Genomic DNA, 72,089 nt, shown 5'->3' on the forward strand with positions numbered 1-72,089 from the left:
TATTAGTTGACTGAAAAATTACAAAACAGACTTAAAATTACATAAAAGAACAAATAAAATTGCAAGTAGGTGCCCTATAAAAAACTAGTATTTATTAAGTTCTTAAAATAATAGTTAGTTAAAATCGTATTTTAACTTTTTACATAAATATAAGAAATAATATATGTATCCTGTTATATGTAATTTATGAGAATTAATTAATATTAATTTTTTATAAGGTACTTGTATGTAATTTTATGAGTTATTTTTCATAAATTTTGATATCCTTTTCTATAATATAATTTTTAAGTCAACTAAATTAACATTTTTTAACCCCCCATAATATTTAATGCATTATTTTTAAATGTTGAAGGGAAAAGTTGACTGTGCACATTAACAAATATTACTTCTCTCTTTACCTTCCCCCCATGTTGTGCACTATTTTAACGGGAAAAAATGTAAATTCTTTCCAAGAGTATAAAACAATCATTCGTGTAAGTAATAATGATAATATACATCATCCGCGTCCTACTTTTATTTCGATTTACGCTTCCAACTCTACACATGGCGTCATACGGTGGTTAAATAATGTTTTGAATCTTGTATAATTTTATATTATTGCATTCACTTTAGTCGTTTAAATTTAACTTTTACTTCATAGTATATGTATAAAATAAAATATTTGTAACATGTATAACAGCCCTAATTTGACAAATTATATGTCAATTATCCTTATGTATGAAGTTAATAATTCAACTTCCATCTAATACAAACTAAAAATTTTAAAAATAAACCGGTATGAATTAAATTTAAAGAATATGTAAATCGCTATAATATATATGTAATATAAAATTTATAGGATATTGCACTTACGACTCTTATTAATTAGATATCCCGAAGCATAAATGGGCTTGTTTGGTTTTTTTTTTTTGTTTTTATGTTCTTAGAACAATTCTTAGATTTTTTGGAACAAGTTTGATTCTAAAAAATAACAAAAAAGTTGTTTGAATTATTATTATTAAAAACATAACTATCATTAATAAAGACATGAAATTTTTTTCCTTTTTCTTTAGTTTTGTAGAACAAAAAGTAACAAAAGATATAAAATATGTTCTGATTTTTTAGTTTTTAGAACAACTTTTAACTTTTTTATTTTTCAGAATAGGTAACAAACATATGTTTTCAAACAATTTTTTTTAGTTTCTTATTTTTCAAAACGAAAACTTTTTCGGGAATCAAGTAAGCAAAGAGGCTCATTATCATTTATCCAAGTTTTGGTTTTGGTTAGAATAATAGCAAGTCGCTGTCAATTTCATATAAGATTATTAATCCAAGATTGTAATTATCGACATGCTTTTGTGATTATTATAATATAATAAGAATATAAATATGAAAGCACAGCTTCACTCACATCTTAAAAATTCTGGCTCATTTGTTTTAAACTTGAAGCTAAAGCTGTAATGGGCAAGTAATGAAAATTGAATGTGGTTAATAAAGCTTGCATTGGAATCCAAGAAATATGAACCTCCTTTGGTCAACACCTCTTGTTTCTTAAGCAAAATCTCTCATCCACACATATTCAATTTTAATTGGACCTTATAATATTGAATATTAAATTTAACTAAGTGAACATACTATTTGTTAATCATTTGGTACCTATGAATTGGGAATAGTACGGTTTACTACAACTTTATAATTTATAATATTAATGATGATTAGTATCAATGATACTTTTAAATTCATACCAATAACCAGATTGGAATTAATATGTTTCTGAACATATACCCCTCCCATCGCAATTTATAAGACTGTTTTGTTTCAAATTATATATTACCAATGAAATTCGTTAATTACAATTTACAATCTTAATTTTTTCTATAAACTTTCAAAAACATCTTTTATTAATAAGAGAGAGGGAAAGTAATTTATTTAAGAAGTGAAATGATGAATGGTAATATATACATAATCATTATTAATAAAATTTTAAGGGTTAATATGCAATTTAAACCCTGAACTATAGGTTCAAGGGTGATTTGAACTATAAACTTGTATTTGGTACATTATGAATCCTAAATAATTAAATTTAAAGCAATTTTTCTCCACTGTTAAATTAAAATAACCATCTGTTACTTTTTGAAAAATGGGGTCTAATGTTCAATTTTCCTCAAAGGAGGGAAGGAGAGAGAGGGAGAGTGGAAAAATTGCACATCAAGCCTCACTTTTTAAAAAAGTAATGGATGTTTGTTTTCATTTAATGATGAGGGCAAAATTACTTCAAATTTAACTGTTTGCGATTTAAAATGTATCAAATATGAGTTTCAGGTTCAAATTGCTCATCAATCTATAATTTAGGGTACAAATTGCATACTAATACAAAATTTAACGTTATATATTTTGAAAACTAGATTACTTCCAAAAATATTTTATAAAATTGGATGGAGGAAGTATTATATACATAATAAAACATTCATTTTTATCTATTTTTAAGGGTTTTTGGTAATCTTAAATTTTGAAATATTTCAAACTAGCTTGATTAAGAGTTGATTCATTGGTCAAATCAAATCAACCAAGTTTAATTTCACAAATAAACTTAAGCCTCTCAAATTGTCCAAGAAAGTCATCATTTCTTGCTCAGAATTTTTCAGCATAAAATGGACCACTATTGGCATGCACATTGCACAATAAGCAATCCAATAACAATATTCTAAACCAAGCAATAAAATATAAAGCATTAACAAATTAACTTAGCCACAAAAAATCATGACACATGTTAAATTATGTAATCATGAAGCTTAAGACTAGGACAACAATGCGTATGTGTGTTTACAATGCCCCAAGTTGGTCTTGACCTACACCATATATATAACCATATTAGAGGTGATTATTGGACTTGTGTGGATATCACCATGTTGACCAACACCTCTTAGTGGCTAAGACCAATAAAAAATAAATTACAATTTTATTTATTAAAATTAAAATTTTTCTCATCTAATTTAGAATATATAATTTTTTGACAAAAAATGAAAAATATTTTTATTTTTATATTCCCAAAATAACTATATTATTTAGTCTTTGTCATTATATTTCAATAATTTTTCATATAGTCTTTGTCATTATATTTCAATCAATTCTTTATTATATACGTTTTTTAATCTTACTTTTTAATTTCTTTTTTTTAACTTAAACGTATTTTTTATTTGCTAAGATAAGTCATAATGTGTTGCTACTGTATCAGTAAAATTGAATATAATATAATACTGGCAAAAGCTTAAGAGCAGAAACTGTATGGAGAAATAAAAAAATAGAATAATTTTTTATTAAAAAAAAGGTAGAGTTTTTTCTCATAAAGAAAATTATCTCACGCTTCAGTCAAGTTTTTTTTTTTTTTCCTAATAAGCTATCCTCTATTCACATTAAATTAAATGATATTTTTTTGTAATTGGTATTTTTTTGTTCTGACAGTAGTTCTTGTATGTTTTAAAAATAGAGTAGAAACCTCACATTTTTAGTAAAATTAGAAAAATGAGTCTGATAATTTAATTATAAAGAGTAAGATTGTTAAGAGAAGTTTCTCCTGAGGAAGTAATCTTAGGCTTCAATGTGATACTGACATTTCCAATAAATATATAGTGCTTTCAAACATTATTATGAATTCAATCTTTGAAGCTTCGTCCTCCACCACCATAACCATAATAAATTAAATTATTAGTATCAAAGAAGCTTATGCGATCCTTTGATCTTTGGCCATCTTCATAATCATATATATATGTTTCTTCTTCTTGCACATCCTCTTCAATATTAGATTCTTGTAATCTAATAACCGACAACTACTAAACATGTTTTCCCAGAAAATCTTCATTAGATCATTCTCTTCTCTTCTTTTTCTTCTTCTGATTCTTCTGAGAACATCTGTAGCTGATGGAGATAGCCAAAAGGTGGGTGGGTGGGTGGGTGTGTGTGTGAATTTCACTGTTTTAATTATTATATGGAGGTTTTTAACTGTTTGATTTATTATTACATGTTGGAGATTGTTCATTATTTTTTTGTTTTTCTCTGCAGAATTTCTACATTGTTTTCTTGAGAGGTGATCCTGCTGATGAAAGCCCAGAAAATAATTTGCAGATTGAGAGTACTCATTTGAATGTTCTATCTTCTGTAAAAAGAAGGTGCGTAAATGGCCTTACCAACTCAAATACTCTATCTTCCTTCTCTCTGTCTCTATCTCTTTCCAATCAGAAAATTAAAGCAAGAAGACAACAAAATTAAACTAGACATAATTTTTAAATATTAATTAATTTATTATCAAGTTCTTCAAGAAAATCATTGCGAGTTTAATATATTTATCATTATGTGTTCGCAATTCGTATCGTACGTAGCCACCATGAAGCAAGAGAATCGATGGTATATAGCTACACAAAGAGTTTCAATGCGTTTGCTGCAAAATTATCTGAGGAAGAAGCCAGAAAGTTATCTGGTATGTGTTTATTATTATCATAATTATTTTTTAAAAATAAAATTCTGGTTTAATTATTTCTCTAGCCAGAATATAGATTTGCTAACTTTTGTGAATTAATATGCAGAAATGGAGGAAGTTGTTTCGGTGATTCCGAATCGATATCGTGAGCTACACACAACAAGATCATGGGACTTCATTGGCTTACCTTTAACTGCTAGGAGAAGATTGAAGCTGGAGCGAGACATTATTGTTGGTCTTCTCGATACAGGTTAATTATTCTTTTTTTCTTTTTTTTTTCTTGCAGAATTTCTATATTGTTTTGATGTAAGTTATCACTGCTTTGTAAATAACAGTCCCTCTCGTTTTAAATATAGGAGCTAGCAAGGGTTTATTTGTTTTAGTTTTAAATATAAGATCTTAATTTACTTTATCTCTCAAATTTATAATTTTTTAAAAAACTATTCTTGTTGATTGTACATGTTAAAGGTGTTTCTATTAATACGGGTAGTTTCAAATATAAATGATTAAATGAATATTTTAGAAAAAAAAACTAACATATTTTTTACAAATAAATAATTCAACTAAATTTTTTATGTTTGGTTTGGATGGAGGGGAAAAGTACGAGAAAAATAAAGAGGAGAGAATACTATGAAAGAAAATAGCTAAAAATAGTATAAAAAACTATTTATTATTTTTATTGTTTTTCTTCCTAATATTCTTTTTTCCATATTTTTTTTCAAGGGTCGAGCTTTCAGTGAATTAATTACCAATGTCCTACTTAGACCTATGTGGGTCTCTTTTTCTCACATATAGTTTTTTTTTTTTAAGGAATTGAATATTTTAAAAGTGTATTAGGTGTTGTTTTAAGACTTAAAGGGAATTTAAACTTTGATCCATTTTAAATCAAGTATAAAAAAGACAAAGAAAAGAAATAAGGGGACGAGTGGAACTCAACCTGTCAAAAATGAATCCCATTATTATTCATACGATACTATATATGCCTAAAATAATGCATTTTAGAAAATTTTGAATCCTTATTTATTCCAATATCTCATCACTATATTGGTGATTATAGGATGATGTTTTAATGGTTTTATTTTCTGTAATTTCATTTTCTTTCATGAATTGATATGATAAAGAAATGGACTTTATTTGTTGATGAGGCAGGGGTGACACCTGAATCAGAAAGCTTCAACGATGATGGGTTAGGTCCTCCACCAGCAAAATGGAAGGGATCTTGTGGACATTTTGCTAATTTCTCAGGATGCAACAAGTAAATTTCCTTTCCTAGCTTGTGTTTCACATTGATGTTGTTCTACACTATAATTAGAAAATGAATGTCATGCATCAAACATATTTTTCGTATTTCGTTTTGTCTCGTTTCATGAAATTTACTTCAGACATTTGCTGCGACAAAAGTGGGACCTACTTTCCGAATTTAGTACCAAAAAAAGGAACGTTTTCCTAATCTGAAAATATCCAGAATATTACCCAAAAAAAAAAATAGTTTCACGTTTTAAAAGTCTAGTTTTTTCTTTATTAAATTACCCCTTTAAAAAATGAGATAAACACTTTTTTTAGAATTATAAGTGATAATCTTTCACCAAAAAAGAATTAGAAGAAATAATCAATTGATAATTTCTTTCTTCACATTTATTAAAGGAAAACGAAGGTCGAGTAAATAACTCACATATGTCTGTGTGAAAGTTCATACCACACTGTTGTACTCAAATAACAGCAGTCTTTTTTAATGTGAAATTTTCATTTGGCTTTAATCCCAAAATTTTTATATCCAAATCTGAATATGCAAATTATTTTTAAAAAAATTATTGTATGGGTAATGTTTTTTTAAAAATAAAAAGGAAACATAGTCATTGGTTTCTATAGTTTCGTTAATAATGTTAAGTTACAGGAATATAATGACTAAACAAATTATGAGGACTAAAAGCAAAAGAAGAATCACATTTAAAGACCACTTAAATAAATTATTCATCAATAAGAACTAATAATAAATTTCATTCAAAGAAAAGAAAATCATATTTTCATTTTAATAACAATTTATTTTATATTAATTCTTATTTATAAATAATTTTGTTGAGTGGTCCTTGGATGTAATTCTTCCAAAAACAAAACCCAATAAAATTATAAGAATAAGTGATTATATTTTTTCAAAATAAAATAACCATGTATACAATCCTGAGAATGCAAAATATACACTTGTTATATGAATTTTGTTAGAAACTTTGATAGAAATAGAACGTATAAAACTGTAAATATATATAAATTTCCCTCTTTAAATTTCAAATATCTTAGCTAGTAACTATCAGAAATTTCACAAATCATACCATAGCCTAATTAATTTATCTAACCAAGTGTACCCTTTCTTATTGTCAAAACTCTTGAAGCAAGCTCATAGGAGCCAAGTACTTCAAGCTAGATGGCAATCCAGACCAAGAAGACATACTGTCTCCCATAGATGTGGACGGCCATGGCAGCCACACTTCCTCAACAGCAGCCGGAAACCTAGTCCGGAACGCGAGCTTATTCGGGCTGGCCCAAGGGACGGCTCGTGGGGCAGTGCCATCAGCAAGAGTGGCGGCATACAAGGTATGTTGGGAGAGCAGTGGGTGTGCAGACATGGACATACTTGCAGCATTTGAAGCAGCCATACATGATGGAGTGGATGTGATATCAATCTCCATCGGAGGAGGCGATCCGAGCTACGAGAAGGATTCGATAGCGATCGGATCCTTTCATGCTATGAGAAAAGGGATCATCACTGTGGCTTCAGCTGGAAATGATGGCCCTTCTTTGGCCAGTGTTGTGAATACTGCACCATGGCTTTTTACTGTGGGAGCTAGTGGCATTGATAGGCAGTTCATCAGCACTGTGCAGTTGGGGAATGGAAAAAATGTCTCTGTAAGTCTCATTGATCTCTTCTTGGCGTTAATGAAACTAGCACTGTATGTTCAAGATGAATTTTGTTCGGAAAAATTGGTGGCCACAAGGACCACAAAAGGCCCAAATATTTGGGCATAAGTCTCGGGCGAATTCAGAAATAAAGCCTACAAAGGAGTATGGTTCTTGAGGGACAATATGTTTTTCAGTAAAATTATCAAAATACCCTTCATTTTTCTGCACTTATCTCCAGATTACGGATTATTGAAGATTCATGGATTACTTCAACAGATTAGTGAAAAAGAAGGGTATTTTGTTATCTTCTCTGGAAATTAATTGTCACTTCAGGACCATTGTTCTCTACAAGCTTTATTTCTGTCTTTGGAAATTATGCCCTCTTTGTGGTCCTTGTAACCAATTTTTTCCATTTTGTTTTGCATGTGTATATATAGAGTACTAGTACTTTAGGTTGAACTTTTATCAAACTTCAGAGATTGAACTTTAGATGGTTCAGAATTTTGTGAAGTTTCTTGAAGCAATTATTTTTAACTGTTGCATTCGTTGAGATAGTTTTACGTTGTGCCATATGAGGCTGAGACAAAAGAGAATTGACAAAAGAGAATGTACATGACAGATAATAATTTTTACAAGCTAATATGTCACTTTATCGAGTAAATTTTCACGGTGAAATTATTTGTTCAATTATGTGAATCAATATATATATATATATATACACATATTGCAGGGAAGAGGGGTGAACACTTTCAATCCAAAGCAAAAGCAATATCCTCTTATAAATGGAGCTGATGCAGCCGCAGCCTCGGCAAGCAAGGAAGAAGCTAGGCAAATATTAATAATTTTTCAACAGCTTAAACAATTATTAGTCACCGTCATGATATGTTAATATAGAATTTGATTTAATTATTATTAGCTGCTTCATTTATTTATTTAATTTGGTTGCAGATCCTGCTATGAAGATGCCTTGGACCCAAAGAAAGTGAAGGGAAGGCTTGTTTACTGCAGACCAGATTCATCTGGTTCGGAATCTGTAGTGAAAGGACTCGGAGGCATTGGAGCCATAATTGAGAGCGAGCAATATCTTGACCTTGCTCAAATTTTCATGGCTCCTGCTACAGCTGTTGATACCACCATTGGTGAATCTATCACTAGTTACATAAAATCCACCAGGTATAATAACATCTTCCTTTATCACCTCAAGCTAACACACTCAAGCATAGAAAATTATATGAATGACAACTTTATATCTGGTAATGGAATACTTAGATTTGGATCTCCTGAGATACATTAATTAGGGATGAAATAGAAGGATCAAGCTTCTTTTTTTTATTTTTTTGGTTTTGGTCTATCAAAGGGACTTGGTTCCCCTCCTCCAACCCCTATTAAATATGAACAGTCTAGATTTAAATATTTTAATTTTAACTTTTATTTTATATTTATTAAAATAAAAAATTATAATTTTTTGTTAAATCTGATTAGTAATTTGGATGGTCCAAATTTAATATAGATAATCCTAATTTAATATTAAATATGTACGGTAAAAAATATATCTAAATAGTTAATTTATAAAAATTAAAAAAATTATTAAATATAATCACCAGTCTAGACAATTTAAATTTAATATGAATGGTCTAAATTTAATATTAATTTATTAAATTCAAACTTTCCAAGTTAGTAATGAAACATGTTTATTACTTTCTTCATTCAAAAATGTAAAGTATTTTTAATTGAATCTTACCCTCTAATAAAAAAGTTAATCATCTTTAAACTAACACAATCTTTCCATATTATCCCTATTTAATAGAATATTTCACCCTAAAATAAATATAAAATAATTTATTCAATAAGGAACTTTTGAAAAAATGTAATAACTATACCTTAAAAGATTAAAAATATTTTATATTTTTTAATATCTAACTCTTAAAAAAATACCTTACATTTTTAAACAGAGGGAATATAATTTTTTTAAATTTTTTTTATAAATATAAAAAAATATTTTAAATCTAGACACCCAAATTCATTGTCCCTCATGGGAGGGATAGCGGAGGGAATCCAACTCCTTGTCAAAATGGATAAATAAACTTGCGCCCGGTCACATTTGGAGAAAATTTAAACCCATTGAGAGATACATGAAAAGGTGAGACCTACATCTATAGAGGTAGGGCCCACTCTTCTTCACCTTACTTTTCAAGGAATGAAATATTTCAACCGATTTTAGATTCTTTGACACTCATATGTAAAATTAAACAATAGAGCTTAGTATTAAAATTTGAGCTAATTCATACGGTTAAACCAATAAATTAAATCATTAAATCAATGTCTTGACTGATTTTATAAAAAGTTTCATTTATAAACTATCAGGTTACAATTCAACTATAATTTTAACCATTAATATTTAAATTAATTTTTTAACCAATTCACTTTTCAATAGCTTATAATGGAGTGATGTTGAAAACTTGTCACTATTAATCCACTCATACTTAGAAAATTAGTCGCATTATAAAAGCTAAGCTTTGGATACTTGAATTTGGGTCAAATCATAATCAAGGATGAAGTAGCAGAGTCAAGCTTCTCTCCAAGTTTTTTCGGGCTTTGGTGCGTCTAAGCGCATACAAATTTAGCCCAAGACAAGACCATAAAGAATCAAAACTGTAAGCAGAGAGAAATACATGAACGCAGGGTGAGAGGCCCACATCTATAGAGGTGGGACCCACTCTGGTTACCCCACACCACTCGAGTTTTAGGAGAATTAATGAAGTATTTTAAAATATCCAGATTATTTATAACAGTCATATGAGACAATTAAATTGATCAGTACTACTATTAACCACACATTACATATTTCATCCTTTCTGATAACTGATGTGAGGTTTTATCATGTTTAATTAAGATCACCATCAGCAGTGATATATAAGACCCATGAAGTGAAGAAGTCAGCACCATTTGTTGCTTCATTTTCTTCTAGGGGTCCAAATCCAGGTTCCATTCATATTCTCAAGGTAATAACCATTGATGATTAATTGCAAGCGTAATTAATTTGAATCACCACCAACATTTAATTAAATGATATGACTGATCAGAGATTATTTGTGATGTGTGCAATGATGATGATGATGCAGCCTGATATTGTAGCTCCTGGGATCAACGTATTGGCATCTTATACACTGAGGAGGTCAGTGACAGGTGAGAAAGGAGACACTCAATTTTCAAAATTTACACTAATGTCTGGAACTTCCATGGCTTGTCCTCATGTCTCTGGAGTAGCAGCTTATGTCAAATCTTTTCATCCAAATTGGTCTCCTGCTGCTATTAGATCTGCCATTATCACTACAGGTGTGTAATTTTTCTTTCTTATATGTTTATTGAAATTTTATATATATATATATATATTCATAATTTAGATGGACCTTGTTTTGTTAAAATTCATAATGCATTCCTTTCTATTTCAAGAAAAACTTGTGTATTATAAAAAAATAGAAGGCAAGATTCCATAATCTCAACAAAGCTCAAGAGAGACATTTGCGTAATCTTTTTGTTTTCATGAAAAAAAAAAACTAAGTATGTGTTAAAAATTTATAAACCTAATTAAAGTATACACAAACGTTCCGTGGAAATACATAAAAGAGGATATCCATGTAATTTTAACAAAATTTATATGTCTATATAATTTATTTTTTATTTTGAATAGAAATTCATGTAAATTTTGAAACTAAAAAAATTGTAATTTTAACAGAATTTAGAAAGACCATGCTTAGTTCATTAGAAAAATAAAACAAAAATAACTTTACTTAATTATCAAAAATAAAAAAATACACATAATCATCAAATATAACAGACATGCGCAGAAACATGCTAACGCACGCTTGCACAAAAAAAAAAAACACACATACACACACAAAAGTAATTGAAATGGAATTTCTTCTTCCGTATAGTATTATAAAGTACTTTTAATAGAATTATATCTTTTAATGAATTAATTAATTATTTTTAAAGTTAAACAGTTTTTTATATGTTTACTCTTATAATGAATAGGATGTCTTAATTAAAACCTTATTAATCACACAATTAGTTAAGGGTATTTTTGAAGGGGGAAAAAACATTGTTAATTTCATTTTAAAAGACTCAAAATACTTTATATTTTTAACATAATACTTTTAAAAAATATCTTATAATATTAAACAGAGAATACAAGCTGAATTAATATAGTCCTGGCTTCCAGTACTTTGACACATATATTGGAGTGATAATATTTCAACAAATGAAGTTTAGTTTTGTGCAATTTAGTGATACAAAATATGTTGTATTTTGGCTGATATATGTTGGTTTCATGTGTGGCATGCGTACATGAAGCCAAACCAATGAGCAAGAGAGTGAACACGGAAGCAGAATTTGGTTACGGAGCAGGTCAAGTGAACCCAACAAGAGCCAAAAACCCTGGTTTAATCTACGACATGGACGCCCTCTCCTACCTTCAATTCCTCTGCCACGATGGCTACAACGGCTCCGATCTCTCCGTCTTCACCGGCTCTCACATCAACTGCTCCTCCATCCTCCCCGGCCTCGGCCACGACGCCGTTAACTACCCAACCTTCCAGCTTAGCTTGCAGTCCAAGAAACCCTCCACACTCGCTGTGTTTCGAAGGACAGTCACCAATGTAGGACCTGGTCCTGCCATGTTTAATGCCACCGTTACGGCTCCTAAAGGTGTGGAAGTCACGGTGAGTCCGATGAGTCTGAGTTTCTCAAGGACGCTTCAGAAACGGAGCTTTAAGGTTGTGGTTAAGGCTAAGCCCATGGCTAGCATGAAGATTGTGTCTGGTTCGCTTGTTTGGAAGAGTTCACGTTATGTTGTTAGAAGTCCTATTGTGGTTTATAGTCCATAATGGGAATTACGTATTAATTGAACAATGTGTTAATCAAAATAAGTTATAATGCAAACATAATTAAAATCATCCTTAAAAATATTGTTTTAGGTATAAAAAAAGTGTTCCATTCTCATCAAATACAAAATGCTGAGGTATTATTGGCTTGCCTCATATCAAGTTGAGGGGACTTAATAAGCAGGGAACCCAAATTAAAGTAATCCAAATTAAATAGTGTAGGATCGACTTTTTTGGGCAGCAAGCCCAACTACCACAAAGTTTTAATACTATTGCATTTCCAGGATTCGAATAAATATTAGACGAAGACCTGTGAAAAAATGATTAATTACTTGTTTGTGATTTAATTACCAATCTCTTTTGTTCAATATTTGTCAATCAAATAGAGAAATTTATAACTTATCTTATATGTTTTTTTTTTTGCACAAATTCTTTATAGACCTATTCATAATTAATTTTTTATCTAAATTTTTCTTTGTAAATCATTAATATCTATATATAGACACACGTACATACGTATGATGAAATAACTCATTCTTAAAATTTTTTTATGTATACTATAATAAGAAGAAAACAATTTTACCAATAAAAGTTGATCTATGTGATAAAGATTTTGCTCATAACTTAAAAGATCAAGAAATCAAATCTTATTACTAATACAGGGACTTTATTGATGGATAGTTTATAAATATCTTTGTAAGAAATTTTTAAATTTGGACGCATATCCTGATCCTAGTACCTCACTTACCTAAATTTTTTTTAGGGATGAAAAAAAGATTTACATGCTCAAATTTGAGTATTGCGTGAAGGTAATTTTTTCATGTATAATGTTAAAAAAGGGGTAAAAGGGCAAAAATACTTGTAAAATAGTCAGCCATGGACACCTAATATCTTAAAGTAAAAAAATAATAAAAATATCCATAACATTATATGAGTAGGTGCAAAAGTGATAAGATCATTAACTTTAGCCTAATACCGTTAACTTTGATCATTAAATATTGACTGTGCATGCCACGTGTCCGTCTTTGTTGACATGAACTAATAAAGGGGCAAAAATATCTGTGAAGTCACCAACCAGGAGCAAAAATACTCATAATGTTACCAAAATTAGTGAAAAAATGATCAATCCATTAAATCCCTTAAATTTTAACTATTTAGCTTATACTTAAATAAAAGTTGACTATTTTTTCATTGACATGAATAAAAATATTTCTAGATGAAATTCTCTAGAGTTTTATCGGTCATGATATGAACATGTGATAAAATGTCATTTTGACTAAATCACTTATTTCTTTGCAACAATGGTGAAAACCATTTGAAAATTTTAAACTTATTATAAATGAAATTACTAAGGTTGTGATAATGTTCTTAAGGTAGCGGCAAAAAAAGTGTGCTCAATCTTAATCTTTAAATGTGTACAACTTATTTCATTATATTGAATATCAAGTTTTGCAGACAAAAAAATGAGTGAAAAGGAAAGAAGAAAGGGAGTGAGATACATGGCGATGGAAAAAAACCATGTGGCATGAATTTTGACAGATTGATCATTAATTATAGGTACTAATATGATGATCAACCAACATTCATAAAAAAATATTTGGGAATATTTTTGATCTATATCAACAAAAAAATAATCAACTTTTACTTAGATGTCAGCTAAACAATCAACACCTAAGAGATTTGATGGATTAGTCATTTTTGCACAAACTCTAATAATATTATGAATATTTTTGCTTCTGGCCAATAATTTTATGGATATTTTTAACCTTTTATTAGTTCATGTTAACAAAGGGTGACACATGACATGTACAATTAGTATTTAACAGTCAAAGTTAACGGTTTAAATTAAAGTTAACAGTCTGATTACTTATACAGCTACTCATATAATATTAAGAATATTTTTATTTTTTTATTTTTACTTTAGGATAGTAGGAGTTTTTAATTGAAATATTTTTACTTCTTTACCCTAAAAGAAAATCATATTTAATCTCATCCAGGCAACCACCTAATGATTGTGAATCACATGTTGGCTACGAGAAGTCAAAACATAATGTAATGATGTGATTGCACACTTGCACGCAAGACGTTGCGTGGCGTGACGTAACCCAACCTTGAATTGGACTCCAAGGAACGTTCGAGATCGCATCAGAATGATATGTGAAAATCATGGATCATCATGAAGATGTAGATGGTGATGTACACCAAAGCAAGCCCATAACAATTTGTCTCTATGTAGAAACAATTTCATTTTTTTTGGACAAAAAAGAAAACTACGCATTTAAGATATCTAAAATTTCAAAATTTAATTGTTAATTATTTTAAAAATCAAAGTTATATATATATATAAGGATAAAAGAGTAAATTAATTTTTAAACTATAAGTTCAAAAATATATAAAATCTTAAACTTATTTTTTATGTAATAGTATCATTCAACTTTTAAAAATAGTATAATTCAATCATTTATCATTAATAAAAATTACTTTGACCATTAGTTATCTAAAAAATAACTTTAAAATTACAAAATAAGACTCATAAATTTTTTTGGTCCTTTTTCTATAATTTTTATGTCTTTTCTTATCATTTTTTTAATTAACTAGTGATTAAAGTTAACTTTTGTTAATGATAAGTGTTATATTGCACTATTTTTAAAAGTTAAAAAAGAACATTATACTAAAAATAAGTTTGAAATCTTAAACGCTTCTGGACCTATAGCTTATTAGAGGTCAATTTACTCTTTTATCTTATATATAAAGATAATAAAAGTTCATAATTAATTATGCAAAAAAAAATATGTATAGAATTTATTATTGTTTGTGTGTGAACATTATTAGAGATAAAGAAATCTCATATCTAATAATTAAAAAATATATTAAGAATATATAAAACATATGATATGTCTAACTAAATTATTTAAGTCATTTTGATGAAGTAGACTATATTCTGAACCATAATTAATATAAAAATTTAACATAATATCAAGTGTGATTCAATCTAGGGATGCAAAAGGAAAAAAACAACAACGAAAACAACAAAAAATTAAAAAAAAAACAAAAGAAGAGAAAAAGATATTAGAGAATGGAAAGATATTAAAGGAGGGAGCGTGAATATTATGGACCTAAGGTCTCAGACCAAAAAAGTACAAAACCATACAAGGAAAAAAAAAGTTAAAAAAAGCTACTAAAAAGAAGATTAGAGATAAAGTCATTAGGTCTAGTAGAAGAGGAGGTTGTTGTGCAACATAAAAAACTAAGGTTTAAACTCTTTATTGAGAGAATTGTTTATATTTAATGTCTAACTATATTTTGAATTAAATTCCCTCCTATAAGAAAATACCTATAAGCAATAAAAAAAACATTAAAAATCAAGAAATCCCACATCTAATGATTAAAAAATTAGAAAATAAATATAAAATTTGAGATATACCTAATTAAATTGTTTAAATTATTTTTGGTAAAGTAGACTATATCCTCAAATATAATAATTAATGTAAAAAAATTTGACAAGCATGTGTGTGTAACTTATGCAATTATTTTAATGACTTCAGATGAATTGTGCATGCAAACGCTTTTAGCCGCCTGTGGCATTAGATGAAACTAATACAATTAAATTGAAGTATCTTTGAAAAGTAAATGATTATTCTGAATTATTTAAATAATTTTAATTCATTTTCTTCAGATGAACAGTATCTAGCAATTCCACTTCCCTTGAACAGTAAGATTCAAAGAAATGAAAGTGTGCAGATGGATTGATTGATCATGAAGCACCAATTAACCCCACTTAATTGCTTAATTAGAAGTCTCACCCAAATAATGCTCCAAAATGGGTTTGGTCATCATCATTTTGGTTTCTGAACAGCTTCGCACACATGACACCACTAAATTTATTGGACTATATAGTAAATCCCATGATGTCCACAAACATGCATGTAATGTTTGTGGAAGTAGTATTGACTTCTATCATTAGTCAAAGAAAGAAATAATGATCAGCTGAAAATATTGAATAACTTGAATACAGAATAATTGTTTTGCCATCAATTAGAGCGACCGATGTCATCAATTGGCTGAAAGATGACAAACAAAATTGTTTAGTTTCTGTTTCCAATTTTTTATTTTTAAAATTTGTTTTGTAATACAGTATTTAGAATTGTTTTTCAAAACAAAAAATGAAAATCTATTTAATTATTTTAATTAAAAAGTTTGAAAATTAAAAAAATAAATTGACAATAATAGTTACATGTGGTTAATAGTAGTAATTTATAATAAAAATTAATCAAACTAATTATATTTTTTAATAATTAAGTGTAACATGTTTTGAAAACAAAAAAAACTTTAAGATGTTTTCATTTTTTATTTTTAAAATTAAAAAATTAGAATATATTAAAAAATAAATTCAAAACATTTATCCAAACAAGTTTTTAATTTTTTTTATTTTAAAATAGAAAACAAAAATCAAACAAGCCCTAATACTTGTTTGGATGGATATATGATGGGATGGAGGAAATGTTTTTTAATCTATAGTCCATTTAATGAAATTATACTAATTCAATCAAATAAAATATTATGTACCATTTTTTATGGCTTTTTCTTTATAATAAGACGTCCACTTCATTTCTTGCTTTTTTTTTTTACTATCATTAATATTAAAATAAATTTATATTTAATGCCATATGAATGTTATAATTTTATTGGTTTAACCTGAATGATGTGATATACCAGTCTATCTAAAAATGTATTCTCTCTCATTTGAGTCAAATTCGAAAACTTGTTCTCTCCACCGAAATCTTTATATTTGATTTCTATTAAAAACATGGAGAAAACATGCATATGTTGGATATTATAAAATATTTTTGAGTCTTTTAAAAGAAATTATTATAACTTAATAATATTAATTATTTTTAAGTCTATTTATTATTTTATAACATATAATTTAAACAACATATTATTTAAAATTATTTTTTAATTGTGATTAAATAGTTTTATATCCTAACATTATAAGATCTGCTTATAAAATACAGTGCTTGCTACAAGTTCAAAAAGAGCTTTTGTGTTCTCAGCCTTTCTCTTCTCTTTTATCACACTAATTCACTTTGCAATTACTTGAATTTATTATATGAATTTTCATTGTTTTGTGTCCCTGTGTTTAGTAGAAAGAATTTGTTTAATTCTAAGAAATTGTCGCACGATCAATTCAGTATGATGAAATAACTCTTAAGGATAATATCTTTAAACGCAATTTAGACTATAATTTTAGCAACCAGTGCCAACAACATATACATCACATGCTTCTTCCCCTTTTTTTCCCTTTTTTTTTTACTTTTCCTTTTATATTTTACCTGTTTTTTTAGTTTTACCCTCCTCTTTACTTTTCCTTTTATATTTTACCTGTTTTTCTAGTTTTACCCTCCTCCTTACTTTTCTCTCCATCTAAACATAAGATAAGAGCGGGAAGAGTGAGACAAAAAAGTTATCAAGACACGGCATTATTGCCTACAAATCAAATCAATCTCCTTCTAAAAATTTATATTGTTTGGATGAATATATTTAAATTTAAATTCAAAATATTACATTTAAAATTTATTTATTTAAAATCCTTCATTTAGATGTTTATCAAAAAAATCCTTTATTTGGGTGTAAAAATTTTTAAAAAGGGAAACAATCTAAAATTTTAAGCAGAAAAAGAAAATTAGAAGTGACTAGAATTTAGAAAAATTTTAAAATTACAAAAAAATTATAATAAAATATGAATTTATCCATAGACTATTAAGTATTCAAATGAGATATTTAACTTAAATCCAAGTTTGCATCTAACAACGCAACATAGATATTTTCTCATTATAATAATATCAAATTAAACTAGCCAGAACCACAAATAGTTTTAACTACTACTGATAACCAATAACTCAATCAGATTTCAGTTAACCTAAAATTTTTTATACACATATACTCTGATCATTAACCTAAGGGGCTTACACCAAGTTCAACCCAAACATAGAGGTAAATGATGAGTAATGCTTAGTGACAGCTCTTTTTAGCTACGTAGAGTAAAATATCTTGATAGCTTCTCTTTTTCATTCTTCTTTTCTTTCCCTTTCCTTTTTTAACCTTCAGTCTTCTTTTTACATGAATCTAGAGATAACCATTGAGATGATCGCATACCTCTTAATTCTGTGCTTCAATCTTGCAATTAACGTCCATTTTCCCTAACTCATCATACTGCTTCAATTTCACAAGTAGTACTATATCATTTAATTTCCTTCTTTACATTCAGACAAATATTGCATTAATGCTTCAATCTTTATTCAAGTGTATTATATCATCTCATAATGTTATCATTGTTCATATATATATTGCGCGTGCATACTTTCGTGAAGATAAAGGAAAGAAAAAGTTGACTTTTTGTATTGCATGAGCACAGCACATAATAATAATGTCCAAGTTCTTATCACCTTCTTCAACCTTCAGTGTGCGTGTGTGTATATATATAGCTATGCTCATTACATTTCTCATCTCAGAAATCTTTGCTCAAGTCTCAACATCTTTATAGAGGTATGAATCCTTACCCTCTCTATTTTCTCCTCTCCTCCTTCTGTAGTCTCTCCACGGCTCAAGTAGTTAAACTATAATCGTAGTCTAGACCTAGTTATTTTGTATTAGATTTTAATATTTCGATTGAAATATTACTTTGAATGGTTAAAATTTGATTTCAATTGCTTCATAAGAAATGTGAAAGGCATAAAGAGGGAGAAAAAATGTAATGAGCATAAGCCCAAAGGAAAGCCTATTCCAAAATACTAGTATATTAAGTGGAAGAGTCTAGGCATAAAAAGGGAGAAAAAATGTAATGAGCACAGGTTCAAAGAGAAAATATATTCCAAAATATTAGCATATTAAATAGAAAAGTCTCTCATACTTATAAAACCTCACACCACTTGTGAGGCTCTCCGATATAAAACTCGTAATAAAAACTAATGATAGTTGGATTGAGTGGGAAGGACTCTGATATATTATTTGAATATAATAGAATAGCTTCAAGTGCTGTGAATGGAAAAAAAAAAAAGCATATTAGAAGAGCTATGTTTATTTAAACTTGACAATATTTAAATCTGATTTAATAATACTAGATACCAAACAGCCATGTGAGAGAGAGAGAGAGAGAGAGAGAGAGAGGTCTGCATGTTTCTGAATTTTCTAATACTCTCATTTCTTTTCGTATACTGTTTGAAGCTTTGTTCAACCTAGCCACTGGTCCAGACTCTAGCAGTGGAACATATCTCATATATATGGAATAAACAAGTTTTCAATTGCATAGTTAATGCTGATATAGTATTACTGTTCTTGACACAAAACTAAGCATGCGAGCAAATTAATGAAATTAATTAACTTGTATGTTAATTAATTAAGGATGTTTGTTGGTTAATAATTCCTTTTGGTTACAGGTACCATGATTTTCAAAACACTCATACTATTATTTTTGCTAACCATGATGATGGTGACAAGCACATCATCATCAAGAGCTGTCATGGACGGCAAACAGACCTACATAATCTACATGGACAAGACCAAAATCAGATCCTCTATTCATTCTCAGGACATCACAAAACCATGGTACAAATCAGTCCTTGATTCCATTTCCCAAGAAGCTTCATCATCATTATCAGAACAAGATCGACAATCCTCATCAAATAATCCTGACCTTCTTTACGTATATGAAACCACCATGTTTGGTTTCTCTGCTCATCTATCACAAACCCACCTCAAATCCTTAAACCAGATCGAAGGTTTTCTCAGAGCCATACCAGATGAACTAGTGCACCTCCACACAACATACACACCTCATTTTCTAGGGCTTTCTAGTGGAACAGGGCTTTGGAGTAAATCAAACTTAGGCTCTGATGTGATCATTGGAGTGCTTGATTCTGGGATTTGGCCTGAACATGTGAGTTTCAGAGAGTCAGCAGGGATGCTTCCAGTACCTTCTAGATGGAAAGGAGTGTGTGAGAATGGGACACAGTTTTCTTCGGGAAACTGTAACAAGAAGCTAATAGGAGCAAGAGCGTTCTTCAAAGGGTATGAGAAATTTGCTGGGAAGATCAATGAGAGTACAGATTATCGGTCTGCAAGAGATTCTGAAGGCCATGGAACTCACACTGCATCTACTGCTGCTGGTGGCTTGGTGGAAAATGCTAGTCTTTTTGGCCTTGCTGGAGGTACAGCCGCTGGAATGAGGTAATTTGTTAATATAGAGTGGAGGCAGTATTTACATATACAGAACTAGTTTGATTATGTTTTATGTCTTTTAGTAGAATAATTTTTTAGAATAAGCTTTGAAAATAAAAAAATATAAAAATATTTTTGAATCATTATTTTAAAAAACATATTTAAATTGATGAGATAAAGGGTAAAAAAGTAATTTAATTTTATTTAGAGGTAGTGTGTGTAGTCTTTTTATTTATTTTAATATCTGTAATCTTTAAATTTTGACAGAAAGTACATTTTTAGTCATCTAATTTACATAAAGTTTTAGTTTTATTTCTTAATTTTATAAAGCATATTTTTAGTTTTCAAACCTTAACAATGTTTTTTTTAATGATAATCATTTTTTGTGTTAATTTTCTATTTTAAAAATATTTTATCAACATTTAAAAGTTCAATTTCAGGATTTTTTTTATTAATGAAACTAACTGTGTTAAAATTATTATAATTAAGGATGAAAACTATTATAATTAAGGATGAAAAAGCATTTTATAAAATTAAAGCATCAAAATAAAACTTCCTAAAAAAAACTAAAAAGACACTTTTATTCCTTAAATTTTTAATCCAATAAAAAATATGATTGCCTACACTTTACACTGCAGGAAAATTCATAACACTGTGTTGACTGTTGTATAATAAGACAAAAGTACTAAATAGTGTGTGGTAGACTCCACTTGTTAAGTGGGGTGAGTCCCACCTTGCACTTAATGTTTGCTGGCAGCACTGTGCCACAGAGAAATAGAATTCACAATAATTGTTATTCTCTATTCTAAATTGTCATTTGTGATTGCACTATATTATAGAATACATGCCGGACATAATGCAGCAAAAGGCATTATTGGATCAAACTGGACACGTAAAAAAAAAAAAAAAGTTACTATTAGATATAAATATGTGGTAGGTCCTTTTAGAGTAGTTTAAACTATTTTGGTATAAGTGATAAATCATAATTTATAATTAATGTAAAATTTAAATTCTGACATTATTAAAGTGAAAACTCAAATATTTAGAATTGCTAGGCTTGATTAGTGAAACATCAAATAGTTCTTTTTTATCAAAAAAATAAAATAAAATTGAGGAAGTTACCAGTTGGCTCACTCATCTTGATCCTGTCCATGAATTTAGTCAGTTACGACTTAGAAATTAGATGTACCTAAAAAGGCAAGCTTTGGCTGAGTCAAGCGTGCTCCTAGGACTCAAGTGTGTCTGCGCGTGCAACTCATGGAAATCTGGGATGAATAGGTCTGGCTTTTTTAAGTTTTATTAAGATTATGTAATCATTTCCCAAAAAAAAATGTCTAAATGTAATTAATAATTTCAGTTTAAGAATTAAGAAAATTAAAATTTTCAAATAAATCTGTCAAATATTTCCCAAAAAAAAAAAGGAAAAAACTAGTTAAGGGAACCAGATTGCCAATCCGACCTTAGCCAACTGTGTAACTTCATTTTTCCCGCTCTAATCTAACTCAGCTTGATATAACCGTACCGGGCTCAGTGAACTACCAAACCATGTGCACACCCCTCCACTGAACGCCAAACCAACTAGGCAAACTCGTAGCCCATAGAGTTTACTGAATGGCACAGGCAGACTTCAGAAGATTATTGACAGGCGTCTGAAGAGCACAAATTCACCAGCTGCATGGAGAATTTCCACTTGTACTCAAAGCCAAAAAAAAAAAAAATTCATGATCAACTATCTCCTGAAACTTTAAATATGCGGAATATGCAATCTTCAATATATAACCCAAAGAAAAGTTGACTTTTGCATTTATAGTATTATTCAAATGCTTAGTCACATAGTGGGGTAATTGTGAAATTGTCAGGTATTCTTCAAGAATAGCAGCTTACAAAGTATGCTGGTCCTTGGGATGCACAAGCTCAGATATAATAGCAGCAGCAGATGTAGCAGTTGCTGATGGGGTTGATGTACTGTCACTCTCATTAGGTGGTGCAGCCAGGCCTTATTACAGTGATAGCATAGCCATAGCCTCATTTGGAGCAATCCAAAAAGGGGTTTTTGTTTCTTGTTCTGCAGGCAACTCAGGTCCTTCCAAATCAAGTGTAGGAAATGTAGCTCCATGGATCTTGACTGTGGGTGCTAGCTACACTGACAGAAGCTTTCAAACAAAGGTGAAGCTCGGGAATGGCCAAGTTTTCAAAGGGTCTTCTCTGTATAAAGGCAAACCCACAAAGCAGATGCTCCTTGTTTATGGAAAATCAGCAGCAAACAATGGCAGTGAAAGATTAGCACAGTATTGTGCTATGGGCTCACTTAATCCAGAGCTTGTGAATGGGAAAATGGTCGCTTGTGACAGAGGAATCAATGGCAGAACTCGGAAAGGAGAGGTAGTGAAAATGGCAGGTGGGTTAGGAATGATTCTGCTTAACTCTGCATCTCAAGGAGAAGAGCTTTTTGCTGATGCACATATTATACCAGCAACGTCCTTAGGAGCTTCTGCTTCTCAGACCATCAGAAGTTATGTTTTATCTGATAAAAAACCAACAGCTTCAATTTCATTTATAGGGACTGTATATGGAGATTCTGATGCACCAACAATGGCTGCTTTTTCTTCTCGAGGACCCAGTTTGGTAGGACCAGATGTGATAAAGCCAGATTTGACTGCACCAGGTGTGAACATTTTGGCCGCTTGGCCACCCAAAACTAGTCCAAGTTTGCTCAAGAGTGACAAAAGAAGTGTACTATTTAACATAATCTCTGGCACATCAATGTCTTGTCCTCATGCAAGTGGCATAGCAGCTTTGGTTAAGTCTGTGCACAGAGATTGGTCTCCTGCTGCAATAAAATCAGCCCTTATGACCACAGCTTACACTTTGAACCACAAAGGACTTCCAATTGGAGACATTGGCTCGAACAGATCATCAGAAATGGCTAACCCTTTTGCTTTAGGCTCAGGCCATGTTGACCCAGAAAAGGCATCTAATCCTGGGTTGGTCTATGACATTACTACACAAGATTACTTGAACTATTTGTGTAGCCTGAACTATACTTCCTCCCAGATTGCTTTATTATTAGGCAGTAAACGTGCCTGCTCCATTGATGGAAGTCTTCAACCTGGTGACTTGAACTACCCTTCATTTGCAGTTTTATTGCGCAGTAGAAATACCAAGAATGCTAGAGTGACCTACAAGAGGTTGGTCACTAATGTAGGGTACCCCAAAAGTAACTATGTAGTGAAAGTGGAAGAACCAATGGGAATATCAGTGACTGTTGAACCAAAGAATTTGAACTTTGCAAAAGTGGGTGAGAAGTTGAGTTATAATGTGACCTTTGTGGCAGATGGAAGAGCAAGAGTTTCTGGTAGTTCATCTTTTGGGTCATTGGTTTGGATTTCTGGGAATTATATTGTAAGAAGTCCTATAGCAGTAACATGGGAATAGTCATGAGAGTTTCTTCTATCTTGGGGTATGTCATAAGAGGCAGAGAACTTCAAGATGGAGAATTCATTGCTGTTGTGAAGATATCTCCCAAATTCCAGGTAGTGGGATGAGAGTAATTTATTATTGCTCTTTGCTATTGGATGCAAGCCGCTTCAAATATTGTTGTTGTTGTCATTTTACAAGTTTTTCTTTAAAAAAACCGCATGTAATTTAAATGCCAATGACTAAAATGTTCCCCTTTGCTTTGCATAGAGTCTAAGGTGAGCTGCATTATTCATAGCATATGAATACTAGCTTCATACAAATTTAATATTATATATATGGATGGATGGATGGATGTATGTATGTATAGATGGCAGTCTAAGTGTAAAAATATTAATTATAATAATATAATCTAATATTAATAAAAAAATATCTTTCTATATGAGGTGGTTTCAAGATTTTTTTTTGTGAAAATTAAAGAAATTAATAGGCTGAGAGCCACGCTAATTGATTCAAACATCAATGTTATAAAGAAATAGAGAAAAAGAAAAGTGTGGAAATATTCAAGAAAATTAAAGAAATTAATAGCTGAGATCCACGCTAATTGATTCAAGCATTGATGTTATAAAGAAATAGAGAAAAAGGAAAGTGTGGAAATATTCAAGGAAAGGTTACTCACTTACTTGTTGTTACTGTCAGAAGATTAATGAAATTTCCTCCTTTTTTCAAGGAAAGGTTACTCACTTACTCTTAATTTTTGTTTAATGCTTGAAATGATTAAACATAAAGTTTAGATCATGGTTCCAGAGAAAAACGTGCAAAAGAGAGTGACATATTTAAGCTATCCTTGAAGGAATTTTGAAACCTGAAATAATATACATGAAAAGAATATAATGACAAAAGGATCACATTATATCATATAAAAGCCATCCGAAAGCATTCAAATATGACAATAATTGAAACATCACACTCAGTATCATATAGAGCCCAAAAAATTATCAGATCATGGGGTAACACAAGGCCCCAGCAATAAAATGAACATGAAACTTGACAATAAATTCAACAATAGGTATTGTACCATACCATACCTCTTGTACAACAAAGTTTTAAAAACCGAACCAGTAATTAAACTAATAGAGATAATGGTTCACAATTTGCTGTTCTAACTTGGGAGATGGTTGAGAAGTGGAATCAGATTTTGCAATTAATTTCATTCTTGTCAGTTGTTTCATTTGTTATAATGGATTATCTCCAATTAATGTTTGTAGTGAAAAGCTGCCAAAAATGTTCCGAGGCAGCATATATACAAACCCGAATGGGGACAAGCTGTTGATAATTAAGAACTGACTAAATCTTTCTAAATTAATTGATTTAAGAACTTAGACTATAAGTGAATGATAGAAATGGTTCATTTGCCTTAACCATGCGTCTACTTCTAATTAATATGAAGATATTTTGAGGCTCCGGGTTAAAAAGTGGACGAAATATATGTTCACATTTTACTGTTCCAAATTTTGATGTGACCATGAGAATGATAGAAACAGAGAAGAAAGCTAGTCAAAGACTTCAGTGGCACATAAATAATATTCATTATTTTGGTTTTTTTTCTCATTATATAATTTAATAAGCTTCTCAAGAACTTTTCTTAAATCAACAATGGTGCCTAAAACCCATGGATTCTTTTTAGCAAGGGCATCCTCCCCATTAATGTTGACCATTAAAAAAAAATAAAGCAAACAGCAGGTGTAAAAATGCTCAAAAACTTTTTTCCAGATGCAAAAATACCAACAAAAAAAAACATATTTTCTAGATGCAAAAGTACCTTGTATCCCAAAAGTTATTCCAGTGATCCAGGGAAGGTTGCTCTGGTTTAAAAAAGTTAACAGGCACTCTTGCACATTTTTTGACTTAAAAATATTGGATACTCCTGATGAAAAAAGTTCTGAAATATTTTTGTCCTTTTAACCCTTTAATGAATTTGATGAACATTTACTTATTCCTTGTTGCCATGAGAACAAGATGAATGTAAATTAACAAAACAGAGAGTTTTTATGGTTTTTGGGAAGTAATTTACACCATAGAAGAGTTGCCGGTTTTTAAGTGTGTCACGCTTGTTGAAGATACAGATACAGATACAGTGTACAGTTTTGCAACTTAGAACTCATTTTGGTTACATTTTTGCTTTGCCGGGAGTAAAAATGCGAGAACTTACCAGACACAGGAGAATTTAGCTTACATCACATGTCTTGTTTTTGTTGATGTGAATATTGTACTGTGTTCTGATCCAGAGTACTGGTTAAATTTCCTATACTATAACAGCGGCTCTTGAAACATTATAAAATGTCGGCCAAAAAAGTTATGATTTGTTTTATCTTAATTAGCTTTTTTTTTTTTTGTGACATTGTAATTGATTGTAATTTATTTTATCAGATGATCAACTGTCACTAGCGAATATGCAGTTAAGCTTCATAATATCCATTATTTTTTATAAGGAACAGGACAGTATTCTGGGTCCCTATTCGACCCAAAATAACACTTCATATGACAAATTGAACCTCATTGTTCAGTTTATTTCTTTTTCATAATATCTATTAAGATTTGCAATTGTTTTTATTTCATTTTGTTATCTGTCATGTCTAGTGTCAAGAAATCAAAACAAATCGTTTTGAAAGTGAAGAAATCTAACTTCCTAGACGCTGATAATTTTAGTCCTCCAACATAAAAGCATCATTTCCTCGCATACCACCAAAAATATATATATATATATATATATCATTTCCTCACAAATTTGTCTTCCGAAAAATGGCATTTATTTTGGGGATATTTGAACTGTTAATAAATTTAAAGACGGCTAAGATATAAGGATGATACAAGTCTACTAAAAAAAATGAACATTATAATTTGTAATGTACATGGCTAAAACGGCAAAAATTGTTAAATATAATTCAAATTTCGTATACAGTTTATCTGTTGTTACTTGTTAGCCCTCTAATGAATTCATTATCCATCCTACGTAATTTATCAGCCAAGATGTAGATCAAAAGGAAAACCGACAAGAGATGCATAGCCAAATTTAAGATTTAATTACCTATAGCTGAAGTGAGAAAAAATACAAACTCCGCCTAAAAAAAGGTCAAAACAAGGCCTGGTTGTTTCAATGAATATGCTTAAGAGATCTACTCTTCATTTTCTGAAGAATGCACTTTCTTCTTAAGACGCCATTGATAGATGCATCCCATTCAAGGTGAATTTTCATGGGGCATTATTTACAAGCTTTGCACGTCTAGTTTTCTGATCAACTTCAACCCTAAGTCCAAGTGCTGAAATTTGCGGCAAGTCAACAGATCCCTGAACCTCCAGCTCTGCAACTACCCTTTGGTTCTCCTCATTCCCCTCCAACATATTCCTCACTGACCATATTCCCCACTCCCTAAGGAATGGATTGTCATCATCAGTAACACACTGTTGCAATAGCAGCATTATTCCATTTTTCTTCCTTACCTCATCTTGCGCATGCTTTCTTCTGTACACACAATTCCCCACAAGAGCAACAATGTCTCTCCTAAATCCCTTGTACAGGCAGGGTTTCCACAGCCTAGATGGTTCAGCTTCGTCTCGGTTGTCAGATTGTGTTACTACTTTCCTGATTATTGCTGGAGGCTCAACATCATGAAGCAAGGACAAAAGCAAATCAATGAGGCCATGTGATAATAATTCATTAACAGAATCCTCTGCATCCCCTTTGCTACCTGCTGCCACATCATCTTGGGCACAAATATCTCTCAATATGCTCATAGAGTATCCAAGAACGTCAATGGAAGCACAGTCAGTAGGTATACCAGACTTGGCTTTAGGGGTGTGCTCAAGAACCCCAATAGACTGCTTGAATATTTCATAAACAAACATTGTAACATCCTTTATAACAGTGATATCAGAAATCTTTTCATTCAAGACCTCTGCTAGAATTCCTAAAAGAAATGCTTGTTCAGATGTTAACTGATCATCTCTAGATTTACTAACTTCACCCTCAGAAGCAGCCCCAGACCATAATTTAGCGAACAATAGAGGCAACTGAGATTCTTCCCAGCATACTCTTGAAAGGAGTAACTTTAACCAGTCTTCTCCAAAACCAACTGCTTCGTATGGAAACCAATGAATAAAGAAAATAACAAAAGAAAAGGAATATAATCAAATATTCCAAAGAAACCCTCAAAAACCCAATGACAACAGAGAAAATTGGCACATTATACAAACAAATAGTTCTTATAACTTACCACAAGAAGCAGTTCTCACAATTTCTACCATTATAGGCCACCCACGATCACTGTAAAGCTTTCTAACTAATTCAGGATTCCCATCACAACATGTATAGATTATCATACACAAGGGATCGCAAGTCCCCTTGCTCCGGAGTCTTGCAAGAGATACAAAACCATTAGGATAGAGTTCTTCCCAAACAGCATGCTGATGTTCTTTCCCAGCCAATGAAACATTTGCCAAAACCTGCAAACCCACACGAACCAATCCCTGATCTGGGCCTAATAAACCTGCCACTGACGTTAAAACATTTGAGACAATACCAGCCCCCTTGAGCTCAACAAATGAGTTTTGATTTGCAATTTCTCCAGCACATAGATTTCTAAGGAACTTCAAAGACAGTGAAAGAAAATGATGCCGTGAGGTACAATGCACAGAGTGAATTATCTCCAGCACTGCTGGGAGAAGTCCTTTGGAAGCAAGCTCTGAACGCCCAGAAGCAGATTTGGAAATTTCTATGAGAATTTCTAAGGACTTTTCTAAGTCAGTCGAGTTTGAAGCCCCAAACAATAACTGAAGCGTATGCTCTGATATGGGGTACTCCAAGGTATCAGTATGACCCATTACGTATGAGAATGAAAATAAAGATTGAATAATGTGAAACACCCACAACTGTCGTTTGAAACTCAGTTTTTTATCCTGCAGAAATTTATCCAAAAATGAAAAACAAATGAAATTAATACACACACACGAAACACATCTCACTCTATCAATAGATGGAGAAGGCTAGAAACTACATGAAAGAAAACATTACAATAAACCACTTGAATATAATGTTGATTCAACTGTTATTGCTTACTCTCTCTTAAAACATGGTGTACGAGCTAGAGAGAAGAAAAACAAGAAAGGGTAAGGAAATTCAAAGCATCCACACCAATACTAATCAAAGACAAAAGGAAAAATTTGAGAAAGAGCACAGAAGTTTAAAAAAAAAAAAATAGAATCTAACTGGGAAGAAAACAGACTTCGCTGATCTGCTGCACAGCACCGACTGAACCTAACAGCAAAGAGAGGAAGAGGGAGCTGATTGAATGGCTCAATTGACCGCAAAAGGAATAGTGATGGCAGGGACGACAAAGAGATGGCTCTGCCTGAACACCTAGGAGGAAGTGGAATTTAAAGAGAAAATAAACGGATGGTTCAGATTCATCATGGAAATGAACAATCTAGATTCACTAAAATTAAACTAATTGCTGCTACTTCTTTGTGGATGATGCTTTACTTTTCGTGAATACTAATTTGGATAATTATAGAGGATTAGCTGAGATTTTGAAAGTGTACTGTGAAGCTTCTAGTCAGTTACCTAATCTTGACATGTCTGGTGTTTTTCTTTTTTCTTTTTTCTTTTTTCTGCTAATGTACCTAATAGTGTTATGAATCAGGTCTGTGATGTTCTTGGCATTAGTGAATCTGCTGATTTTGGAAAGCACTTGGGTATACCAAGTGTGTGGGGCAAATCTAAGCAACAAGCATTGGCTTACGTGAGCCTTATGTGAGGGAAAAAGTGAAAAAGGAGGTTAAAGGGTGGAGTAAGATTCTATTTCCCTTTGCTAGAAGAGAACTTATGATAAAATCTGTGGTGAACGCTATTCCTCTCCTTCCTATGTCTTGTTCTAAATTTCCTAAAGTGACTAGCAAACAACTGATAGCATTAAGTATTAGCAGGATGGGAGCGGTAGTGGAGGCAAATATATTACAACACACTCATAAATAAATTGGGAAGAGTTGCTAAACAAAAGGGAAATTTCCAGCTTATGGAGGTTTAAACCATATCAGTCTATTAGCCTATTTGCAGTTGCCCCTGTCACGCCCCAATTTTAGACACTAGTAAATAGATTGATTTCAGGCTGAAAGATTAACCTATCCGAAAATTATAATAAACTAACAAACTTAGAATAAAACTATCCAATCATAACTGAAAGAAAATAGAATGTCTTCTTGAAACAAATAAATAAAGGACTAATTAAAATGAACTGCTAAATGTCAATAGTAAAGCACGTGATCTTCAATGTATGATGTTTCCAACGTAAGCTAAATCAAATCAATAAACTCGTAAACACATTCTAACGAATATCTCAATCATGAGTTCCGGTCAAAATTAAAAAGGCATCAGAGCCATTTAGTATTTGCAAAAGAATATCCATAGCACCAACCACAAATGTCACAAAACTGTAAGAGATGGTAGATGCATGAGAATCAACATATTTACATATGTAAAGCAGCAGAAAACAAATGGGAATAAAGGAAACAACCAAAGCAATTATCCAAATCACAATATACACAGATGACAGACCCAATGGAATGAAGATAAACGTTGAAGCTTGAACTCACCAAGGATCAAAAGAGGAATGGAAGGAAGAATTCAAGCTCCTCTCGCTCACCCAAACAGCACCGACAGAACAGGGGAAGAAAGTAGAAGTTGACGGCATGCATAGAAGAGAGGAAAAACTCACGAATCAGGCCTCCAGCGGCGGCAGCTCAGCTCTTCGCACATCCACCGGCGGCAAGCGGACAGAACACACACACACACACACACAGATGATGAGAGAAGGAAGAACAATGGAATGGAGAATTTCGAGGTCTCTCCCTCTCTCAGCCACAGGCAACGGTTTCGAAGAAGAGAAAGGGGGAGGGAGGATCAATCTGGCGGCAAGGGAGGAGGAAGGAGAGAAGACGACGTCGAGCTCCCTCGCCCAGGTTTCGTTCCGATAGCGCCGAGAACGAAAAATGGAAAGGGCAAAGGCAAATAAAAATATGATAATCTGATATGCTGTAAGCTGTTTCTCTTGTTAAAGGGTATTTTGGTGATTTGTTGGTTTCAGAAAAATAAAATTTGTTTCTTTCAAACCCCAAACTCCATGAAATTTATTTGCAAAACTTTCACTAAACTACTCATTCCTTCTATTAAACTAACTCCAAAGCATATAAAAATATGAAAAATAATAATAAAATTCCTTTGCATTATATAAATAATATTTAATTATTTAAAATGTTATAATTTCTTTAAAGTCTTTAAAACTTTTTGTTATTAAAAAATTAATGTGAATGATCAAATTACCTTTAATTCATAATTTCAAATGCAAACTTAGAATTGCTGTTGCATTTTTATAATTTTAAGAAAAAAAATTATAAATCTTAGAACAAAATTGATAAATGATAATTGATATTTGTAACACTTGAAAATATCAGAATTTTAAATTCGAACTTATGAATTATTGTTAAATTCTTACTATTTTAAGAAGAAAACATGTAAATCTTGAAATAAAACTTATAAATAGTAATTGATATTTGAATTAATGATAATTTAATCATTTATATTAATTCCTTAATAACAAAAAGTCCTTAGAAACTTCTTCAGTATTATAATATTTCGAGAGATAAAATTGTCATTTAAATAATTCGAAAGAATTTTATTATCATTTTTTATACTTAAAATATTTTACCATAAATTTCATTTTTTTAATTTCATTTTATTTTTTTCCCTAAAATTCTTGAAATGGTGCATGCCAATCTCACAAAATTACAAGAACAAGAAGCGCATCTCAAAACTACCAGATTTGCATTCCTTATTAAAAAAAAAAATAGAGGACAAAAATCAGTCATAATAGAGAAATTAGATTCATATGGCTAGCACAAATCAGACTTTTATCAAAGTAACATGCCCTTATTTGAGAAAATAAAGAAGATAACTTACTTAGATGGAAAGGAAATCCCTCCAAAATCAAAAATGGGTCTATCAAGAAAAAAAGACTCATGAGGATGACCAGAGGACCGAAGGAGAACTCACCGGAAAATGCTTAACCTGACGATGCATGGCGACAACACTAAGAAGAATCGAGACAGAATGCACTGCCAGAGCACCAGGAAGCACGAGGTGGGAGAGAGGGAGTCTGGAGAGTGAGTTCAATCACATTTTTTTATAAAAAAATGACAATTAGAAACCTCACGAAAATTATATATTCTGATTATTAAAATTTCAATAAAATATTATGGTCTTTGTTTGTAATAAAGTATATTTTGTTGATTGACTTAAGATGCATAACTAATCTTTATAAATTTTCAATTAATACTACAAAAATTTTTAAATATCTTTTGTTGAACTTTTAAGAGATTAATTTATAGAGTTTTCTAAATTCTCAACTAGCGTTATAAATAATTTTAAGTTTATTTTATTGATTTTCTAAGTAGTTTATTTGTATATTGATAACAAAAACTCAAGATTCATAATTGACTATCATAAATTATCAACTAATGTTATGAATTATTTTAAGTATATTTTGTAAATTTCTCAAGCCATTTATCTTTATATTAACAGTAAAAAACCAAAACTAATTGACTTATAATTTACAATTAACTTTTATAAATTTTTAATTAACGTTATAAATAACTCCAAGTTTATTTTATTGATTTTTTCAATAGTTTATTATATTTTAACAGTATAAAATTGATATTCACAATTGACTCTGATAAATTTTTAATTAAAGTTATAAATAATTTCAAGTGTATTTTTTTAATTTCTAACTAATTATTCACATTTTTTAATTGCAACTAAGGACCATGGTCTATTAATGAAATTTTAATAATTCAGGATTTTTAACTATAATTAATGTTCTTATAAAATCCCTAATTATGGTTTTCCTTTTTTTTTCATGGATAGGCAAGGATGGAATATAGTAAAATGTATATGGGTAAATTAGTTGAAAAATTTGGCTTTCCTCCAATGCCCACAAACCAAACTAACCCTTGGCGAATGCCATATAATTGACTTATCTTTGTTTATTGAAAGATTTCAAGATAGTTTGGAGATTTTATTAAATATATTATTATATAAAAATAGAAATTACTTTTTAGTTATTATCATAAAAATTATTATTTATTTGCTTTTAAATTTTTAAGATATCCAAATGTATCTTTGTATTATAATATGAATATTTACTTTTGTTGATCATATCTGGTTATTTTCATATTCTGATTATTTTTGTGAAAAAATAATTCTGATTATTTTTATAAATTTAAATAAATATTATAAATTTAAAAAAATTATGTGTGAAAACAAGTGATTTTTTCATTATCGAAAAAGCTAAAAAAAAATGGATGATTGATAAATGTGTGATTGGTAAATGTATTTTTTGCATGAAAAATAATTGTTAATATTTCATTATTTTTATCATTATCATTTAATAATATAAGTAAGAATGGATCTTGAAAAAATTATAATAAAATCTCTTTAAATTATATAAATGATATTTTAATTCCTTGAAATGTCATAATTTTCCTAAAATTCTTAGGAACTTTTTTGTCATTAAGAAATTAATATAATAACCAAATTATCCTTAATTTAAACCTGTAAATTGCTATTGAATTCTTTCGATTTAAAAAAAAATTTATAAATCTTAGAACAAAATTTATAAATGACAATTGATATTTACAACACTTAGAGAATATCAAGATTTCAAATGTAAACTTACGAATTGCTATTGAATTCTTGCAATTTTAAGAAAAAGTTTTGAATCTAAAAACAAAACTTATTAATGACAATTGATATTTGTATTAAGGGCAATTTGATTATTTACATTAATTTTTTAATAATAAAAAAGTCCTTAAAAACTTTAGGAGAATTATGATATTTTGAGGGACCAAAATATTATTTATATAATTTAAAGGGATTTTAATATCATTTTTCCATGAATTTTAGAAGTTGAACTAGTGTCGACTGTGCCAGCTTAATCAACACCTTAAATACTCATTAGCCACACAAACCAGATTATAAATGTGTATTTGGATTGGACACTAACTGAGGCTTGGGAGCTCCAATGTCAGTTTAGGTCTGGAAATTAAAAAGTTCATTAGGAGGTTTTAAGTTTTGTCTGCGTGATAGATTTTTGGAAAGAGCTTTTTTTTCTTTGGTACAAACAAACTTCATTACTCAAAAGTCAATAAGTAATCCCCCTCCCTTCATTTGTAGTAGATTTTGACCATTCATCTTTGCAAAGGGCTTGATCATGAGTAAAAGTGCTTTTTTTTTTTTTGGTGGCGTGAAGTCAGGACGATACAAAAGTCCTTTAGTTTTGTATGACTGGATGTAACCTTTACAAACTTGGCCTAGTTTCATCTTGTAAAAAAAAAAAAAAAACTAATTTAAAGACCTAAAAAGACTAATAAAATTAGATTTCATTTTCAAATTCAATTAGATAGGGGATCGAGATTTTAAACCACTTAATCTGGTTTAGTCTTACAAAATTATTTTGATATAATCATAGTTATTTTTAATATAATTATAATGTGATGTGCAAAGAGCCCACATACTTCATATCAATGAGAATGCATAAGCCTTAGATTCAAGTGTTAATATGAGAAATCTATTAACTATTGAAGATTGATCTGTGTGAGCTTCTAAATGCATGTTGTTTATAAAATCCATTGTTCTCGATACTGTCTAAACTTATGGTCTGGAATTCTAAATATTGTGTACTTGTCATCTGGATGTATACTTCTTGTGAAAATAACCATATATTATTTTCCCAACTTGTTTTCTTAGATGTTGCTTTATTGTTCTATTCTGTTAAGAATTAATTATTTGTTTTATTTTTGGTGTATTAATATATTCTCAATCTCATTGATAATTTTGTGTGTTTTATCCTTATGAAGTCATAGATGTTGAAGTTTGTTAAATGTTGTAATTGAAATATTTTTCATTTTTGTTGAAGATTGTTATAAATTTATTATGATTAACTTTCAATTTTTTGCAATGAATTTTACATGGTTATAAATATTTTTATTATCTTAATTGAGTTTTTATGTCAAAATAAATTGTTACTTCTTATAAAAGAAAGAGGAGTTAAAAAAGAAGCAAAATGAGGTACCAAATTACGGAAATTAGTCTTCCAATCTGGCCTTATTCAACTTTGGGTTAACTCTAGACCAATGCAAATTATGAATTGCCTAACCCAATCACTTCTATAAAAGAGACTAAATTTTAAGTTAGGTTAAAGTCTTATTCAGTTTTTTATGCAGTTGTACCAATACATGAATCCATATGAAATGACAAAATATGCAATACTGGCACATTATTTTTCCTTTTGTTTTCTTTCTTTCCTAAATATTTAATTTTAATTTTGACTGCATTATTATTGTTGTAATTATCACTTTATACTTTTTAAGAAATTAATATTTTTATTTATCAATGTATTTTATATTTTTAATCTATTTTTTAAAAAAATTGTAATTTTAAGTTTAATGTTTTTTCCTAAAAATATCTAGTTTGTTGTAAAATATATTCAAGAAAATTAATATCTATTTTGTAAATTATATATCTCAATTTTTTTAATCAAATTATCTAAATAAATTTTAATTTATCTAACTAATTTCTAAATGAAAGATATTCAAATATAAATCATGTTACTTTAACATATTTTTATCCTAACCTCAATTAATTCTAACTTTAATTGGAGTTTTTTTTTAATTGAAACACATCTTAAATAATTAAAATTATTTTTTTGTTTTTTTTTTGGAAGAACAAAGCATATCAGTCATAGCTAGTAGGCCTGTGCAGGATGCCCATAAGCCCGAGATGCCCGGCCCGACCCGAGCAGAATATGCCCAACCCGAGCCCTAAAAAAATTGCCCAATACTGTTTGGGCATGGTCGGGCTGAGCCTGATCTTCGAGTTGGGCAGGGTTTAGGGCTGAGGTATCCAAACAATTAACCCTGCCCGGCCCGAGATATAATATTTTTTTATAAAAATAATAATATAGGATGTAATTTGTTAACTTGATGGGGACATAAATGGTAGTTCTTTTTTTTTTTAGATGCCTTGATGATCAAGTTTGTAAATCTTAGGTTAAATATTTTTATATTCCTTAGAATTTGGAATTGGACTGTGACTTGCATGAAAAATTCCTTCCATATTTGCTTTGCCATTAAGTTTTTTGATGACACCATAATATTTTTGCTAGTGATATTTAACAATCTATTACTTTTAAAATAAGAGCTTGAAGTGATTTATTGATGAAAATAATTAATTTGCTACGGTGTATTTCAGATTTGTGTGGATGGTTTTGATTTTTTGTTTTGGTGGGCAAGATTGGAGACCCTGCCCGAGGTGCCCGATCCCTGCCCGACCCTGCCCGCTCGGCCCCTCCAAAGTCGGGCATCTTTCGGGTAGGGTCGGGCTTTGGGCATATTTTTTTGCCCGAAGACATTTAGGGCAGGGCATCGAGTTAATGGGCTGCCCTACCCGACCCTGCCCATACACAACCCTAATAGCTAGTGTCATTAAGTTAAAAGCGAGGAAGATGCCGTTATGCAACCCTCTAAATGTGATTTTGTTTTTTTTTTTTTGAGCAACTCTGTATCACTCTCTCTCGCACAATTTACAAAGATAAATAATTTTTAAATAGCTTAAAAATTTTATGAAAAAATAATTTATTATATATAAATAGTTTAATGATTTTTTTCAAGCCATTCTTTCTTTCTTCATTTCTTTTTTTAGAACTAATCTTAAAAATTCATAATATCTTTTAATATTATCTTAACTCGGTTATTCACATTTTTATTTTCTGAATCCCATAATATTTCTCAAATCACATCACTCCTACCCCTTTCCTTTCATTTTGCATTTCTCATAACATGAAAGAACATATGGGCAAATGAACTTTAGGTGGGTTCTCTAAAATGTGTTTTCAAAATGGGCTTCAGGTGAGATTTGGAAACCAAACAAGTTGTGGGCTTTAAGAAATTTTTCAAAATAGGTTTTACAGGCTAAAAGTGTTTTTTTTTTTTTTTTAAACAGCCTAGATCTAACTCTCTTTGGTCTCCTCGAAACATTTTTTTATTTTTAGAATTTAAGTAATATTGGGATGAGATTTTTTGGCAATTAGAAGTTACCATGTAATTAGTGATTAAAGATAATTTACTTTAAAAGGTGTCATAGATATAATTTTTATAAAAAGAGAAAGATATAATTTTTGGTGGGATAAAGTAATCAGTTAAAATAGCGTTTCAATTTATCATAATAAAATTATTTAAGTATTAGATAATTATATGTGAGCATAATATATAAACTCAACTCAGTCTTGAACTTTAGGAGAGTTTTAGAAAAAAATTATATATAAATATTATAAAAAGGGTTTTAAAATTTATAAAACAAAAACACAAGATTATGAGATAAAAAGAAATTATACCAATATATATATAAGTGGATAATTGTTGAAATTATATACAATATTATTTTATATATATATATATATATATTCTAATATCTATATATGCATAATAATATTTCTGGCCTCGCGTGCACACACCCATTGTCAAACCCAAAGGCATACCCTCCCTAGCCTACAAAACTTGCCTTCACTTATCATCCAATTTAGAGAGGACGAGAGAGGGAGAGAGCGAGAACGGCTTGTGCGAGTAAGTGATAGAGACCGAATTTGAGAGGGTGAGTTATACGCTGGAGTTTTGTTTGAGTGTTTTTTTATTCCAAAAATTTATTTGGTTGATTTTAAAGCTTCTAAAAATTAGAATAACATTTGAGCTGATAATGCTGTGCACGTTATTGCACGTGTAGTTTTAGCCTAGAGAAGAGGTAATATTAAATTATTCTTTTATATATTAGGAAGCTGTTGATTTTTTTTATTATTATTGCATATCTATATATGAATTGTACTGAGAACATTTGTGCCCATTGAAGGCTTGTTTGGTTGCTTGGATCTAAACTAAAATATATGTTTAAACCTTTTTAATATGCTTGTGCCCACTGAGAACTTGTTTAGATTGAGACTATAAGACATAAGGCATCTCTTTTTAAAATGCAATACACTTGTGGCTGAATATATCCTCAATCTAGGCTTCAACCAGATTATAAGGTAGATAAGGAGGGCTATAAGGATAAATCAAGGCTTGTATCACTTGTTTGATTATTTTAAATGAGTAAACTCTCATTGATTCATGAAAAACTTTATTCCCATGGTTGTGAAATTGTTTGTGAAACAAAAAGTGCCTCTATATATGGATTGTGAAATGAGTTTATAATAGTTTGCTAGTGTAAGTTAGAATATCCATTTATTATTAAAATGTTAGATCTTATATGTTTTTCTGATAATTTTCAGGTGAGAATTTCGATTAGTCACAAAGGAAGGCACAAGAGAGTTGAGTGGTAGCTTAGTTTTAAAAGGTCATATTATTTTTATTAAATTATTTTTCATCTATTTGATTTTAGAATTAATTATGGAAATGGTTTATGGGATTGAAAGCCTCAATTGTTTTATTAGGTTCCCAATTTCTTAATTTAATGGGTTTTATTTAAGACAAGGTATTTTTTGTGTATGGATTTTATTTAAGACAAGGTAATATTGGTTCAACCACAGTTTGACTATTGAACTAATTGAATGACTAATCAAGTTCTCAAAATATTGCATGACATGATGGTGGTAAGACTCATAAAATAACTATCAATTATAAAATAAATCAGTAATGAAAATTTATTACTCTGTGATGAATATTTTCAATTATTAATTTAGTGACAAATTTTTATGTCACTAAATTATGTGATATTTCTTATAAAAATTAAGGGCAGACAGTTCATCACTAAATTCAAAATGATAATTGATATTGTTGATTAGCATGGCATACCTATACATCATTGAGGGTTGGCAATTTTATGGTGTTCCATGTAAATGTGAATTAGGTTTTAATTTACCTCTATTAATATGCTAATTTTGAACCCACTGATTTAAAGAAGAATAGGAGAAGCGAAAGAAGAAGAGAGAGATGGCAATCACCTAGATCTATAGGAGGAGTTGGGGTGCTGAATAAGTCAAAAGAAGAAGTATATTAGATCTAAACCTTTAGCTTTGAGATATTGATAGGAGTGAAGTTGACAAAATTTAAAATGATGGGTGGTGAGAGATGATTAAGATTTTAGAATAATTTAAGTGTTATGAATGATTTGTTTATCAAAACTTTTATTTCAAACCGTACTAGAATTAAGGCATCTTTTAAAAATTCTATTTAATAAAAAATGCAGGGTATTAAATTATTTTTATAATATTTTTTAACTATACCCTTACTTCATCTATCACTAATTTTAAAAAAAATATGCATTAAAATTTCAATTGTTATTATTATAACATTTATATAGGACATTTAGTAAATGTATAATTGAAAAAAATGCACCCCTTCCATTTAAAAATGTAAGGCATTTTTTTAAAAGTTAGATGTTTAAAAATGAAAGAAATTTTTTGTTTTTTGAGGTATAATTATTGTCTTTTTTTAAAAGTGTCCCTATTAATAATGACTTTATATTTATTATAGTGTGTTTAATAGTGGTAAATATAAAAAGATAGAGTTAATTTGAAAGTAGGTAACTACTTTATTAGTTATTGAGGATGAGATTCTGTTAAAAACGTATTACATTTTTTAACGGAGGGAATAAATTTTTTAAGAGATTACAATTTCATCTAATCTTTTTGTTTTGAATCATGCAATTATAATTAATGCATTATATTGTGGTTCAAAAGAAGCATGTTTATAGTGAATTCATTTATTTTATTATTTTATTTGTTTCTAGATTTTTACTAAAATCAGTTATATAATGTTTGTGGTGGAGATCTCATTATTATTTAAATAAGCAGTTAAAATTCAATATCAACTTTTGCACGTGTAAAAAACCTAATTCATATGGTTCTATTCTATTCATTACTTTTAGCACATAGGGAAAATTAAATTAATACACATGACAAAGTGTGACAAGGAAAATAGACATAATAGTTACAAGGAACTTGACCCAAGATTACCTATAATATTATGCTTTTGTAAGGAAAAAAATAATTATTACAAAAACTTTGTTCTCGAAGCTTGTTCTCTCTCTCTCTCTCTCTCTCTCTCTCTCTCTCTCTCTCTCACATACATTTTGTTTTTAAGCAATTTAAAACTGTACCAAGCTGAGTTGACATATGGTCACTCCTAAACATGATATCTCTTGGGCCCCCATAGCCCCCTTGTTCATGGGTCTATGATGTCCTTTTGAGGATGCGTAGGGGCCTGGTCCTGCGTACCTTGATTACAGCTATATACCATTTCATATAATCTGCCTTCCTAATTTACAAATTGACATAAAGTTTATAAATGAAATATTTAATTTTCCAACTAAAAATTAAATCAAACTATACATGTTTTCCCTTAAAATTTTTCAAAGTATGAAATGAGAAGTTCTCATTATACATATAATGAAAGTCATATTATATCTTAGATTAAAATATCATTGTAATTAATATTTATTTTTCTCTAATTTCATGATACTATCCATTTATGAGGGGAAGTTTGAGAAAAGTGTAATAAATATTTTTGAAATTTGTAGTTTTTCTTATAAAAAACAACAAAGCATATGATAGTTTTTCTTATAATAAAAAATAAGGATAAATATATTGATGTTGATTCTCTTATTTTACGTGCTTTTTTAAAAGATTGTTTTTTTAAAAAAATTGAGCTCTAATCCTTATTATAAGTCATTTAAATTTTTTTTAATATTACTTCTATTTATTGATCGAATATATTATTCATAGTCAAAGTCATTAAATATGAAAAAGAATATAATATAAATTTAAAATTTTTATTTAAATACAAGTAAAATAGAAAATTTATTCAATTTTCATACAAGAGGCTTGAACTTTTAAAATTATCCTTCATTTGATTATAATCCTTGACTATTCTATGATTGTCTTAAATCTTCTTACTTAATAAGTATTCATATTATAGCAATATGTATCAATACTCAAAAATTTATACTCGAGCATAAATAAATAAAATGGGGAGTCAAAGGGTAGTTTCACAAGGATGCATTTCAATCATTTTCTTACAATCATATAAATCATTAGATTAAAATATACTTTACAGTATAAGGTAGAGTTGTGATTTGACACTTCTTTATATATATTGTGCCTACATCTTCAATAGCTGTTCAATTGAATCGACGAGCTTTATAGTATCATGTGAAAACAAAAACTCACTGTGTGAGAAAAATTAAGACATGTATTGAATTCAAAGTCTTCATTTTTTTCCTCTCTATATTGTGTTATGAAGATGTTTTGGGGTAAGGCTTATCAATGTATTATTTCTTGTGCAAACATCATATAATGTTAAAAGTAAAATCACTCCAAAAAAGATTATAAAACGTAACGGGGGGTGAGTATTATAGAAAATGTTTTTCCTTGGGATAAAATTACAAACATTAAAAGTAAATATTTTTCTAAATGCATTCTGTATTATAAAGTTTATAATAATCTTTATATTTATACTCCTTCCATTAAAAAATATAAAATATTTTTTGAGGGATTATATATTGAAAAATATAAGATAGTTTTAATTTTTTAAGATGTAATTATTACTTTATTTTCAAAAGTATCCCTATTAAATAAATCACTTTATATTTTTTAGGGTGAAATATTTTATTAAATAAGGAAAAATATAAAAAAATAAAATTAATTTAAATATAAATAATTATTTTATTATAAATAAGATTCGTTTAAAGATGATTTATATTTTTTAATGAAATAAATATATCAATATTAAAGTTTATTTTAAAAACTTGAACCATCAACATCACTAGCTCTCTATATTTAATAGAGACTGAAATGTAAAGATGAAACAATAGGGGTTAACTCTAATCAAAGGAACGGGTGACAAATTGAGGTTTAAATTTTTATTTTTATTCATATTTAATATCTAACGATATTTTAAATAATATATTTTTAATAAAATATTTATGAAAAAAATTAAAAAAAAGGTAAATATTAATTCAATAATTTTTATCAAAAAGATGAATATGATAATAATTAAAATGTTTTATAAATAATACTCGTATTAAAATAAATATTTCTTCTATCCTACAAATAAAACTGAGGAATATTACATAATGGGAAATTAAGAGGAATGGGGTAAAAGAGAATATTAGTGCATCTGATCCTCGTTTAGGGCTGTCCCACACCTTCGCACAGTGACGCAGACCCTTTCACGTCTTAGACCCCACCACGTGTTCATGTGCTGAAGTGGACCTACAAATCGTATGCCTAGTAATTGGACACGTGTCGTTTTCGAAATGACACAAGCTCCTACACCGGCAAATAATATGCTTGGTAAGCTCCATCTATTTTCTGGTAAAAAAAAAAAAACTCCATCTATTTCTTTCTTTGGACCCACGTCCTTAAAATGCGCGTCTATCATTTGTTCAAAAAAAAATATTTAATCTCTATAATTTTAATTCAATTATAACTTAATTTTTAAATTTTAATTTATTATAATTTAATTTTTAAAATTTTGATTTAATGATAAATTAATTTTTGAATTTTATTTTTATAATTTAGTTTTTAAAATTTCAACCTCTTAAATATTGATCCCTACATTTAAAAAAATAAAGTTATAAAAATTTAAAATATTTTAAACTTTATTACTAATATCTTAAATTACTAAATTATTTTAATATTATTTTGATATTTATAAATATTAAAAGTTTGAAATATTTTTAATTTTTTAATTTTATTTTTTCAAAATATAGGGATAAATATTTAAGAGGTTAAAACTTTTGGGACTAAATTGCAAGATATAAAGTTTAGAGACTGACTTACAACGAAGTCAAAACTTCAAAAATTAAGTTATAATGAGTTAAAATTCAGGGATTAAGTTATAATTAAGTCAAAACTATAAAGATCAAATCATTAATTTTTTCAAAAAAAATGCACGTCTTTCAACATAAAAAATAAATATGAATTATTGGCAAACTGCATTTATTTTTATTTTTGGTGATTTCACCCATTTTTAATGTGGTTTAACACTTAGTATTAGAAAAATTAAAATAGCTAACTTTATAAATTGTTGGAGTCTATTTAATATTTATTTTCTTAAAAAGAATGGACGTATGAAATATTGTAAAGTGAGATATAAACAGCAAAATTTTCTTAAAATGTTATTGCCTGATGAGCCGTTATGAATAAAAATTCACTATATGCTTCCCAAAAAGTACATTTTAATTTATATAACTTCATTCTTATAAAAGAAAGGAAAGAATATTATAGTTTAAAAATAAATTTCAATTCAAATTATCCATTCAAACCAAACATTAAAAACATAATAAAAATATTTTACCAAATATATATAATAATGTTATTTAATACTCTTACCATGAAAATTCTACTATCAGAAGAAAGTAACCTCATTTTGTGCCTTTATTTAGAATTTGTCTCTAGTATTATTAGAGCTGATAGTTCAAACGGACTGAATTTATTAGAGTTAGATTCAATTCAAACTGAATTTATTTGAGTTGGGCTCAATTTAAATTAGGCTTAAAGTGTACTATCATTTTAAAAAGTTTATATAGACAAACATGGCTCTAACTTTTTTCGGGCAAGTTTAAGTTAGTTCATCGAATTTAGCTAAAATTATTGACTCTACATACATATAAAGTCAAAAAATTTAATAATCAAGCTTATTCAGGTTTGCCTCAATTTGAGCTGACTTATTCAAATTAGATTTAAAATATTTTATTCTATTAAAAAATTGATTTAACTAAGCTTGATTTTAATTTTTTTTAGATGAGTTTTGATTTAATCCAAACTATCAGTTCTAACCACTATATGACTAAATATATATATATATATATATATAAATATATAATAGTAATCAATGAGAAGGTTAAAGTGACATCGTAAACACAAAACACCATCATTTTCCATTACGGTCTTGAACTTATATTTCAAGAGACGAATTATAAGCATTGTTTTTTAGACGTTACGGCCAGGCTTTTTTTTTTTTTTTTAAGTTAAGGTGAAATTTTACTCAAAAACTATTTTGTGAGAAATTATTAGCATCTTTAACTTAAGTATGGCACAATTTTATCCATAAAATAAAAAAATAGTGTAAAAATCCCCAATTTATATCGCACTTGGAAGCTACCATAACTTAAGTATTTCGTCATCCATCATAGTCACATAAACACATTTTGATTTACAATTTATCCGTAAACTACCCAACACTTGCCTCTCTCTTCTTCAAACTATCTAAGTTAGTTCAAACCTTCTTCTCTCACTTTCTAGTCATGGAGTGTGATAAAATAAAATATTTTGCTTAAGATTTATGCCAGTTACGACAAATGTAAACACTTTATTTTCTCAATTATAGTTTGAGTCTGACAAAATCTCAATTATTTTGACATTCAAGGTTAATATTTGCCAATTTATATCTTTGTTTAATTTTAACACTATTTTTTTACGTTTTTTAAGCAAAATTGCACGAGTAGTTTTGCTTCTAACACGTATTTTACACGTGATATAATGGGTGAGAGCCATAATCCTTACTTAATGGACATTTGAGTTTTGTTACATATTAATTTGAAAATTTTACACTATTTTTTATCGTTCATAGATAAAATTGTACCACACTGAAAGTAAAGATACTAATAATTCTTTACAACATATTCTATGAATAGATTTTCACTTTACTTTTTTGGATTTTTTTGCGGGTGAGCAAATGCACACAAGAGGAAGATGTTTAATTTGGCATAATTTTAAAGATATTTATAAAATATAGAGTTAATGAACATTCTATATTCTAAACTATTACATGAATAGCATGAATTTTGAATTTCTTAAATTTGTAAAAATTTTCTCAATTTTTAAACTTTAAATGCCTGAAATTTCATCATTAAATTGGGAAAAAAGACCGTTATGTTTAATTTAGATGCTCAAAATTTAAAGTTGAAGAAAATTTTTGTACATTTTAAAAGTTCAGAATTGAGAATGCTATTCGAGTAATAATTAACTCCCTTCTTTTTATATATAAGATATTTTTAATTAAATTATATAAATTAATAAAAGTTAATTATCTACTTAAAAGCACAACACCATTCTAATTTTATCTTTAATTATTGTAAATAAAAAATAATATATTTTTGAAGGAAATTTATAAGTTCTTATATTTTTTTCCTTTTTAATGTAATAAGAATATAATAATCTATTTATTAAAAAATATGTTAATAATATTTTCTATTTATAGATTTTATATATAAAAATATAGGGAATAGAGTCTAAAATGTTAATTGATCCTAAAACACCTCTGTATCTATTCCAAATATGCGCAAATGTAAATTTGGTTGCACAGCAATCTAGAATATATTTTTAAAAGGGAGGAATTTAAAACTTATGAATATGCATAGCCGTCTTTGCATGGTCCACAAATCTAAATCATTTATAATATGAAATTAATTTATTCCCAAGTAGTCAGAAGGCTCTTAAAAAAAAACAGAGAGAGGGGGAAAAAACAGAAAAATCTCATATACAATTTCTCTCTACTGTCCCAATTTCCACGGTCCACACAAGAAGCAACAAGTAGGAGTGTGTGTCCCCAGCCCCACCTTCCCGCTTTCGCTTTACAGCACACAGTTTTGAGTCTTTCGGCCCCACTCCACCTCAACTGGGCCCCACCATCCCTTGTAATCCACTTCTCTTCACGTGCGCACGTGATCTCCTCCCTCGCCAGTCGCCTCCCACCTCACGTTGTTCCCACTCCACAGACGGCAAACCCTCCACCCACGTCATCAATGGCGGATTCCGTGATAACGAGAACCCCACCACCTTTCCCTTCCGTCTGGGAAATTCTCTTCCAGAACGCATCGTTTTAACATGCTTCTTGTGTTTTCTTCGTTTTCCTCACGGCTATGAATAGCCGGACTTGAGCTGAAGCTCCGCCTTATCGTAAATCTCTAATGAGAATTTTCTTAGCGTCTGGGTTGTGCTTGAGGTAGTGGCACCAGAGGTTGAGCTCGTTGCTCGAATCGTCGGTTCAGTCGGCAGTTTCCCGGACGGAGCAGTTGAGCACCGAGGTATTGTCGCCGCTTGGAGCTGAACCGGCGCTACAATGTTCTCCATTAACGAGACGAAGGCCGATATGGGTCTCGCCGGAATGGTTATCAGAGGCGTCGCATTCACCGGGATGGCGAAATACTGCTGCTGGCTGGAGGAAGTTCCGGCGAGGGAACCCATCGGCGGGACCAAGAAGCACGTACCCGGTGGAACGATGACGTTTGATGGTATCGCCCACATGGGCACTAACCCTTGCGCTAACGGTATTGTTGCTTGTTGGATATTATCAACTGTTGTGATGCTTGGCTTTGTCGTCGTCGCCGTTGCTGATATCGGGGCAAGGCCGACGGAAAGTGAAACGCCGTCGTTTAGCTCTGCGTGTGAACTTTTCGTCGATCGCTTTTGTTTCTTTCTTTCGGGTGGATCATCGGGTTCGGGCTTGTTGCTGGCGGATGTGGTGGTTGGGATTTTAAGGGTCCCGTTAACAGACATGGCTATGGCGGGGACTGTGCCGGTGCCGGTGGCGGCAATGATAGCGGGCTCCGCATGTTCCAGAAGCCACCGGATGGTTTCGCCGTCGGACTTGTGACCCAATTCCCTGGTCAACTGGAAGATCCGAGCAGCGCACGTTGCGGGCATTCGGATCCTCCGGCCTCGCCCCTCTACCTTGGTGTGACGGTCCTTCGTCGAAGCCTTCTTTTGCGGCACGTGCACCGCCACCGGCATAACCTGCATCGCCTCCGGGGACCGCTCCTCCGAATCCAGCTCTTCTTTTGGTCCGTTTATCGGAGCCTTCGTGGGTTCTACTTCTCTGCCGGCGTGATGACCACTGTGAAGCCTGAGATCTACGCTTCGTGGATCCTTGAATTCAACAGCGTGTTTCTGAAGAGCAGCCATGTTTGAGAGAAAAGAAGACCACGAAGAGAATATATGGGTAGAATCTGAAAGCAAGATAGATGAATTTACAAACGAAGAAAGGAAGGGAAGGCTGAAGCCAACGACATATTTAAAACGGCAGAGACAAGAAATTCTTCGAGCTTTTATATTATTCGTATTTTTCACATAAAGTATTTTTTAAAAAGATATTTTTATCCATCTAGAAAAGTTCTTTGCCAGTTTGAAGAAATAATTCATAATAATAAGGAACAGTAACATATATTATAAATTTTACATTTTTTTTGTTAATATTCACCTTTTAAATAAAGAACTAGGACATATACAAAATTGTATTAAATTAGTATTTAGATTATATAAATTATTAATGATAAAAAAATTAATTCTATATAATGTTATTACGATTATGTACATGTTTACTATTTATATTTTGTTATCTTATATGATATAATTATGTAACTGTACAAAGTGATATCATCATCAATAATTGATTCTATATATTGGTATTAGTATTACTATATATATCTATATATTGATTATTATAAAAAGAGGCACAAGACAATGACTTCTCTAAAAGATAATACATTATAATACTACCCTCACCCAAACAAATTGAATCGCAAAGTTCTATGGAATATGGTGCATTAGTGCTAATATTATGGCACTCTAGCTTGTTCCTTTTTTAATATAACCAAAAAAAAAAATAAATAGGCTATGCAAATATTAGCCCCTTTTATATAACTATTTGATTGTGTTAGATTTAAGTATTGTTAGACACAATTGAAGGTAACTCTTTAAAAAAAAATTTTACATTTACACGAATTTGAATTCAAAACCTTTTATTTAAATAGCCATAACTCTTTTATGAGAACCAACACTTGTTAGCAAGAATATTATATTTTTTTATTGCTCAAAGATATTTTTTTAATAGCTCAAATGTATCTTTTTATTAAAAACAATTATATTTGAGGCACAGTAATATATTAGATGTGGACATGTCTTAAATACAAAACCTGTTTGGATTAACGTCTGCATAACTACTAATGTGATTCTAATGTTCAGAGAATCTTTTATAAAAAGTTAATTTGACATACTGAAACTTGTTTAAATGATATAATTAAAAAAACAGGTTCAAATATATATTAACTAAGAAGGGCAAGGACTGGTAAAATAAAAAAATAAAAAAGACATGAATTCTATGTTTTCTCTCCTTCTCACACATATAATTGTGCAATTTGATAAATTTAAGAAAAATGTTAAAACCAAAATTGTAACTGTAAAACTAAAAGAGTTCATGTATACTAAAAAAACTTAATTAGATTTATTTAACTAATATATATAAATTACAAATAATAAAAATTTTAAATTTATCAATAATAAAAACATCAAATTTCAAAAGAAAGCGTGGAAGCATAAATATGCTATTTAATAAATTTAAAATGCATTAAATGATGCTAGTTATTATATTTTAACGTAATTAATATAAAAATTTTAAAATTTACTCCCTCAAGATATTTTTAATTAAAATTTACCTCAATAAATTAGTTATATATTTTCAAACTAATCTTATCTGTTCATGTTTACCTCCATTAAACACCTTACAATAAATATAAAATCATTTATCAATAGGGACATTATTACATTTTAAAAAATTAAAAAATAATTTATATTTTTAAACATCTAAATTTTTAAAAAATATTTTATAGTTTTAAATGAAGGGATTAATTTTTTTCTAACTATAATTGAAAAAGAAAAATTCATTTGTTCTTACCCAAATATATATATGTATACACATTAAGTCAATTACATGGAAGCCAAAACAGCTACAAAAGCACACAGTGATCTAAGGGCACAAGAGCGTTAGTATGGCAGGTGGGGCCCTCGTTGGTTTGATGTGGGAGGATTATGATAATTTATAGTATGTATGGAGGGAACGGACGTGGAAGTTGCGGGAGCCATAAGAGACTAAACACGTGAGGGTGGGTGGGTCCCCCTATGATCCCATCTCGTTCCATTCTTCAGCCGCTGGGGCCGCCAGTCCACCACCACCGTTTGGAATATTGAATCACTTTCAAGTCAACCTTGTAAATAAACTGAACTTCTTCTTCTTTTTATTTATAGGTTAATTTTTTAAAAAAGAGATGAGATAATTTTAAGAATATCAATTAATTTTAACTAATTGTGATTTATAAATAAGTATTAAGAATAATTTTTCTGTCAAGGTATATAATAATATACCATGTTATCATGTTAGAAGCAAGTACTATCATTAGTTTGAGGGATCATTCGTATAAAACATAAAGTTTAATAGGATATTTGATTAATTACAGACCCTATTAGCCAAATAATGAAATGATTCACAGGAATGAGATTCTTTACTCAACCTTGAAAATTTAAGAGGACTCTTTCACCGTTATACATTTAGGACTTTTGCATATATAATCTATATACAGGATTAAATCACATAAACAATCTAATATTTATTATATTTTATATTATGATCAGTTTATTATATTTATTAATGATATACTGTTATATATCAATAATAAACTTCTTGTATATTAATAATAAATTTTTTGTATGTTAATGTAAATTAATTACACTTTTAAATTTATAAAAATCTGATCTATATTTTTTGGACACAAAATTTTTTTGGCCAATGAACCAATTTGTCCTAAAAAATTTGATTTAAAAAAGAACATTTATGGATGGGACTCTCATCCACAGAAAAAATTTGATATAGCAAGGATATTTAGGAAAAGGTCATTCATTCCTCAGTACAAAGTTGAATTAGTAAAGAAATTAACGAGTAACGATAGCATAATAAAATACAACAATATTCTCGCTTCAGTTTAGCTGCCCCTTCTCTATTTTCGAAACTTATATTTTAATTTAACTTTTAATACTATTAAAAATATTCTACTATTAAATTAGTCTCAAATTATGTTAAAAACTTAAAAATGTATATTTGCCTTCATAATCAAATTTTCTACTCCTTCTCCCCTCCCCACTTTAAAGAATTTTAAATAATTAAATATGATAATATAAATAAATGTTTTACACAACTATTTAAAATAATAAGGGGTTAGAAGGCAATTTAGTCTCTAAATTATATGTCCATGAATATCTAGAATCTTAAACTCATTTTTTTTATGTAATATTCCCCTCAACTTTTGAAAATGATGCAATGTAATACCTACAATTAACAAAAGTTAACTTTGATAATTAATTGTCTAAAAAATGATGGAAAAACTAAAAATTATAGAAAAGAACCAAGAAAAATACAGAAAAGGACCCAAAAAGTATAGACAATGACCCAAAATATTACAAAAAAAGGATCTAGAAAATTTTCTTGGTTGTTTTTTGTAATTTTGATGTATTTTTCTATCATATTCTGATTAATTAACAGTTAAAGTTAATTTTTATTAATAGTAAAAGTTGCATTGCATTATTTCTAAAAATTGAGAGGAAAAATTATACAAAAAATGAGTTTATAGTTTCAAACACTTTTAGACTTATAGTTTATGGGTCAAATTACAATTTAACCCAATATTAAATATAAATTATATTAAATAAATTAAATTTTAAATAAAGATAGATATTTCATATTACTCCCTTCATCCCAAACTATAAAACAAATTTAAAGAAATATCATTATCCAAGATTACATGACAATGTGACAAAATAGTATAGTAAATTGAAATGATTGTAAATTTAAAAAAAATTATTTTTAAAAGTTTATATTTTTATTTTTTAAAAAATAAGATCTTAAAATATCATTATTGAGTTTTGCTAGTTTGAGCAATTTTATCTCAAATTGTCTTGTAAATTGTAGTCTTTTTTTTTTCCCAGAACAAAGGGTAGTCTAAGTTTGGCCCTAGACTCATAAGATTATTATTTCAAATCCTGTTATTATTGTAAAAATATTATTGATAAACGATTTGTAAATATTTCTTAGCTTGGAGAAATGCAATTGCCTTGGTAAGATCTAATAATCTAACTCAGCTAATTCTTTTTAATTGTAAAAAGGATGCACCTCATTTAAATCCTTTCGGGTTATTTATTTATTTATTGACCCATCCGTCTAGTAATAATTTATTGTGTACTCCATAGATGTAATAATATACTTTTTTTACATTTTTATTACAAGACACTTTTAATCATCTCACTAAGTTAATTCACTACCTTTGTTTTAAAAAAGAATAAATTTCACATTTTATCTATGTTTAAATGAAACTTTTCAAATTATATTATATTCTTTCTCATAATCAAAGAATTTAAATAAAAATAATATTAAAAAATATGCTCCCTTTGTTAAGACATTTTTTGAGTGATTGAATATTTAAAAATATAAGACATTATTAGTGTTTTAAAGTGTAATTGTTACTTTTTTAAAAGTATTCCTAATGAATAAATTATTTTATATTTATTTTAAAGTAAAAAATCTTATTAAATAGGGATAAATATAGAAAGATGATGTTAGTTTGAAAATAATTAACTACTTTATTGAAGAGTAAGATTTAATAAAAAATATCTTATATTTTTAAATAAATAAAGTAATTAATACATCACTAAATACCTTATATTAAGAATCACCCCTCTATTTAAAAATGTAAGATAATTTTTTCATAGGTTGGATGTTTAAAAATAAAAGTCATTTTTAATATTTTAAGATATAATTATTATATTTTTCAAGTAATACCTAAAAAAATATTTTATATTTATTTTTAATTAAAATAATTTATTAAATATGAATAAATATAAAAAATAATGTTAATTTAGAGATAAATAATTATTTTATTAAAAGGTTAAATTCGGTTAAAAATAAACGGAGGAGTATCAATCTTTTTAGGAGAGGATAGTATTGTTTAGTTGATATTGTTCACCTTCACCATTTTCAGGATGCCACGTGTCGAGATCTGAGACCCTTGGGTTCCGCAAGCATGGCCCCATCACTTTACGTGGGCGCATGGGCAGAAGGGGCCCACTTTATCTTGAAGGATCTCAACTGAGTTGCCGCGCAACACAACTTGCCATGTACGGCGAGGCTAGGGGCCGGTTGCCTGTCAATCCAACGGCCAATATTACACGATTCCACTATTCGTCGCCATGCCAAACACACAGGGCCCACTTTGGCAAGCCTAACTTTCTCAGTGGGTCCCACGCATGCACTCCCCTGGGGTAGACCGACCAACGGCTGGTGGGAGATTGGCATGGGACCCACCATTTGCCCGTCAGGCAACTTTGTTGTTGGGCTATTGGGACCCGCACAATAGGGTGGGCCATGGCCACCATGTGGAAAATGGCCATGACCGAGTGTTCATGGCCCATTTTTATTATTACCTTTTTAAAACAAATTGGCCCCTACTTACCTTGTGACTTGTGAGTGGAAGTTTCTGGATGGGGGACCTTAATCCGGTGGGGGCCCTATCATGCACCCGTATGGTGGAGGGCATCCTCCCATTGTGACATTGTCCCTCACCACAATTTACGAAGTTGTATTTTCAAATTTTGTATTGATTGGCAAACCACCTTTTTTTGATCATTGCGTTTTATAATGCTCACAGAATTAGATGAAATATATAATTAATTAAAATAATTATAGCGGTACTTCTTTTACTAAAAAATTTAAAATATTTTTAATTAAAGTTTTCCCTAAAGTAATTATTTATTTTTAAAATAATTATATCTTTTTATATTTACTATTATTTAATAAGATGTTTTACTCAAATAAATATAAATTAATTTATTTAATAGGGACACTTTTGAAAAAAAAGATAATGATAATATTTTAAAAGATTAAAAATGTCTTATATTTTTTAATATCTAACTTTTAAAAAAATATCTTATATTTTTAAATGAAGGGAGTACATTTTTGAATTCATGATCAAACTTGTTAGATGTGCGTGCGTGCGTGCGTGCGGGTGTGTGTGTAATAATACAATTTATTTATTGTATTATTTTTTAGAATATTTAAAGTATATTAATTATAGGCAGTACTTACATACTTACCCTTATATATTTTATATACTTTTATATCATTAAATCAAGACATATAAATTTTAATATGTTAATGTTATTAATAATAAGAATTTATTATTGAATAAATGATCTATAATAGATAAATATGTATTGACTTAATTGGAAACAAGCACTTTAAGTATATAAAACTAAATATATAAGTTTTTTCCTTTAATTATTAGGAATAAAGCAACTTTAAGTCCCTATTTTTTTTAGTTATTAATTTAGTCTCTTAAGTTTAATTTTTGTTAATTTGGTTCCTTAGATTTATTTTAGTTATCAATTTTATCCTTATTGTTTAAAAGAAGGTACCGCTATTAAAATTTGCTAATATAAATAATATAATATTGATAACAACCATATATAATAATAAAAATAAGTATAATTATTTAGATAAAAAAGACTCTAAAATTTTATAAAATAAGAGAATAAAATACTTTGTAAGAGATTATATTGATAAAAATTAATTTATTTAAAGGTTAATTTGATCTCATTTAGTTACATATATATGTCAATTTATTAATAAACTTTAAACATTATATTATTTTAAGAGTCAATTTATGTTTTAAAATTTAAAGGACTCACATGATAATTTAAAAAATATAAAAAATTAAATTGATAAAAATTAAACTTGAAAGATTAAATCCATAGTTGAAGTAAACTTAAGAATTATTTTGTAATTTTAAATACTCATATATTCAAAAATATTGAAATGATTATACAAATCATAACTCTCAAAATTTACACAAATTTAACTCTTTTCTTTTGATGAAATATTGTTTAATAAAACAAGGAAAAATGACAAAAAAATAGCTCCAAAATATGTAAAAGACAATTAGGTACTGCAAAATATGATAATTATTTTCTAATATTTTAATACTTGACTGCCTTTTTTTGGTAAAATAACATGTTTACCCCTGTAAAATAGATCATTTATCTTAGTAAAGCTGGCTACTTTGTTGTGATAAATGATGGATCTTTAGAAATATGTAAAATAGATAATTATTATTTGCATATTTTAGAAATATTTTTCCTATCTTTTTCTTTTTCTGTCTGTTGCTTTTTATCATTCTTATAATAACTTTGTTTTGTACTTGCAGCGTTACGTTGAGATGGCCGAGTTGGTCTAAGGCGCCAGATTAAGGTTCTGGTCCGAAAGGGCGTGGGTTCAAATCCCACTCTCAACATTATCTTGTTTTTATCCCCTCACCAATAATAGTAAGGCGTGCTTGACCGTTGACATCGTGATGTTCCGCTTCCACGTTTGGTGGGCCCCGTCCTTCTCTTCGCTTTTGTAATTGTAATTAACAAAACGAGACCTGATTTTTTAACAACTACCAACTTCACGCATTTATGTTTTTTAACTTTTTACATTTTAAAAAAAAATTTTCACTTTTAAAATTTAGGAAGTTGTTTGGATATATTTTAATAAAAAAATTAAATTTTTTAAATATACTTCCTAAAAGTGAGTGAATGTAAATTTTTGAAAATGTAACTTTTGAGAGTTTTTTGAACTCATATTTGAATTTGAGTATTAAATAATGAAGTGAAATGTATACTTGATTCTTTATTTTACCAAACTCTCCCTTTTCTTCTGATGTTTCTCTCCTTCCCCTTTTTTTAATACATCTCTATTCAACTTTTTTATCCCCTTGGTGTCTATAGATAATACTTTTTTAAAAATAAAAATTATATTAATAAGTATTCATGTTTTTTTTAATTTTATGTTGAACTGGTTATATTATATTAGATTAAAAAAATTAATCAATGCAATAAAATATTAAAAAACTCTTAAATTTTCCCTTGATATGTCAAAAACTTTACTTCTTAACTTAATATTTAGTGTAGCAAATTTTTATTTAACAAATCAAATTTCATGTTATTTATCACATTTTTAAAAACTTTCTAATTTATTATATCTGTATAACAAAAATTATAACTTATCATAAATTAATGTCCTTTTTAATAACTGTATATTTAAAAGTACATTTTACTATTACAATCCAAACAACTTTCAATTTATCAAATTAATTTTTTTAAAAATATATCTAAATATAAATTTTATTATAATAACTAACTTTCATTAAATTGACTTTTGCCAAATGAACTTTTGACAAACTAAAAATTAAACACACATTAAGATCCAATCATGTCTGAAGGCATGAAGTTTTCACAATCATGAGATAAGTTGTTAAGGATAGAAATATCAAAATCTTCATATGATGTCTTATGAGCTATTGGATCGGTACATTTATTGGCTTCTTTATAGACATGGTCGAAAATAATCACCCAACATCTCATGGTGAAATATGTAATATTCTTGATAATCATGATTTTTGTAGTAGTTGCTTCAATAAGAAATATAATTTGTCCCATAGTTTTTTCGAGTCACTGCTCATGCCATAGGCTCTTGAATTCTAAGTTGCGAGTCAACAAATTCTTTCAATTTCTATAATTAATCACTCTTCCTCTGCCAACCCATAAAAATAAAATCGTACTTGATAAAAAAAATTTAAAAGATTTTTTCAAGTGATAGTTCCAGAGTAGTTACTATCAGTGAAACCAATTTGAAATGCTATCCAACCCTAGCTGAGAATACTAGTTGGGTCAATCAGATTAACGCTTTAAGTTTAAACCCAATTTTTTTTAAGTTTGGGTTTTGAAAATTGTAATTTTTTAATATAAAAGGGCTTTCAAACTTGACTCATATAAATTTGAAGAAAGAACTCAAGATATACCTATTCAATTCTATATTTGTTTTTTAAATAAAAAAAATGTGAAACGCAAAATAAATTTTATGAATATATCAGAAGTCAAGGAGTTGTTGTGTTGGGTTATCCACCCTTGGTGGATCAGGCCCATATAAAAGCTCAAATTGGGAATGGGGCTCTTATGAGAGTTATGAAAAGTGTTTGGATTCAAAATGCAATTTACTCAGGGCCTTAAAAAGTAATATTCTTCAACCTTTGAATTTGAAATATGGGCAATTAGAGAAACTACTGCACGTTCCCATAAGAGGTGGTTATGGGTGTGGTTTCAGTCGGTTTAGATTTTGGTTCTCTGCGTGAAGAAAGAAATAGAACGCTCTCAATTTTGATCTGTCTCATTTTTCTCCTTATAGGCTTTTTCTCTCTCTGAGTGCGTTTGCTGTGTACTCGAATGAGGTTCGACTAATGTAACTTTATTCCCGCATACGTATGTGTGAATTAACGACTCAAGGTATGTTTTTCCTCTTAAATTTTCTTTCATTGGTATTAAAGCTTTCGTCTTTCCTGAGCTGTGTTTCCTATGTCTAAAGAATTGATAATGATTTGCTTAACTCTATGCACATAAATCTCTCAGTTTAATTTTTTATTTCTTTATTGTGTTTACACTTCAATCTTTCTCTATCCGACTCAAGATTATCACTATTAAAATGAACATGTGAATATGCTTCTTGATTAATATGAATGTTTCATATATGGCTATACACGTTTTGCATGCAGTCAACAGTGATGAGCACGATTGAAAATAAATTGAATAATGGGTGTTTAAAAAAATGAGTTTTTTTGAACAAAAGGATTGCATAAACATGTAGGGCTCGAAAAAATGAAGAAAACGACACCAAGAATGCATAAAATGGAGACTGGATGGAGGAGATATGGCCTCCCAAAGTTTTCGAGTCCAACGAACCCGATCCGCCGGAGGAACCGAGTCAAGTTGACCCGGCTGAGGGAAGACGACGACAAAAATGACGCATCATTTTCGTCCTCGTCAAAACGACACGTTGTTTTGACGTGTCATCAAAACAAAAAAAAAAAGGTTTCTGGGCTACGAGCCTAAAAGCTCAAATAAAAAAAAATATTTCTGGGCTACAAGCCCGAAGCCCCAAACCCCAAAAAAAATTTATATATATATATATATTTAATTTATTTAATTAAAAAAATTAAGAGGACACGTGGCGCGTGGGACCCATCGGGTACCTCAATCGGCGCGTGGATGACCCCACCATGAAACTATGGTGCGTGGGGAATGATGGTGTAGTGCATGACATCGACTGAGATAGATAAGGTGGCGTATGTATAGCACGCGCCTCCCCGAGAGTGGCATTTTAAATTAAAAAAAATTTCTTGATCCAGCACCTTCTTAGGGCGCGTGCCGGCGCATGTTAGATTAGATTGGGACTAAATTTGTCTTAAAAAATTCCTAAATTTGAGATTTTTATTTTGACATATAATTTGCATTTTTTTAGATACAATAAGAATTTATTTTTTGCGTTATCTAGTGCTTTTTTTATGAGTTTAGAAAAATAATTATAATAATATTTCTAATTTTTTTTATTTTATTATTATTTTTTTCTCAAGGAAAATATGAAGCAAGAGGCTTCTAATAGCATTGATAACTCAAAAAATTATTTTGTTAGCATTGAGTATCTGGATGAACCAGATTATGAGCCTCTTAGTGAGGATTCCGACCCAAAACCCTTCGAAGAGGAGGAGGAGGAATATGAACCTCAAAGTGAGAATTCTGATTTTGACCCTGAAGAAGATCCCAATATTGATCTTGAAAATGTGCTGGAAGGACCTAAAGAGGTGCACATGTTGTCAGGACCAAAACATGAATCAGAGGGTGATGAGAATGTTCAAAATGAAAATGAAGATGTTGAACAACCTTTTACACCCTCAGTGATCATAAATATAGCAAAAAGAGAAGCTAAAAGAATAAAAAAAATTGGATCAAATTTCTCCAATAGTTAGGGCATATTCAAACTTTATAATGAAAGAAGAACAAGCTGTGGTTGTAGGAGAAATTTTCAAACAACTTAGGAAGGAGCTTGTGCAACATAACAAGCGAAACAAGTCATACTCTAGAAATCCTCTATGGAATAGAGCTATCAAGGGGATAAAAGTACAAGAAAAATATAAAGATATAATTAAGAGTTGTCTTTTTAGGTTTGTACCTTAAGCATTGTTCTGTTCTTCTAAGAATTTGTTTTTATGCTATATTAAGATCTTGATAATTTATGAAATATATGAAGCATGTTGTTTTATGTTTAATTGCTTTATATATACTTTATTTGAGTGGGAACTCTAAAGTGATAAATCATTTATGAGCCATATGCAACAATTAAAATATTTATAAAATTCTTTATAGATGATAGTGATTTTATTAGAATCAATGTGATGGGAGATACAAACGTAGCCTCTTGATCATTGACCTAATAGAGTTGTTATCACTCTAATAAAGAATAATACAAATATAAGGCATTGTATGTTTCTCATAAGTATTTTATTCTTGGGTTAATATAGAAAACTACTAATGCGGGATAGTTTCGTCTCAAAACTAAGAATGGCAATAAAAAGCATTATCGCTGAATTAAATAAGGGTGACAAATTAAACGAGGATAACTGGGATATCTGGCATCGTAAGGTGTCATATATTTTGAAAGAACAAGATACTGTTGAGCCATTGACTAAAGTCATGGCTGAGCCTGAGGCAGGAAACTCGACTCAGCATAGGAGAGACCAAGAGGCATTTGAGGCATGGAAACGAAAAAATAGCATCGATCGAATAACACTTTTAAGTGCTATGGTGAACGATCTGATGTGTGAATTTGAGAAGCACTCCATTGCCCAAGCCATGTGGGCTGCCTTAAAAGAAAAATTTGGTAGTATCTCAACCACTAAACTGAGAAGGCTCACAATTAAATTTGACACTTATAAATTAAAGCTGAATACTCTCATGCGGTAGCACCTTAGAGAGATGGCTAACATGATTCGTGACTTTAAAGAAGTTGGGCACAATCTTTCTGACGAACAGCAAGTACAAGCTGTAATCATTTGGGAGCATATGAAAGTTAACTTAACCCACAATAAAAATATTGTTAACTTTAACGATGTGGCTAAACACCTGGAGCTAGAGGCTGAACGTCTGGAGGCTTACAAGTTATTTGGACAGACTTACCTTGTCGAGGAAGGTGGTCCTTTCAAATTTTAAGCCTAAGAAAGGCAAAAAACAATATAAGAAGGGTAATAAGAGTGGCCTTAAAGTAAAGAAGGACAAACAACCTTTCAAAAGAAAGGGCAAGAAGAGTGGCAAAAAGAGAATTAACCTTAAAAAGGTCAAATGTTTTGCCTATCAAAAGATGGGCCATTTTGCAAAGGACTATATTGAGCAAAGTAGACGTGATCAGGTACTTGTAAATTATGTGAATTCACATTTTTCTTATGTTTCCAGTAATATTTTTCTAACGGAAATTATTTCCTCTTCTTGAATTGTAGACTTAGGCTCCATAGACCACATAAGCGAGGATCGTGGATCCTTCATAGAGTACCATCGGTTGCCGAATCAAAGCAAGTGGTTTTACGTTGGCAACAATGCGAGAATCAAGGTAAAATGTATAGGAACTTGCAAGTTGATCTTGCGAGGTGGGAAATCCTTAATTCTCCACGATGTTTTACATGCACCAGACATCCGACGGAACTTAATTTCAATTGCTTGCCTTTTAGAATTTAGGTTTGTAATTAATTTTCATGACAAGATTGTTGACATTATGTACAATTCAACTTTTTATGGTTATGCTTTTCTTTCAAAAAGGTTCTTTATAATGGATATTGTTGACCAAGTTCATTTTCATGAATGCTTTACCACCTTTTCCAATAATGTAAATATGAATATTTGGCATGCTAGATTGGGGCATATTAATCAAAATAGAATGATTAAGCTAGCTAAAGAAAGAAGGAATGCTAGGTCTAATTACAAATGTGAAAATGTCCTTATATAAAAATTGTCTAGCTGGTAAAGTAACGAGAAAACCTTTTAGTAAAGGTGTTAGGGCTGAAAATTCATTACAATTAATCCATTCTGATATATGTGGTCCTATGAGTATAAGGGCAAAACACGGAGCTTGGTATTTTATTACCATTATTGATGATTTTTCACGTTTTGGTTATGTCTATTTGATATCACAAAAGTCTGAAGCTCTTGAGTGCTTTAAACGATACATTAATGAGGTTGAAAATCAAATGGACAATAAAATTAAAGCATTACGAACTGACCGAGGATGTAAATACTTGTCTGATTAATTTAAAGAACTTTGTGAAGAAAAAGGAATAATTAGACAACTAACTATTCCTGGCACTCAACAACAGAATGGGGTTATTGAAAGAAGAAATAAGACTTTTCTAGACAGGGTTAGGTCAATGATGGCACAAGCAAATCTTCCAATCTTGTATTGGGGGGATACTTTACCGACTGTAGCCTTCATACTTAATCGTGTGCCCTCAAAATCAATTACTTTCATACCCTATGAGTTATAGATAAAATGCAAACTGAATTTAAATATCTTAAGACCATGGGGGTCAGCTGCATATGCCCATGATGATTCCCATAAATATAAAAAATTAGGTCTAAGAGTAAAGAAATGTATCTTTATAAGATACTTTGAGCAATCAAAGGGTTATGTTTTCATTGGTGAAAATGATGATGGAACTATAACTAAATTTGAATTTAGGAATATCATATTTTTAAAAAATGAGTTTCCTAACAAGGGAGAAATTGATCGAATTATATTTCTATACGAGACATGAGAGCAACATAATATAGAACTTATAGAAAGGCCTGAATCATCACAAAATGCTGATTTAAGTGGGAGCTCTAAAAGGTCTTTCAGAAAACCTAAAAAGAATCAAAATCCATAAGAGACCCCACTTTGAAAAAGTAATAGAGAAAGTGTGCCAAAAAGACGCTTCCAAATTGAGGGTGAAACATTGGTGGTAACTCCTCTAGATGATGATGAGCCACGTTCTGTAAATGAAGCTTTATTAGGACCTGCTAAGGATAAGTGGAAGAAAGCAACAGATGAAGAAATGGATTCCATGAGGACTAACAAAGTATGAAAATTAGTTGATTTACCACGTGGCCGAAAGGTTATTGGGAACAAGTGGGTTCTCAAAATCAAAAGAAAAGTGGATGGATCAATTGATAAATACAAGGCTCGCTTAGTAGCAAAAGGGTATACACAACAAGAGGGAATAGATTATAAGGATACATTTTCTCCTGTTATACGCTTCAATTCTATTAGACTGATTATGGCAATAGTAAATAGTCTGGACTTAGAGTTGTACCAGATGGATGTAAAGACTGCTTTTCTTAATGGTGATCTAGATGAAGATATTTATATGAAACAGCCATTATGTTTTATTGAAAAAGGAAAAGAAAATAAAGTATGTAAATTAAATAGATCAATTTATGGACTAAAACAATCATCCAGACAGTGGTATTTGAGGTTTCACAGAGCAATAACCTCATATGACTTCCAAATGATTGAGGAAGACCACTGTGTTTACATTAAGAGGTTCAATAGGAACTTTGTAATATTATCTCTTTATGTGGATGATATTTTACTCGCTGAAAATAGTCTGAATTCAATAATTGCTATTAAAGAATGGATTTCATCAAATTTTGAAATGAAAGACATGGGTAAAGCAGAATATATTCTTGGAGTTAAAATCCAAAGAAATCGCTCTAAGAAGCTTCTTTATCTATCACAAGAGAATTATATACGGAAAATTCGTGAGCATTTTAATATGAAAGATTGTAAACCCATGGATACCCCAGTAGCTTCAGGTGTGAAGCTTAGTCCTGATATGGGTCCTAAAACTGAGATAGCCAAAACAAAAATGGAAAGAGTTCTATATGTCAGTGCAGTCAGAAGTTTGATGTATGCAATGATGTATACAAGACCAGATATCTATTATATCGTAGGACTTGTGAGTCGTTACCAATCCAACCCCAGAGAAGGACATTAAAAAGCTGTAAAGAGGATCTTCTTAAAGGGTACTGTTGACTATGTACTGTGTTATCAAGGGAGTGATCTACGCCTGATAGGATACTCTGACGCGGATTTAGGCGGAGATGAAGATGAACGAAGATCAACTTCAGGCTATACTTTCTTGCTAAACAATGGGGCCATTTATTGGAGCAGTAAGAAGCAGACATGCATTGCCCTACACTCTATGGAAGTTGAGTTTGTAGCATGTACTGCAGCAGTGCAAGAGGCTATATGGCTTAAGAGATTTATAGAACATCTTGAGTTTGGAAATAAAAGTATAAATCTAGTGTTAATTCATTGTGACAATACTGTAGCCATAGCCTATACCAAAGATCCTAAGTATCATAGCAAAACCAAACACATAGACATTAAGTACAATTTTGTAAGGGATTATATAGCGCAAAAGGTTATTACTGTTCAATACATTTCCATGAAATGTATGATAGCAGATCCCCTAACAAAACCCATAGCCAAGGAGATGTTTGAGAAACATGTAAGGGCTTTTAGCATGGCTAGATTAACTTGATGTAATGTATTGGTTATATTAATGAGATTTTTCATTACTTCCATATGTGTATAATTGAGAACATATAATGTCTAGTATGTCGTACAGGTTGATGAGGTTGACTCTCTCACACGAGCAACTACCTTTGATATTGAAATCAAAGATGAGACATTAGTGTTCACCAGCAAGGTAAAAAAATGTTGATATGGTAGAAAAGAAACACAAATCATATGTCGCCTCGATCAAAGAGCAAGTTGAGATGAGATCCGTAAGCATACTTGGATCGAATGATGGATCCCCATATCCATGGTACCTGTAGCCAAACGATAAATTCTTCTAAATTGACATCATGTGAGATCAATAGAAAAGAAGAATTTGGGTTTAGATACAATGAATATCTAAACTTTTGTTTGTATGGTGCTAATAATAAATGAAAACGACGTACACTCTTACAAGCAAGAGTAACACCATAACATGTGTTTCATACCACATGTGCTTAAGAATTGCAATGGGAAGCAAGTGAATAAATCCCTACTTCATTGCTGTGTGAGTCCCAGAAAGGAAAAAAATCCTTTCATTGATGTCTTTTGACTTTGACATTATCATGGAGATATGTTACCGTGTCTGCTACTTTAACATGCACCCTATGGTCATGATTGATGCGACCTAAAGGTTTCATGTTAGGAAAGCTATTGTTTCCTATCAAAGTGGTATATCGGCAAAAGGAAGATTATCTTAAATATACACATCTATGATCATATTCAAGACATGTCCCTTATGAAATAATTTGTGAATTCATAAGTGTGGATACTACGCATATAAGAGAAATTATCTGAGTCTTGGACTGACTTAAGAGGGATCAGATTAGTTATAATGAGAAAAAGTATATATTGGTAAATTTAGCACATTAAGGCACGAATTTAATCAAGAATAAATTCAACTTTAAAGTTATTTGTGCTGGTCCTTAATAGGATTTCCTAGTACAAATAACTAAAATGAAGACGTCAAGCCTATGCGATCACGGCAAAGCACCTAGTGTGAAGAGAGGAAAGAGAAAGAGAAAGAAGTGACATTATCTTCTCTACCAAGTGTGAGTGGGAGATGTTGGGTTATCCACCCTTGGTGGATTAGGCCCATATAAAAGCCTAAATTAGGAATGGGGCTCTTATGAGAATTATGAAAAGTATTTGGGTTCAAATGTAATTTACTCAGGGCCTTAAAAAGTAATATTCTCCAACCTTTGAATTTGAAATATGGGCGGTTAGAGAAATTGCCGCATGTTTCCATAAGAGGTGGTTATGTGTGCGGTTTCAGTCAATTCAAATTTTGGTTCTTTGCGTGAAGAAAAAAATAGAACGCTCTTGATTTTGATCTGTCTCATTTTTCTCTCTCTAAGTATGTTTGCTGTGTACCCGAACGAAGTTGGACTGGTGTAACTTTGTTCCCGCATATGTACGTGTGAATTAACGACTCAAGGTATGTTTTTCCTCCTAAATTTTCTTTCATGTTGAAAGGAAACATTTGCAATCATGATTATTGTTAGAACCAGCAGGTAAATTTAAAGTTTGAGTTGTGCCAATGACACTGTTTTTAAGAATTATTCCATCACACTAGATTGTTCATACGGTAGCTTTTTAGAATTAAACAAACTTATCCTATGAATTAAGCAGGGTTATAGAACAACAAAGATTAATAGAATATACTCAAGCAATACACTACATACAAGGAGCTTAAGAACTTTAGAGCTTAGCACCGGGTACAATGCACTCCTTGGGCTATATATAGTCACAACCAAAAGGTCCCCTTAATGAACCATCAGACACTGCTTTAAAGTAATTAAAACAAATTCAACCTCATAACTTGGGTAATTTTGAACATTAGAGAATTTTTTTAAATAAATATTAAACCTTTAATGTCATTAAAGCAAACAAAAGGTGATTAAAACCCCCTTCAAAGCTACAACTCTAAGTTGGTAAAAATAAGATTAAGTAGGGGTTATAGAAATTAATATCATTAAATTATAATAGTTCCTTTTGAAATACCCATGAATATTTTATAATATCCAATAATTCCTCACATATTTCACAAGGAAATTTTTTTTCAAAAACTATTTTATAGAAATAATTTTGTAATTCTACAAAATAGTTTTCAAATTTAAGAAAATTGCCCAGTATGCCTAGTACCACACATCTAACTCACGCGTAGGGGAAATTAGCAGATTTCAACTGCATTTGCATGAGTTCCCTTCTCTTCCAAGTTAATTTGCTTGCCCAAGTTCACACCTTAGTACATATGTACTAAGTCCTCCATTTATCATGGGACTTTTCCTTTTTAACATAACTACAACTACAATCCTCCACATGTACCAAAATAACCACTATCATTTGAGTTATTCACATGAAAGATAATCACTTTAAATTTGATGTCTTTTGATTTGAACTAAATCTAAATCAATAAAATTTAGTACACAGAAAAGTTAGTGTGACTTTATTATTAAATCAATAGATCTTGATTGTTTACTAGAGGTATTATTAATCGGATTATGTCTCCACAGTCTCTACTGTTAATGACAGTTTTGCACGTTATCAGCCATGTATGCGCCTAGTTTTAACAAATGCTCTAAAGATTTTGTCACAATATCATAAGAGCAGCCTCATTCTACATTTGTATAGGTATTTTTATTAACTATATCTGCAATAAATACACTATCCATAAATATTATAAAAAACATTAAGAGTTTTCACTCAACCTCTGATCAATGCATTTTAGCACTTTCTCGAGCCATAAGAAGAGATGTAACACTTGCCCGAGTGTTATCCAAAAATCACACAAGTCAAATAAACTAAGTGTGGTTAAGGAGTTAATCCTAAAACCAACTTAGAAAACAAACCATTTAAATCACTAAGCAAATACACGATTTCAAAGTAAACATTTAAAACCTTAAAAAAAATTATAGGTTCTAACTATAGCACACGGAAGCAAGCTAGACAAAAGAGAAATAAAAAGATACTGTCATGACAGCATTTAAATTACTGTCATGACAGCCCTCCCGGGTCAACTTCTAGGAGGTGCCGTTCCGCCATCCAACCTCCGATCGAAGTGATTTTAAAGCTCACACGTCACATTCAAAGGTTAATATAAGTATACCAAATTTCAAAAAGATCCAACGGTTGGATTAAAAATTGGACATGCTATAAATTTGGTTACTTTTGCTGTCATGACAGCTTATGACAGCACTTCCGGACCAACTTCTGGAGTGCACCATTTCATCATTCGACCTCCGATCGGAGTGATTCTAAAGCCCACATGTCACTTTTAAAAAATACTATTAGCATACCAAATTTTGAAAAGATTCAACGGACGGATTAAATTTTATGTAGGGTACAACATTAATACTGTAGCTGTCATGTGACAGCACCTCCAGACCAAATTCTGGAGTGCGTCATTTCTCTGTCCGATATTCGATCGACGTGATTCCAAAGTCCACACGAATCTTGTAAAAGGTTTTACTTATGACCCAAATTTTAGAGAAATCCAACGGTCGGATTAAGATTTGGACACCCAGATGCAAAAGTGCAGCTTTTTGGTAAAAACCATTTTCAAAATTGTCCAAATCTCATCCTAATGGTCACAAACCTGTGGGAACACTTTGGACACGTCAAATAAGACTAAAAACACCTGATAGAACATTCAAATGATGGAAAAACCCCATATATCAAAATTTAACCAACCGGGTGCCATTTCCCAAAATGGACCCTAAACCCCCAAAATGCATAAATCATACAAGAGTGGTCATAAATCAATCCAAATACCATATATTTATATAAATACATATGCTAAACATTTTCACTTGGCTCACAGCTCCTTGTGGGGCCCACGCACCCATTCTCTCTATCCAAGGTGTATGTTTGCCCATAGCACATCATTTGCAATGCAACCACTTTGCATTTGCTTATAAAATCACATATATATCAAAATAAATATCTGCTTGTAATAGAAACTTGGTCTACTAAGTAAATCCATCAAAATCACATACCATAACCAAGTTTTCTAGCCACAAGTCTGCAAACAGACAAAAATTCATACACAAGCACACAATCCACACATATTCACACACACATACATAATCATATCCTACTGGCACCCTAATCTTAAATACATTACAATATATTTGCTCAAAAGAAAGGGGTTGCAGTTCTTTACAAATCACAAGCAAACCCCTAGCTTTGCTCCTTTCCCCGTCCACCACTAGATCCTTCGCCTGGACCTAGAATATTGAAAAGAAAGGGGTGAGACAACCACAGTCTTAGTAACAGTGAAATCTACATTGATTATTACAAAGTAAGCCATAATCAAATAAACAAATAATAAATTCAACATAGTATATAATTTAGCCATTTAAAATGCATGAATGCATGACCTAGGCTGGTATGGCCTTTCATGACCAACAGAATGCCCCTGGCACTCTTTAACTCGCAGGTAAACCTTATACCTACTTATACCTCCACAGGCACAAAACATAATCTAAGGTATGATCTAATCCACCGAATCGCCTATGCCCCTTCGACGTGAATCCTGAGCAGTCAAAGCTAACTCCCTCCCAGAGCCAGCCCGATTTACTCTCCATGTGAGGGCTATCTTGGCCTAGGCACTCAACCTCACACTTCATATTCAGATTCTCTCCCCCACTGAGAGGTGTCGAACACTCAATACACTAACCACTTTAGTGCACTGAGCCCACAATACGTAAGACAACACTGAGTACTGACAGTATGCCATAGAATATCAAAAATCCACACCTTCTCATTGGTGAACTCCCACCGAGATCATGCCTTTTACTCTTGTCTACCTTTCCTGAGTATTGACCATTCAACACTCTAAAGTAGTATAATATTTATAAATCTCATTTCCATAAAAACATTGTTATTAAACAATTAGAAAACATATTTGCACTATAATCAAAGTAGTACCCCATAACCCCTTATAAAGCACATTTAATCTTTTAAAACATGTAATGCATGATAACTAGTAATATTTATTCAAAAATAGCTAAAACAAAGTAATAAAAAATATAAATTCTCCTGTTACCTCAACCCTTTGGTACCAAAAGGGTTCCCCTTGTACAAAATAGGGCTTGGCTTGTTCCTTACTTCTCAATAAGTTCCACCAATAATTTTCTACAACATATAAGTGATCCACATCACTTATCATGACAAATAGCATTAATGAAGACTATAACTCATACCACACAACTTGGGTCAATGAGTCATAATCCACCCTAATAGTCCATATATTAAACCAAACATTTACATAGTATCACTTAATCACCAAAACCATTTATTAGCCATCATTAGGCTAATTTCCAATTTATATAATTTTTTATCAATTAAAAATCTTCACTTAGTGTCACCAACTTTCACCATTAGCCCTTATAATGAAAACCAAACCTTAATTTAAATCTTATTGGGCTCAAATAGAAAAATTATAACTAAATCAATAAGCTTAAACTATTGAGGAGCAAAAACCCAATTTCTCAGGGTTTATTTTGTGCCTAAAACACCTCTTTTCATCCAATTATCCACTCAAAACATTAGATCACTATATAGAAACTCAAAACATGCTCCCTAGGATCCAAAGAAACAAAAGCTTACAAGAATAAAGCCTTTGGGATCAAAATCTAAAAATTTTCTCTTCCAAAAATTGAAGAAAATCAAGAGAAAGAGAAGAGGATTGAAGTAGGGAGTTTACCTATCGTGTAGCCGAGCTTGCAACGGTCGCAAAGACTCCTAGATTCAAGCCTAACTCCCTCCCTTTCTCTTCTCTTCTTCCTCTCTCCCTCTCATGCGTTTCCTTTTCTTCCCTTTCCAATTCAGTTTCTGCGTTTCTGCATCAGTTTTGGTCTTTAAATTGCTGGTCAAAAAGTTTGGGGAAAATTACAAGAAAGGGCCCAACATTTTTTATTATTGCACGAAAGCCCGGGTCAACTTTGGTAATTTTTCTCATAGTTAAAAATCAAATAAAACTAAACTTTTGCTTAGTAAAATTCAAACTCTGGGTCTCTATCAAATTATTCTAAATTTTAATTTAATTATAGATATTTTATTTTATTTTTTATAAATCCGAGTCTTAAAATTTCGAGATGTTACTGAAGAGATATAAAATTTAATGCTAGTAGAATTAAGAAGTGATTTAGCCTCTGATCAATGCACTCTAGTACGTTCTCAAGCCATAGGAAGAGACAGAAAATTTAGTGCTAGTAGAATTAATAAGTGATTTGTTCTTACCCATTGAACCTTCTTCATGAGATTTACAATTATAAAAATTGGGTTGCTATCACCATTAATTTCAAATTGACTTAAGTTCCATTTTCTTCGACATTTAAATAATTAATTTCTTTCCCAGGGGTTTAATTTACAAATCCATCAGACTTACATCTGATCTCATATAATTGATTGAGATAACTCTCTCTTTTAGCATACTAAATTGTATCTCAAATGATGTTCACAACATTGTTTTCTTTATAATGACTATCACTATTTGGCAATCACAAATTATCAACATAGCTTTTGTTAATTTTACTCACAGTAGAATATTCATTAAAAATTTATCAACAATTTAGCATCATTACTAACCAATTTCAAAGTAATAAACTCTAGATCACATGATATTTTATTTGACTACCAATGAATTTTTTCTCATCCGAATATAAAATTTAATTTACATCATTGTATTATTTAATACAATGAAAATCCATTATATGTAATACCAACATTTATAGTATCCCTCAAACACTAATTTTTGTCTCATCTTCTTATGAGACTACTTGATAAGTTCAATCTCCACCCAACATAACTATATCATGGGACTAACATTAATTAATGCAATAAACCTTTTAAAGTTTGTACATGCATATATGGCTTGAACAATAGAATCATCCCATTTTCTTTCTTAAAAAAAAAAAAAAACATGTTAGCATCATGGGAATGCTTATCGACACTAAATTTTGATTTTATACCAAAGTAATTGCTAAAAAGATCTCCAACAACTTAGCCTCCGATCTAATTTTATATTAATGAAATTGAACTTCACTATGATCTATCATTATATTTTGAGCTCATTACTACCAAGAGTGGATAATCAATAGTGGATTTTCTCACATGAATTTATAATTCAATTAACATTTGCATCATTTATACAGCAGGAATCCACTATTCACAATATCATAGATAAGAAAATATTTAATTTATCTCATGAGACCATAACATTCATAAAGAAATTATTATCCACAATCATGAATATTTATGCCAAAATAAATAGATTACGCACCATTTTTTAAAATACATTTATCTACATTAGATAAATAATTATATTTTGATGTGCTAGTTTCAAGCCACATAAAATTCATAAAGCCTCTCTAAACCATCACAGAACCATCTTGGCATTTATAGAATGAAGGTAATAACTTGGCATAACACATATATTTTTAGAATCAAGCAAAAAAAAAAAAAATTTGCTAGACACAACCCCCACACTTTTAACTATCTCAATCACATTTAAAATATTTTCATACATTGTGAATAATAACTCATGACAGAGGCATAATTACTATATATAAAATAAATTTTTTACATAAAACACCAAATTTTATTCATGAATTAGGGACAGAGTGCATTTAAAAGCCCACAATATCCCTCTTGCTGTGATTTATGAGATACTGCATATAAACAAATTGGGCTGAGATGCAAATGATTTATATTATATAACCACTCTAAAATAGTTCATTCATGCAAATATATATTCATTAATGTCTGCAACCAAATGGTATAACAATTATAGAATCATCCTCCTCATTAGTGATAGTTACATACTGAACTAATGGCAAAAACTCCTACTCATATTACCAAGAGAGATGTTATAACATCATTTAAATGAGAAATGATATAACCATTTAACGCGAACCTAACATTAAACCTTAGCACAAAATAAGAAGCATTTTTGGATAACTTGGAAAAATTTCCATCATTGCAATTCATAACAATTGCCATACCACCTTCATTAGCCAAGATCAACTTCTCCATTCCAAAAACAGAGCCCCTTTTATTGATATTATTAATCATAATATACAATACAGATTAAATACTTGCTCCCCAGAACAATTCAACAACTATAATGGCATTTATTTGTTATTAGTATTATAAAAACCAATCAAATGAAATGAATTATAATGAAAGCAAACGTTGCTACTGCTTCAACTTCTTAATAAAGTAGAAAATGGTTACTTGCACTTATATGCCATCCCTTGAGTTAATGCTATAATATTCCAAAATTGATGGTTCATCAACGCCCCACATTGGATATAACATCAACTCAATTACAAATATTTATTTAAAAAAAACTTCATCAATCGATATATACTAAATATATTACAAAAGGAAATTGCAAAGGGATGTCTTCTTCGGCCCAGAGCCAGTGCTTTCATTCCGGACAAAAAATTCAAATCATATAGTAGTTTGACAAAACATCCATATCAAATAATTATTTGTCATCATATTCCCTATGATATATTTAACCATCATATAAGGAAAAGCTTCAAGTGTTGTACTTGATTATATATATAAGGATGCATTAATGCATTTCAAAATAATTCCTTTTCACAAATTAAACAAAATTTGCTCTAGGAGATAAGCATAGATTCAAGTAATTGTGTTTTACATATCTGTATATTCAACAGGAACACAATCATCTCCAGATTTAATAGCCATAGGGAACCCTTATGCAAATCTTTTGCTAACATTTAGTCAATGTTCCATAATATTCTCAATACTAAAACATAATGTTTTTCAAATAGCCATAATCCCCACGTACACACACATATCAATTTAAACGATGGCTCGAATCCACCAAAAGCAAATTCTAGAAATCACCTAAATCATAATTTTTCATACTTGCTTAATTGCATACTCGAAAGATATGATTGGTGTGCGCCAAGAAAGTCATGAAAAAACCTCAATATCAACATGTCCCTTTTTTAAAAACTAAACAATACTTCATTTTATTTTGCAATTTGAACTTTTGAAAACTTAAATGTTGTCCTTCAAGACTTAAATTTGTATTATTCCATTTGAAAAATGAGAAATTTAAATTTTTAAAAAATTATATGGCCTTTTGGGCTTGGCTTCGATCTCAATCAATTCAGGTCTAGCTTCATAAAACGGGGAGAAAAAAAATTAGTTTAGCGAGGGTTCTAGATCTGATTCCATTTGAGTTAGGTTTGGCCATTTCCCAACTCCATATCTAACTATGCTTATGAAAAAAATTCCTTGAAATGTCCAAATTTTAAATGCCGATTTATTGCTAGACATATGAGACCTAATGATACGTTCAAGAGTCAAAAGAATGAAGGGTGCTTTTTTTTTTTTTGGTAGAATGATGTGAAGGATGCTTTGAAAGCTTTGATATGGGTTGTGTTTGAACTCGAGGCCCAATCCAGATACACAGAAACAAGTTTAACAAGACTTTTAATATTGGAAAACTCACTAATTTCGTTTTTTTTTTCCTAGCAGTGACTTAATTTTCATGATTAAAATTATGTTAAAAAAATTCAAAATGTATATTTTTCTTCATAATCAAATTTCCTACGCTTTCTCCCCTCCTCACTTTAAAGAATTTTAAATAATTAAATATTATAATGTAAGTAAATGTTTTACACAAATATTAAAAATAATGAAGGGTTATAATGCAATTTAGCCACTAAATTATAGGTCTATGAGTATCAAAAATCTTAAACTAATTTTTTGTGTAATTTTTCCTTTACCTTTTAAAATGA

General features: G+C 30.2%; 4 protein-coding genes and 1 non-coding gene across 6 annotated transcripts; 3 read left to right on the top strand and 2 right to left on the bottom strand.

Annotated features, from left to right (window-relative positions):
- The first annotated feature begins 3,695 nt into the window (after positions 1 to 3,695).
- Positions 3,696 to 12,303, top strand: LOC129287697 (subtilisin-like protease SBT4.14). The gene is made up of 11 exons (XM_054923924.1): positions 3,696 to 3,914; positions 4,039 to 4,145; positions 4,356 to 4,453; positions 4,560 to 4,703; positions 5,603 to 5,708; positions 6,841 to 7,354; positions 8,079 to 8,176; positions 8,297 to 8,521; positions 10,242 to 10,350; positions 10,471 to 10,684; positions 11,702 to 12,303. Exons 1-11 carry the CDS (start codon positions 3,816 to 3,818, stop codon positions 12,232 to 12,234), a joined length of 2,247 nt encoding a protein of 748 aa, XP_054779899.1. The 5' UTR covers positions 3,696 to 3,815; the 3' UTR covers positions 12,235 to 12,303.
- A 6,363-nt stretch (positions 12,304 to 18,666) lies between these two features.
- Positions 18,667 to 24,204, top strand: LOC129288631 (subtilisin-like protease SBT1.1). Its single transcript, XM_054925302.1, has 3 exons — positions 18,667 to 18,777; positions 19,668 to 20,457; positions 22,308 to 24,204. The coding sequence occupies exons 2-3, from the start codon at positions 19,673 to 19,675 to the stop codon at positions 23,881 to 23,883; spliced, it is 2,361 nt and encodes a 786-aa protein (XP_054781277.1). The 5' UTR covers positions 18,667 to 18,777; positions 19,668 to 19,672; the 3' UTR covers positions 23,884 to 24,204.
- A 2,725-nt stretch (positions 24,205 to 26,929) lies between these two features.
- On the bottom strand, positions 26,930 to 30,907 carry LOC129287957 (uncharacterized). Of its 2 annotated transcripts, none has more exons than XM_054924252.1 (3): positions 30,514 to 30,907; positions 28,140 to 28,821; positions 26,930 to 27,998 (listed from the first exon to the last, which is right to left on the bottom strand). In XM_054924252.1, the coding sequence occupies exons 2-3, from the start codon at positions 28,744 to 28,746 to the stop codon at positions 27,118 to 27,120; spliced, it is 1,488 nt and encodes a 495-aa protein (XP_054780227.1). In that variant the 5' UTR covers positions 28,747 to 28,821; positions 30,514 to 30,907; the 3' UTR covers positions 26,930 to 27,117. The 2 variants fall into 2 exon arrangements, with proteins under 2 accessions (XP_054780227.1, XP_054780226.1); XM_054924251.1 differs by having other exon boundaries at positions 26,930 to 28,001.
- A 14,977-nt stretch (positions 30,908 to 45,884) lies between these two features.
- On the bottom strand, positions 45,885 to 46,928 carry LOC129289238 (transcription factor TCP9-like). The gene has a single exon (XM_054926028.1). The coding sequence runs from the start codon at positions 46,926 to 46,928 to the stop codon at positions 45,885 to 45,887; it is 1,044 nt and encodes a 347-aa protein (XP_054782003.1).
- A 7,124-nt stretch (positions 46,929 to 54,052) lies between these two features.
- Positions 54,053 to 54,133, top strand: TRNAL-AAG (transfer RNA leucine (anticodon AAG)). Its single transcript has one exon. It is a non-coding gene; the product is annotated as a tRNA-Leu (tRNA).
- Positions 54,134 to 72,089: the final 17,956 nt, after the last annotated feature.

Source organism: Prosopis cineraria, unplaced genomic scaffold (genome assembly GCF_029017545.1).
Source record: "Prosopis cineraria cultivar Desert tree isolate PC_DT_omini unplaced genomic scaffold, ASM2901754v1 PC12, whole genome shotgun sequence".
NCBI classification, from domain to species: Eukaryota; Viridiplantae; Streptophyta; class Magnoliopsida; order Fabales; family Fabaceae; genus Prosopis; species Prosopis cineraria.

Bases quoted from the DNA above. Each gene is read 5' to 3' on its own strand.
- LOC129287697 (XM_054923924.1), top strand. From the start codon at position 3,816: ATGTTTTCCCAGAAAATCTTCATTAGATCATTCTCTTCTCTTCTTTTT. The intron at 4,704-5,602 runs GTTAATTATTCT...TTGATGAGGCAG, and splicing joins TGTTGGTCTTCTCGATACAG to GGGTGACACCTGAATCAGAA. The intron at 10,351-10,470 runs GTAATAACCATT...ATGATGATGCAG, and splicing joins GTTCCATTCATATTCTCAAG to CCTGATATTGTAGCTCCTGG.
- LOC129288631 (XM_054925302.1), top strand. From the start codon at position 19,673: ATGATTTTCAAAACACTCATACTATTATTTTTGCTAACCATGATGATG. The intron at 20,458-22,307 runs GTAATTTGTTAA...TGAAATTGTCAG, and splicing joins GGTACAGCCGCTGGAATGAG to GTATTCTTCAAGAATAGCAG.
- LOC129287957 (XM_054924251.1), bottom strand. From the start codon at position 28,746: ATGGGTCATACTGATACCTTGGAGTACCCCATATCAGAGCATACGCTT. The intron at 28,002-28,139 runs GTAAGTTATAAG...TTCCATACGAAG, and splicing joins TGTGAGAACTGCTTCTTGTG to CAGTTGGTTTTGGAGAAGAC.
- LOC129289238 (XM_054926028.1), bottom strand. From the start codon at position 46,928: ATGGCTGCTCTTCAGAAACACGCTGTTGAATTCAAGGATCCACGAAGC.